At 48.8% G+C, this 70,917-nt stretch overlaps 2 protein-coding genes across 2 annotated transcripts; one reads left to right on the forward strand and one right to left on the reverse strand.

Moving 5' to 3' along the window:
* The first annotated feature begins 3,714 nt into the window (after nt 1-3,714).
* WFIKKN2 (WAP, follistatin/kazal, immunoglobulin, kunitz and netrin domain containing 2) lies at nt 3,715-8,424 on the forward strand. The gene is made up of 2 exons (XM_054585530.1): nt 3,715-4,116; nt 6,727-8,424. Exons 1-2 carry the CDS (start codon nt 3,916-3,918, stop codon nt 8,245-8,247), a joined length of 1,722 nt encoding a protein of 573 aa, XP_054441505.1. The 5' UTR covers nt 3,715-3,915; the 3' UTR covers nt 8,248-8,424.
* A 17,249-nt stretch (nt 8,425-25,673) lies between these two features.
* On the reverse strand, nt 25,674-29,785 carry TOB1 (transducer of ERBB2, 1). Its single transcript, XM_054585410.1, has 2 exons — nt 29,489-29,785; nt 25,674-27,634 (listed from the first exon to the last, which is right to left on the reverse strand). Exon 2 carries the CDS (start codon nt 27,487-27,489, stop codon nt 26,452-26,454), a length of 1,038 nt encoding a protein of 345 aa, XP_054441385.1. The 5' UTR covers nt 27,490-27,634; nt 29,489-29,785; the 3' UTR covers nt 25,674-26,451.
* Between the last annotated feature and the right edge of the window lie 41,132 nt (nt 29,786-70,917).

Here is a 70,917-nt window from a genome sequence, read left to right on the forward strand (position 1 = left end):
ACCCTCTCTGCTCTGTGTTCTAGACTCCTGCTCAGGCTCCAAGACCCACCCAGGTCACGGCTGCGAAACAGGAAGCTTAGTCCGCTCCCCCTCCTCCCTGCTCCCAGCATGTGTAAGACCCCTGGACAGCGCTCACTCCTCTGTCCTGCTCTTGCATGATAGAAGCTGTCATACTTCTGTGGCCAAGACTGTGCCCTCCCTGTGGACAAGGACTGCATCTATCTCTATGTACCCAGAACTTAGCACATAGTAGGTGCTTTCCAAAACACCAAGTAGGAAAGGAGGGAGGAGATGCTTCCAGAGGTAGGAGGTTTGGGCTGTGGATGGGTAACATGACACGTGAGACGCGGGCATGGCGTCCCCACGGGTCTCTTGGCGTCCCCACCGCCGCACGGGGCTGAGGCCTCCGGAGGAGGGAGGCCTGGCCAATTTGGGAAATGGTGTCAGCTCTGTTGTCCCGTCAAGGCCCTAGGGGCTCAGGCATTGTTATAGTAAGTGTGAACCTAAGGTCAAGGGTCACCCAGAGTTCATTGTCCAGGGTGACTCCCTGTCTGCTGCACCTGAACTAGGCCTTGAAGCCACCCTGGAGGGCGTGAAGGGTCTGTGGTCCACCCCACCCTGCGCCTTTCAACAGCAGTGTGGGCTGGAGGCTCCTCTGAGATGAAGTCAGAGCCCAGCCCTCCTCCTGGCCCCGCTGTGCCCAGTGTCTTTGGGGAGGATGAAAGGCAGGGGACAGTCCAAGGTCAGGCCCACCCAGCCCAGGCTCCACTCCCCAGAGACCGGCTCTGGGGGTAGGGGTAGCCGGGTGGATGGTGAGTGTGGGCAGCTGAACCCTCGTTTGGTTCCAGAGGGTTGGTGAGGGTGGGGTCCATGCCACCCACCAGAGAAGGGTTTGAGGGAGACAGAAGCAGACAGAGCCCAGTCCAGGGGACTGGGGGAAGGAGGGGCCCCGGAGGAGGAGACTTCAAAGCGCCTCCAGAACAGCTTATAAACAGGCAGGGCTGGCAGGGGGCCAGCGGGGGCCTTTCTGGAGGGGCTGGAAGTTTGCACGGGGTGTGTAAAGAGCGCAGGACAGGGTCTGGGAGAGGAGGCCGTGAGCCCGGGGATCCTGGCAGGCCCAGCTCACCTCCCTGGGACTCGGTTTCTTCTGGTGCACCGGAGCTCCCAGCAACCTCTCCAGGGCTCCCTCCCGGGCCGGCGTGAGGGTCAGCGGGGATGATGTCGGTGAAAACGGTGAAAACGCTGTGTGGGCTCCGAGCCCTGATCAGATGTTATTTATTATTCTGCGCTGTGTTTTGGTGGGAGACTTGGAAGCGCTGAGAGGGAGAGCTGGAGAGTTCTAGGGCTCCTGCCTCCCCACTGCTGCTTTGAGTTTTCAAAGCAGAATGGCCAGGCGTGGGGCCCTGGGATGGAGAGGTCATGGCTCCGGGCAGGACTGAGCCGGGCGAGGGCTTTCTCCACCGACCTGGAGCGGCAGGCAAGCGGGGCAGCTGTCCCTGCTTTGCTGCCTGCCCCCTCCCTTCCCCCTCTGCCCTGTGTCCCTCCTTCTTCTCCCTGCACCTCCCACAGGGCGCTCAAGCGACTCCCCGGAAATCAGCCTTTTCTCCCCGGAGGCCTGTCCTCACGTAATGGGGCTGTGACAATGTTTCTAAGTCCTGCTTCGAAATGTGTCACCGTTCATTTCCTTTTGTGACGTCAAAGGAGGCTGCACAAAGCGCGTTCGTCAGGCGTGCGCGGAGGCTCCACTCGGAGCAGCTGCAACACGGGTTTATGAAATTACAGGGGATTCAAAGCAGCCGGCATCGCCCGCTGTCTGGCTTCATTACTGGGACTGGCCTTGGAGGGAAGTTTATTCCAGTAATTTAGAGGATTAGGGTCTGACACCCTTCATTAACTCTTTGACGTAAGCAAGAAAGACAGATCTTGCAGAATGACCCACACAGCGGGAAGGAATTGGCTCAGGTGTGGAGGAGGCCACCCTGCGAGCAAGGCCAACGGTCTGCAGGCCAGAGACAGTGTCCTGCTGCCTTTTCATAGTCGAGTTGGGCGGTGAACTGCCGCTGTGGGGACGGCGGACCTGGGAAAGGAAGGGCCCGGGTTCAGGACTCAGCCTCCCCATCTGTAAAACGAGGGCACAGCTGGGGACCGTGCAGGCCCCTCAGGCTCTGACGTGGGCTGTGCCCACCCCATCCACCCTCCTTGGGACCCAGCAACTCAGGTTCTGTTCCTCAAGTCCTTTACGGTTTGACCTTGAAAAGGCGCCTCTCTCTCCCAGGGATCTGTCTACGCATCTCTCATCCACTGGGGATCAAGTCTCCAGGTCAGAAACACTCAGCGTGCCCCCTTTACGGTGGTATTTTAGATTGGAGACATTTCCTGCCAAAGAGGAGAAAATCGCCCCCACCCCCAGCAGCCTCTGGCTCTGTTCCCAACCCCCTCCACAAACACAGCCCCTGGTGTTTCACAAATGTCTTGTCCAGCCTGTAAAAAGCAGAGCTTGGGATGCACCTCGACAGCAGTTCTGACCGATGGGGATGGGAGAAGTGGTTTCCAGAAGTCCCTGCCCGCCCCCCAGCACGTTGGTGTCCCCATTTCCCACGTTAATGGTGGAGTCACCTAGCCCTGCGACCCTGGTGAGTTGTTTCGCTTCTCTGTGCGTCCTTTCTTCAACTCTAAAACGAAGGCACAGTATGTTGTGAGGATTAAACGAGATGCCGGGAACGGAGAGCCCGGTAAATGCAAGGAATTAGTGTCGCTGTCCCTGCTGACCGCGGGTGACCTTGGGCAAGTCCCTCGCTCCCTCCAGCCGTGAGCCTTCTCCTTTGTAAAGCAGGGAGAGACAGGACAACTGAAAAGTGCCTGGTGTCCCCAAAAAGCTCACTGAACGCAACCATCCAGCCACAGCAGGGGCCGCTCGGCTGCCCAGCGCCCTCCTGAGACGCGCAGGTTTTCCTGGAGCCACGAGCGTGTCAGTGGAGGAGCGAGGAATGTGATCTGTCCCGGCAGCCGGGGAGCTGGAGCATATCGGGTATGCAGGGCTGGAATGATTTGGGGAAAATTCACCAGAGCTGGAACTTAAGACACAAACTGCCCCGGACAGAGAGATAGAGAGCTGTTGGTGCGCACACCCCCCACAAAGGGACCGGGTGCAGGGGTGGGAGTCGGCTTACAGCACACAGCCGCTGCTCAGGCCCGCCCCGGAACGGCCGTGAACTTGTTGTTTTTCCACGTCATTTGCTCTCAAATGTACTATCGGGCCCGGCGATGCTAACCCAGCGGCGGCAGGTCCCTCCTTGTAACAAGCGATTGTGTGTTCTTCAGAGGTGGCCACGGGGAGGGGGGCCCGGCAGGGGAGGTGGGGGAAGAAAGGGAAACAAACCGCTCCTTTACAGTGAGCTTGCGTGTCCTGGAGCCAGCTCCCCCCAAAGCACATGCCATTTCTGGCCCTTGAAGGGGTTAAAGGCCTCCTGGAGTCAAAAACAAGCAGGTGTCCCACCGTGCCAGATACGCCGCCTAAACTGCTTCCAGCTTTTTTTTTCCCCCTTCTGCAACAAGTCTGTGATCAGCCACGGGACAGAGGAGCCAGCAGGCTGCCTGTGACAGGCATCAGGTTAGCTCGCTCCCACTCGGGTGGTGCCCAGGATATAAATCCAGGCCGGGCCCCGGCGGGGGCTCCTCTCCCTGCACACTCAGGAGAGGGGATCCCCTCGCAGAGCCTTTCTTTTCTCTGAAGCCGCACAGCCCAGCGGGCTCCACTGACTTGGTGGAGGCAGCCGCGGCCCTACCACCAGCAGCAGGGAAGCCCGCTGGGGGGTGAGGGCAGGTGCCTGCAGCCCCCGAGAAGGAGGAGGCGCTGGTGGGTCCCGGCCCCTGGCAGCGTCGCACGGCAGACCTCTGTCCGCTGCAGACCGCACCATGTGGGCCCTGGGGTGCCACCAATTCCGGTGCCGCTGGGGGCAGGTGGCAGTGCTGCTGCTGCTGCTCAAGGTGCCCCCGAGAGGCCTCGCACTGCCGCCCATCCGCTATTCCCATGCTGGCATCTGCCCCAACGACATGAACCCCAACCTCTGGGTGGATGCCCAGAGCACCTGCAAGCGGGAGTGTGAGACGGACCAGGTGAGTGGGAGCCCGGGAGCCTGAGACGGACCACACGGGTGTGTTACTGGGGCGGGGGGGAGCCGTGGGGTGGGGGCAGCCCCCAGGACCGTGCAGGAACTCAGGCCCCGGGCCACACGGAGGTAAGCAGGACGGGCTGTCTGTCTAACTCCGAGGCCCCGAAAAAGAGATGAGTGTGGTGTTCCAGTTCATCAGGGACTGAGAAGCCTTGACTTCCTGGTCTCACGTTTGCTGAGGGCTGCTCTGGACCAGCCCATTGACAGGTGAGAGGAGCCGCTCAGGACCCCCGCGGTCTGACAACACGGCTGAGGCTTCACCCAGCCTCCAGGTCGTCGCCCAAGGGGCTTAGACACCGACACTGAGAGCAGACCGGGATAGCAAGGAGGGTGGACAGGAGCAGCTCCGCACAGGCTCCGCGGCGTCCTCGGGGTGGGGAGCGGACTGGGTTTCGACCTGTCAGGGTTCTCGGTCCCCCTCCCCCCACCCCCCTACCCCGTCCGCCCTCATCAGAGCAGCACACAGGGCGACGGGTCCCAGGCGATTCCCTCCCGGCTCCTGGGTGCCAGGGTCATTCCTGCCTCTCTCCCCAGCAGTGAAAAGCCTGCTGGCCCCCAGCACCTGCCTGGGCAGAGGCACTGCCTGCCAGCCTGGACAGCTCCTGGGGCTCGGGGCTGGGCCGGATGTCACCAGGGGGCATGCGAGACCCTGATGCTCCCTCTGCCAAACTCATGTAACCTACAGGAGAGCAGGGGATCACCGTGGAAAGCGTGGCCTCTGCCGCTCAGGGTCCGGGGGCCACCTCTCAGGCTTCTCGGCCAGACGCTGCCGGTGAGCAGGGGTGGCGCTAGGGACAGGAAGTCCAGGAGTGGGGAGGGGTGGTGGAGCTTCCCATCCCCCTGAGGCTGCGCCGTTAGTTGACTACATTTGCAGGGAAGCCTGTTTCATGGGCCTGACCCACAACGTGGGGCTTGGGGACAGACACCAGCTGAGCTTGCGTGCCTTGGGCGGAAGACACCTGTGCGGAGCTGGAGATGCAGGCAGCCTATAGGTCCATTCTGGGCCCTTAAGGAAAACTGTTCTAAGAATCCCCAGGGGTTTCTTGTGCCCCAAAATATTCTCCCCATGGTCCCTGAGGGTCCAGACTTCCATGGACCTCTGAGTCCTGAGGAGCTTCCGGAGCCAGAGTCTCTTTGAGACTGGAATGACCCTCTGGCCAAGGAGCAGGTTCTCCTGCCTGCTCCCTGTTCCCCTCCTGCGCTCAGTCCTCCACTGGGTCTTCCTTGCTCAGACCCCAGCTCTGAGATCTGCCCACCCCAGTCCAAAGCCTCCCCTGGTGAGGCCTAGAAGAAGCTTATGCCAAGCGAGGGCTGCAAAACAAAGTCCCCATTCTGAGCTGAGAGGGAAAAACAGTAAACAAGTCGGGCAGGCAGGCTCCGCACACCCGGGTGGGGGATCATTCCCCCTCTTAGCTGATGTGGAATGTCAGAGGCAGAAAGAAAAGTCGGAACTGCAAGAGGCCGATCCTAGTGGGGAGTAACTCGCAGAGCTACTACCAGGGCGAGGGATTAGGAGTGGTGCCCGCCAGCCCAGTGGGTATGGGGTGTTATTATCGAAAACACCGCGTCAAAGTTTTGTTTGTGTTGGCCCTGAGCATGCTGCTTATTTCGAGGAATTAAACTAATGCCCCACGGGGCCCCACAGAGAATCAGAGGGAACTGCAGCCTGTAAGTCCTCTGACGGCCTTGCTGACCTTTGCCACCCAAGGGGACTTTTTACCTTGTTGATTTCCCCACGAAATGGCCCCCGCATTGGAAAGCAGGTACCAGGGCCTGGTGCCGCCTGTGGCGTCGGGCCTGGCCTCCGGGGCCTGTCCCGCCTGCCCTTCCTCTCGGCTTTGGGCGGGTGTGGGCCCTCATCGGAGCCACGGGCAGTGACGACCTCAAACACCTGTCCCGGCAGTGTCCCACTTTTCCTTCTCAGCGTTTGGTGTGGCCTCTTCAGTTTGGCCAGGGCACCCTCACCCAATGGAAAAAAGACAAAAAGGCATTTGTTCCTACGCAGGCCTCATCTGTGCTCTCTACACGATATGTGTGATGTAGAAGAAAACACCCTCCTTTTATTCCATCCGGGTGAATTCCTTCCACCCGGAGCTGGAAGCCCTTTCCTACCATGTCCCAGCCCCGGGCACCTGACGCCCTCTCTCCGAGGCTCTGCATTCTCGTCTGTAATATCATAGGAAGAAAAATTCCCCTCTGGGAGGGATGTGGCTGGCCTCTTCTCGCACTCCTGGCTCTGCGACCTTGGGCAAGTTACCTGGTCTCTCTGTGCTTCAGTTATCATCACCTGTGAAGTGAGGCTCACAGTGTATCCACCTCAGAGGCTTGTGATGAGCATTAACTAAGTGGACTAATGTAAATGTTCTTAGGAGAGGGCCTAGAAAAAAATCGTAGGTGCTTTGTGCCCATTAGTTGTTATTATCAAAACGTTTTGCTCACGATAGATGAGCACGTATCATTTCCCACAGTTCCACAGGCACCACGCGGCAGGGTGCGGGGAGCCGGCGCGCTCCTCCTGCTCCTTGTTCAGGCCTCTCGGTTTGGCTCTCTGCAGGAGTGTGAGACCTATGAGAAGTGCTGCCCCAACGTGTGTGGGACCAAGAGCTGTGTGGCAGCCCGCTACATGGACGTGAAAGGAAAGAAGGGCCCGGTGGGCATGCCCAAGGAGGCCACGTGCGACCACTTCATGTGTCTGCAGCAGGGCTCCGAGTGTGACATCTGGGACGGCCAGCCCGTGTGTAAGTGCAAGGATCGCTGTGAGAAGGAGCCCAGTTTCACCTGCGCCTCGGACGGCCTCACCTACTATAACCGCTGCTACATGGACGCTGAGGCCTGCTCCAAGGGCATCACGCTGGTGGTTGTCACCTGCCGCTACCACTTTACCTGGCCCAACACCAGCCCCCCGCCGCCGGAGACCACCGCGCATCCCACCACAGCTTCCCCAGAGACGCCTGGGCTGGACGTGGCGGCCCCGGCTCTGCTCAACCACCCTGTGCACCAGTCGGTCACCGTGGGGGAGACAGTGAGCTTCCTCTGTGAGGTGGTGGGCCGGCCGCGGCCCGACATCACCTGGGAGAAGCAGCTGGAGGACCGGGAGAACGTGGTCATGAGGCCCAACCATGTGCGTGGCAACGTCGTGGTCACCAACATTGCCCAGCTGGTCATTTATAATGCTCAGCTCCAGGACGCCGGCATCTATACCTGCACAGCGCGGAACGCGGCTGGCGTCCTGCGCGCTGACTTCCCCCTGTCGGTGGTCAGGGGGGGCCAGGCCGCAGCCACCGTGGAGAGCAGCCCCAACGGCACGGCTTTCCCCGCAGCCGAGTGCCTGAAGCCCCCTGACAGTGAGGACTGTGGCGAGGAGCAGACCCGCTGGCACTTTGATGCCCAGGCCAACAACTGCCTCACCTTCACCTTTGGCCATTGCCACCGCAACCGCAACCACTTTGAGACCTACGAGGCCTGCATGCTGGCCTGCATGAGCGGGCCGCTGGCCGTGTGCAGCCTGCCCGCCCTGCAGGGGCCCTGCAAGGCTTATGCACCGCGCTGGGCCTATAACAGCCAGACAGGCCAGTGCCAGTCCTTCGTCTACGGCGGCTGCGAGGGCAACGGCAACAACTTTGAGAGCCGGGAGGCCTGCGAGGAGTCCTGCCCCTTCCCTTGGGGGAACCAGCGCTGCCAGGCCTGCAAACCCAGGCAGAAGCTCGTGACCAGCTTCTGCCGGAGCGACTTTGTCATCTTGGGCCGAGTCTCCGAGCTGACCGAGGAGCCCGACTCGGGTCGTGCCCTGGTAACCGTGGACGAGGTCCTGAAGGATGAGAAGATGGGCCTCAAGTTCCTGGGCCGGGAGCCGCTGGAGGTCACTCTGCTCCACGTGGACTGGACCTGCCCCTGCCCCAACGTGACAGTGGGCGAGACGCCGCTCATCATCATGGGGGAGGTAGATGGTGGCATGGCCATGCTGAGGCCTGATAGCTTCGTGGGTGCATCCAGCACCCGGCGGGTCAGGAAGCTGCGCGAGGTCGTGCACAAGAAGACCTGCGATGTCCTCAAGGAGTTCCTGGGCTCACACTGAAGCGCCTCCTCCCCTGACCCCTGCCTAGTCCTCTCCCACCTATCCACCCTGACGCCTCCCAGCAAACCGGGCAAGGTCACATTCGACAGTCTTAGGCCAGCAGAGGAATATTGATCGGAGAGTCTTACATCAACTTCTATTCTTTGGGTTCGATAAGGGGTTCATATCCTTTCTAGCTGAGGGAGACAAAAGAAGTCAATAGACACTTGCAAATTCTTCCCGATGACCAATCTGCTTGGGCGCTATTGCCCCCCCCTTACCGGCCACCCCCTCTCCCACCCCAGCCACCCCAGCGCCAGCCAGCCTCCCAGCCAGGGATCTAGAGATGGCGGCTGCATGGTGGGCACGGGAAACATGGAATGAACTGGTTTGCAAAAGGGGTAGGTGGGGAGAGAAAGGAGGGTCCAGGGACTCATGGGACAAACTCCCCACAGCCCCCGAGACCACTGCATGTCGGGAGTCGTGGGAAGTGGGGAGCAGGGGGCACGGTCCAGCCCAGCACACGACTTGCGCTCCGCGCAGGCTTCTCAACAGGCGCCCTTGGGTGGCCGTCAGCCTGCACTTCGATCACGTTGGCTCTGCGGTCTCTGAGGCCATCAGCAGGATACCTGTTTCTCATGTTTCATCTCCTTGACTTTATTGATTGGTTTGTTGATTGTTGATTTATTAATTCCGTTCTCTTCAGTCCAACTCAACAGACATTTGCTGAACATTTACCGGGTGCAGGTGCTAGGACCACAGAGAGCTGTCAGTCACCGCCCAGCTCATAGTGACTGAACACAAGTGTCCAGGTCCAGGGGTTCCCGCAGCAGCAGACCCTTGGCTGGCCCTCCCAGTCGTCCAATGGTCCCGGGTTGACAGTCAGTATGCTTTTATCTGTCACTGGCTTCCTTGGACAGAAAGCAGATGGAAGCCCCAGGATCTGTTTTGGTAGGAAGAGAAAGAAAGGAAGAGGCAAAGCAGGCAGAGAAGGGGGCTGGGGAAGGAATGGGAAGGGCGGGAGGAGGGAGGAGGGGCCGGCAGGGAAGGGAAGGGGAGGGAAGGAATGCTGCTCGATGCTCCCCTCTGGTGGTGGCCTCGGGAGCCGCGGGCACCTGGAGGGAGGCTCTGGGTGAGGCCTGGGGTGGCAGGTTTAGGGATGAGGCAGCCTGTCGGTGATTTTTGTTTTCAGACTTCCTGTGCAGATCCAGCCACCCACCACTAGATAGAGGATTCGGAAAACCCACTGTGAGCTCTACCACTGCCCCCTACTCCCTCCTCAGCCCTTCATTCTGCCCAGGCCCCTCCAAAGAAGGTCATTGTGGGGCATTCTTGTTTCTTCTTCAGATGTAGGGAGGAAGATACCAATTAAAAGCTACTAGTATCAACAGGCCTTCTTGTGTGATTCATTTGAGCTAATTGCGTGTGTGTGGCAGGGGGGAAGAAGGCGGTATCATTTGCTTTGGTGACTGTGCAGGAGGGCAGTCTGGCCGATGGGATCACATCTGGGTGATGGAGAGACACCGCCAACGTCAGCCTGCTTGTAGCTCCGAGGCTCCTCCACCGCGGTGTTCTGTGGATGAGGCACTGGGGCCAGGCGGCTTTCTGAACACAGAGGCAGGAGGGCGTGGGGCTCAAGCCCGGGGTGGCAGTCCCTCACCCCATCAGGACAGCACAGTGGATCAGAGGCAGGCGGAGGAAACAGAAATGGGGTGGGGAGGGGCGGGCTGCCCAGCTGGGACTCCCTAGGGAACCTCCGGGGGAGGCCCGGCCCCAAAGCCCTAGGTGTGCTCAGAGTGTGTGGCTCGGTTTCTAGAATGGGGATAGCAGCGCCTTTGGTCTCAGCTGCTTGCGGCTGCTCCCTTGCCCTGGAGGTATGTTCAGGAGCCCACAGCCACGGCACCCCCCACAGCTTGTCCGTCCCTGAGGTGGGGAGCCAGCTAAGCACAAGACACACCTATCCCCTGTCCACGACCCTGGGTCTTCCTGGGCCACAGCCCTGAAGAGGAATCCAGGCCCCGTGCAGCCCAGCCCAGCCCTCCTTAGAGATAATTCCCTGCAATAAGGAGGGGCCGGGGCAGAGAAGGTAAGCTGCTTCCTGAGACAGAAGAGGGCCCAGAGGAACAGGAACTTCCCCTCGCCTTTGGGAAACGCCGAGCATAAAATTTAGATCCCAAGAAGGTGTGAGCGCCAGCCACAGGCCGCGCCCTGCTCAGGTCCAGACGAGGGAGGGGAGGACTCCTCTCCTCACTCACCCTCAGAGGCTTGGAGACACTCTGTTGCATGTGCTTCTAGGCTGAGGTGCCCCAGTAAATAGCACATTACCATGGAGTCTGAGGCAGGAAATGTCCACTTGCCAGCACTTGTCACCCCCTGCCTCTTCCCCACACCTGCACAGCCGAGGGCCTGAGCCTGCGGCTGCCTGGGGGAGGCGTGAGTTTCGGGGGAGTCTGATCTCAGGGCTCCCTCTCGCCAGTTCACTGCCCACCAACAGCCCCACACGAAGGTCCCCGCGGCTCTCCAAGCCCAGCCTGGCAGAGTGAGAAAGCCCAGCCTGTGGAGTCAGACCCCCACCCTCGCCCATCATCTGACAAGATCAGGCGCCTTCAGGGGAGTATGGCTATACACTCCACCCCCCATCTGATTCTGGGCTCTGACACTTATTCTTGGTCTCTCTGAGCCTCAGTTTCCTCAGATGCAAAACAATGCGTAGTAAGGGCTTGTTGTAGAGGCTTGGGGGGCTCGACCCTTTCACCTTGTCAAATGGGAAAGCGTAGGAAATGGAGCCTGGCGCAGGCAGCTGCGTGGGCCCTCCGTGGCTGCCCAGCCAAGAGCAGGGCCCCAGGGTCTGCAGTGTCCCCCTCTCCTTCAGGGCTTCACGTTCCACAAGTTCAGTGACCACACAGCTTCAACTGCTTTACTCGCTGCTCACAGAGTATGCCAAACTGGCCACTCCACGCTGGCTGATTCGGGATTCAGAAAATGTGGGCATTTAGGGAATGTGTGATTTAGAATCTAATATAACTTGGGACCCACTGCGTGGCCCTGGTTTTTCTGTCCTTGAAACTAAGCCTGAGTCTCTGCCCTCTGCTGGCGAGGCCCAATCCGACGCAGTAGCCGGCATCAAGCAGGTGTGCAGGAAAACCGAGCTGGACTCCCAGGGCCTGGCTGTCCCGGGACCTGGGGAGGCCATCCCACCAGTCTGGGTGACTGGCCCCAGGCTGGGCTCCCAGGACACATGGGGATTGAGCCCTCCTTCAGGTCCAAGGCCAGACTCACCGCTTTCCTGTCTGCACTGGACACCCACCCCTCCCTTCCTTGCATCTGATGTCCGCCCTGCCCCCGCCTCCCCACCGCCCTGTTCCAGACCATCTCCCTGTTTGCCTCCTTGGGGGCCTGGTCTGGCGCCGCTGTCTCCAGTCCAGCCCCAAAGCCTCTGGGGCAGGACAGCTTGGCTTTTTCCACCCTCTGCCTCTCCCAGCCTCCTAGGACACTTTGCTCCATTGTCTGGCCAGCTGCTCCATAGTCTGATGTCACCCCCTGGACAGTGGGGCCAGAGAGCAGGGACCAGGGGCGGAAACTGATGAGGGAAGGGATGGAATAAATACATAGCCACGTGGTGATTTCCTTCGGCTGGGAGAACGCCCTGTGTCCAACTGTCCTCTGACAACATCAACACGGATGGACACTTACTATGGGACAGGCACTGGACATCATGTCTTGCCAGCTCCATCACACAATGGTATGAGACAGGGTGCTATTTTGTAGGTGGGACAGCTGAGGCGAGGGGATAAGAAACCTGCCCAAGGTCACCCAACTGCTAAGTGGCAGAACCAAGATCTGAACCTAGGCAGCCTGACTTCAGACTTCTTAATGCTCATGTTACATTATCTCTCCCAGCATGTCTCTCCCTCTCTCTCTCTTTCTCTCTCTCTCTCTCTCTCTCTCACACACACACACACACTGCGCTGGGCAGTGTGGAATCTCATGAGGACCCCAAAGATCTCTAAAGAGCCTGCCTCCTATTAGCCGCGCACACCGTGCCCCGGGGCTGTCTCACAACCTTGCCACATAACATGGTATTTCTATCACACACATAAGCAGTCCTGGCCTAGATTCCTGAGCAAGACATCAGCCTTATGCCTACTCATCATTCAAGACTCAGCTTCTTGGGGGAGCCTCCCCTGTTGCCCATGCTCTGTAGATATTCTTCTACAAGCCTTGGTCTCCCTTGGTGTTTACGCGGACCCCAACCAAGCCCGCGTCATTGCTAAAGGGCTCCAAGAGGTCCATGGGCCCAGCTCACAGAGCTCATGACGGATTGATTGAAGGTTCTGGGACCAAGAGCCTGCTTCTCAGCCACGAGGCTGTGAAGGGGCTTCTCGGGGGCTTTCCCTCCTTTTTCCCAGCTCCATTTCCTGATTGCGTCTCCTCCCACCTCCCCAAGGCGTCTGAAGTCTTCCTCCGGCTCTAGGAATGTGTGATTAATATAGGCAGGAGAGGTGTCAAGGCTCCTGGGCCCTATTTTTGGCAGTGGCCTCATTCTGGAATGTGCCTCGAGGTCAAGTGACACTCCTCTCAGGCTGTGTCAGGAGGAAGAAAGAATAGCTCTCCAGCTGGCCATCTCCTGCGGGAGCAGGTCAGCGGCAGGCAGGCCGACCAGCCCTCTCCCCTGCGCCTCTTCGCCCCGGAGCCCTGCAGCACCTCTATTTCAGGGTGGGGTTGGAGTCTCTGCGTCTGCATCCCAAGCCACCTTGGAACACAGAACTCTGGCATCGGGTCTCCAGTGACGCCCTGACCACCCTCAACCCCACTCCAGTGAGGAGAAAACAAGACTCAGCTCCAACACTTCCCAACGGGACCCACCTGAAGCATGTCCGGTGGGGTGAGCGGGCGAGCTTGAGTGCTTTTTACTGTTTTCACGTCTTAGGTGCTGCCAGAGACCTGACAGGGTGACGAGGTACCCATCCCGATCTCGTGTTTTCTGTCGTGGCGTGAGGGACAGGTTCGGTTCTGTCAAAGGATGGTGACTGTTTTGTCTCCTTTCCATGTACGCGGCCAGGAAGCAGAGAGGCGGCCTGGCAGGGACCCTCAGCAGGAGAGCAGCCCAGTGTCAGAGAGGGAGAATGGACACTTGAGCGCTAACAACCCCGCCGCAGGCTCGTCGCGTGCGCTGTCCGATTCCCCTCACGGCCCGCCTCCGGCTGGGTTCTACTCTTCCACCGCATCACAGCTCCCGCCGTGAGCTGCAACGTTCAGGAGGGCGGAGCCACTGCGTGCTTTGGTCACCTCTCTATACCCAGCACAAGGCCTGGCCAGAGGGGGTGTTTGACAAATATTTGCGGAATAAATAAATAAACGAGTGAACGAAGCAAGCCCTGTAGACCTTATGGAGGAAGAGACCCCTCATAGGTATTATTGTCCCTGTTTTACAGATGCTGAATCTTAGACGCTAAATGTTTAAAGGAAAACTTGCGCAGTCACAGGGCTAATAAAGGAGAGAGTCAAGATTCGAACCCAGGCCTGTCTGACTTTAGTACCTATATTCTTTCCAGGGTGACATACATATTTTTACCATGGCAGTAAAGACTGAGGACCCCAAGTGGCAGATCTCCTCCTGAACATCCAAAACTGCCACTTCTACCTGGTCCCTGACCTCAGGGAGAACCAAGCCTTTACAGAAAGGTTGTAAAGCTGCCCTCTCCAGGACAGTTAGTATTGAACTCATAGAAACGAACTCAAGTGAAATAAAATTGAAAAATTCAGTTGTTCACCGTCTTACTGTCTCCACTGCAAGTGCTACTTTTCATGTGGTCAGTGGCTACCGTATTGGACAACATAGACATAGACTCTTTCCATCATCACAGCAAATTCTATTTGAAAAGCCCTATTAGAAAGGATGAAACAGTAATTCTTGTCTTCTCGGACAAGGGGCTTGTGTAGAGGTTGGGGGAGAGGGGCTATCTGTAGTGGCATTTGACTCCAAGCTCCTGTCCTGACAAGGACCGGGAAGATTCCCACTGTTTTTTAGGCAGTTGCTGGTTTTGGTCTCATTGGTTCCATCACCATAGGGACCCTTAGAATAACCCCACTGTCTCTGGACTTGGGTTTGGTTAAAACCCCATCTTTTTCCCCAGAAGTCTTATAGGCCTTCATGCAAATAAAGTTTGGGGAGGCTTTTCTCAATATCCCAGCGTTTCTAAAGAGGGGCGCACACTAGTACACCCGCCCAGCCCCAACAGTCATGGCACACAGAGGAAGATGATTATGCTGAACTTTTAGCCAAATATGAGGGGGGAGGGGCTGCTGATAGGTGACAGTAGGAACGAGGGGCTAAGTCCTTGCAGGGCATGGCACGGCGCCGATGACAGCTGCAGGGATCATAGTCCGCCAGTGGGCCAGTTACCCCACAGCTCTTCAGAGACACCCGTGCTGACGCTGCCATCTTGTTCCTTGCGTGAACGTGCTGACTAAAGATCTAAGAATTATTTTATGGTCATTGTTGCTATAATTGAATTGCGTAAGTGTTTAAAAAGAGGTACCGGGTATTTTAGGCTGTAGGGTTCCCAATCTCCTTGGCTCCCAGGGTGGGTGGCAGTGAGAAATAGTCAGAGTCATGGAAGAGTGTGTGCCATTGAGTTAGACTACCCAGGCTCGGGCTCAGACACGCTGTGTGTGTCACTGTGGGTGAGTGGACCTCTCTGTGCCTCGGTATCTTCATCTGCAAAGTGGGATAATAACAGTACCATAGTCCTGGGCCTGGTCACTCCAGTTTCTTGGCGATGACAAATGTTGCCTGTTCCTGTCCATGGTTGGAATGAGAACCAGGAAACATGACTGGGGCCCTCTCCCCAAAGATGCCCTGGGACAGCAAAGTGAAAACAGATGCGATCTCCTTTGCTGACAAGGAAGAGTCCTGGATGAGGTTACCTGGAGAGGAGAGAAAAGAGAGGGAGAGGGGCGAGGGGAGCCAGGGAGAGCCGCTTGGCGAGCAGCAAGCAGAGGCAAAGGATGGCCGTGGGGGGAGATGGGCAGCTCTGGGACCCCCATGGAGGCCGTCAGAGCGTTTCTCCACCCTTCACTCCCGGCTCCAATACCTCAGAGCACAGAGCTTGGCTCCTCGTGACCCTTTCTTTCAAGCGCTGCTCCTCATCCCAATGCACCTCAGGGTGTAACAGAATAAAAGGGAGACCGCCCTGGGGTCCGGGTGTGACCAACAACTCAGACTCAAAGCAATGCCCACAGTCGTCGCAACCAGCAGTTTCACCTGGGACGCTACCAAGAGGAGGCGCTGGTGTTTGGATGAACAGAGTGCAGCTTCGGGGAGACTTGCACAGATGGGGACCCACCCCCGCCACAGGCCCCAAAGAGGGCGAGTGCCCCTGTAGGACGGCCCAGGTGCGGTGGCAGGGTTAACCATTTCCATTCCTAATAACTAACAGCAGCTCATAGGTGTTCACCATACATTATCTCATTACATACTTGCAACCTTGTGAGGTGTATATTATGCACCTCCATTTAATGTTCTCATCATTTTAGAGATAATGAGACAGGCTCAGAGAGATTGAAAATTTTGCCCAAAGTCCCTGGCCAAGCAGGAAACCCAGTCCAGTTCCCTGTCTGTGACTCCCAAGCCCATGCATTTAACCACTGGTACACTGTCTTCCACCGCAGAGTAAAGAGCAGTGAAGTATGGCTTTCTCTCACTTTTGCTTTCTCCCTTCTCCCTGGTAACCCACCAGGAAGTTTTACTGCCCAGGATTCTCATGAAAAGACATGTTTTAGGCCCGCTGACTTTCCCTAAGTATGCTGAGACCATGCCCTTCAGCCTAAGCCACAGGCAGAGAGAGAGAGATGGAGACAGAGACAGCATGCCAGGCCCCTCTCAGAAGTGTAGAGAGAGTTCCAGTTATTCCACAGGGGAACGAGGGTTGTGCTTAGTGCTTTATCTATCTTATATAATCCTCACACTAACCATGACAAGCAGGATTTTTTTCAGAGGCTGAAATCTTGAACAGGGCATACCTATTCAAGGGTGAGCTTGGGGTTCAATTAAAAGTCTGACCCCAAAGCCCATACTCCTCCATGTACAGGGTTACTGCTTATTTTACTTGGAGACTTGAGGAAGCCCCTGTACTACCATAGAGCACTCTTACTTAGTTCTTAGCAGTTGCCAAGTAGTCTGGAGGGGGAATTGTGGAGCCTAGATGTCTGTCCCTGCTGGCGAAGTTGAGGTGAGACATGGATCAGATGCAGGGGTTTTCAGTTTCAAAGCAAGGTCCGTGCATTGTACGGAGCAATGATGTTCTCTGAATGGTCCTGGATCCTGTGAAGGGGCTTGTCCAGCTTGTGGCAGTATTTTCAGTGGGTGACATAGTACTCAGCCACAAAGGAAGCTTATGGGAGCCCAGGGAAGGGCATCAGCCAAGGGAAGTGACCCAGTAGAAAAGTTATTTGGGGCTGTTAATTTCTGGCTTAGAGTTCCCTCCAAAGCCTCACTTTTTGATTTATGCTCAAAATGGAAATACATTTTAAGCATCCAAAAAACCAAACTGGAAAACGGAGCAGTTGAGTTCTGAAAAGACTTGTTACCTTGTCCAAGAACAGAGTATGTACATGTACATTTTGGTGGCGGGGGAGGGGCTCGGGGGAGGGACAGTGGGAGTGAGGAGCGGGGTGTCTGAGTTTGTGTTGTGAACACACAAATTCCACCAACACCAGCTTCTGAGAGGGTGCTGTCTGCTGTGAACCCTGATAATTAAAAAAAGAAAAAGTTTTGTTTCTAAAGGTAGGAAAACAAATGAGATGACCCCTAGAGGGAGCTTGTAGCCTGAGGAGGTCTCTGGGCCAAGCGTTAACTGAAACTCGTTCTTGAAAGATAGAATTAGGGCTGTCCCTCTGGTCCACCCATTCCCCTCCCACTACCGCCTTGGCCTTCTCATCTGACCTCTCCATCCAGCCCCTGGGTTAGGTAAATAAAAAAAGTTCTAAACCACCTCTCTCACAGTGTTTCTCTACAAAGCATGGAACAATGAAAAAAATTTTTTAAATGGCCAAAGTCAAAGGCAGCTTCTCCAGGGAGTGACGGGCTAGCAGCAGAGCTTCCAGTCATGATTTCCTCGCCCTTCCCCCCATGGGTTAGCAGCCCATGTTCTCCCCCCACCCCCCAGCACACAGCAGATAAAGAACAAGGACCAAGTTTCTCCTCCACTGGGGCTGGGAATCTGAGGGGGCCCATGCTTCCCTGGGTGGCCCATTCTTCATGACTTGATAACTCCTCGCCCACCCAGAAGCCCTCAGAAGGGCATGATCCCTCCCCTTTACACTCACACCTTCACATCCCCTTGTATGTGGTTATTTGGTCATGCGTGTTATCTTTTGCTAGAATGTAAGCTCCTTGAAAGGTCCCAAAGGTTTCTGTACATCACCACCAGTTCCTAACCCAGGAGATGCTCCCTAAATGTGTTGAGTGAATGAATACAGGGGTTGTTTTAAACGCTCTCTCACTAGGGACCTGGACGGAATCTGACCCCAGAGCAGCTGCAAGCCAACATCACTCTTGCTAAAAGAGTTCAGTTATGTGAAGTTCTTCTCAAAGAACCTGAGTACCCAGACGGCAGTAGGGATGTGGATAAATAAAACAAGCACATGGCCCTCAAGCTCTCATATCCTATTCCACCATGTTTTTGCAACAAATTTCTCTTCCCTACTTGTGCCTGATATTAAAATGAGTTTGGGGTTGCTCAGTAAACAACCATTTACGGGACCATGCTGGGTATTCAGGGCAGAGAAAGTTGGCACAAATTGCATTTTAGAAAACTTCTCCTAAATCATCAAGCGTGTGTGTGTTTTTAAGATTTTATTTATTTACTTTTAGAGAGAGGGGAAGGGATGGAGAAAGAGAGGGAGAGAAATGGCAACGTGGGAGAGATACATCGATTGGTTGCTTCTCCCTCACATGCCCCCAATGGGGGACCTGGCCTGCAACCAAGGCCTGTGCCCTGACTGGGAATGGAACTGGAAACCTTTCATTTTGCAGGCCAGCACTCAGTCCACTGAGCCACACCAGCCAGGGTAGGTGTGGTTCTTTTATAAAGCCTTCCTATTGAGGTCAACCAAAGGAGCAGGATATGAATGGTTAAGGACCATGGACTTCGGAAACAGAATCCCACAGTTCAAATCCTAGCTCTGTGGGCTATAACTCTTTCAGAAGCTCCCTGCTTCCATTTCTTTATCTGTAAATGAGAAAAACAGCACAACCTTCAGATGGTTCTTAGGAAATAAGAGTAAGCTCAAATATGTAAGTGTTTAGAACAATATCTGGCACATAATAAACACTATGTAAGTATTATTATTGTGCTTCTGAGGTTAGTTGTTCCCTCTGGACTCCCTAAGACTTTGTGATAATATGAAAATTGTGGTCATTCAAATAGGCAGCACGCAAGGCATGGGCGCAGCACCCTGCCCTCCTTCAAAGCCTGGAAGAAAACACGCAGTCATCAGAAAAGTGTGGCATGTCTGGACAAGGGTGCTTGTGCCAGGCCTCTGCGTGTCAGCCCAGCCTCCGCCACGGGCAACTGCTCTCCAGGACAAGTGCCCCAAGGTAGTGCGCGCAGAGGTCCCTGCTTTACTGCTCCTTTCCCAGAACCCAAAGGAGGGCAGAGAAGGGAGGCAGACCCCAGCCCCTTTCTACCTGCTGTCTGACCCTTGTCCTCAGGCAGAGGCTCTGGGGGGAGAGGTGGTCTCGCCTGTGTCCCTCTACCCTTTTTCCACAGAACCCAAAAAGTTCTTTTAACTTTTGTGGTCCAGATGATTAACAAGAGTCTCCTGCCAAAAAATGTTTCTTCCTAAGTTGCAAAGAAAAATTTCCTTCCTTTCCTACAATCTTTTCTAAAATTTGGAAAGATGGAATTTTCTCAGGTAGAACAGTGTATAACAGTAGCCCATGTGACAACTGGGTTGTTCTCTGTCTTTAGTTAAAGGGTCTCTGGTGACACCTTAGAGGCTAGAAAGGCTTCCCAGGGGTTGCAGCTATCTTAGGCATTGGATCGAAGTGGTTTAGAGATCGCCGGCGTGTTTCCTGCAAATAGAGTTAGCAGAAAGTAAGTCACGGGGCCTCTACCAAACTTTAGAAAGGCAGGTAGTTTATAAAACAAGGAGTGTTCTTTTTGGGAACACTCTGAGGGGAGTTGGCAGACCTGAATAACCAGAGAACAGGCATGCTCATTACAAAACAAACCTAAGCCCAACCTGTAGCCTCACGAGAAATGAATCTGTGGATGGTGGAGGGGTGGCAAAGAAAAGCCCCCTGAAAGGAGTGCCTCCATTTAGTTCAAAACAGAGAAAGGAATGCACCTAAAACTACTGAATCTATGTCATAGGCCATCTGGGCTCTGGACTAAAACAGGCAACATTTGTACGGTCCTGTGAGCCCATTTCTTAAACCACACTGATCGGACTGTTTGGTATTCCCTCCTAGTATCCAGAGTTGAACCCATTTGTTAGGAACCCAACTGGAGTGATGTCGAGTCCGTGCTTGTCACGTTTCTTTCTAGCTGAAAGGAAGAGAGAATTGTTTTAAATCTGAATCTGTTTTTGCGGGGGTGGGGGGCAGCCTTCACGCTCCAAAGGAGGCTGCGCTGCATATCCCCCCAGCCCTCAACAGCACTACGGGAGGAAGAGGAAAGGAGAACTCAAGAGCTTAGAAGGGCATGCAGAAAACCAGCGTTTAAAAATAGCTGCAACCTGATGGTTGGGAAGGAAGTTTATGTTTGACTTTATCATTCGGGACCCCCCAAAAACCCCATAAAAGCAATGTCTAACTTGTTTCATCAATGTGGTTTTTCCACAATTATTTTTGAAACACTTGCGAAGTATATAGAGAGAAGGAATGCGACCTACAGTATACGCCAAGGTTTGTCTAAAAATATTTCACACCTGTTCTCTGTTCTGTACACTGGTCATATTTTATCAGTGAAGTAAAGTACTCATAATGCCAAACGAAATGTGTTTTTCCTTCCAAGTCCTCAATGTTTTCCCTTCTGTGAAGCAAACCTCCTCTTCTTTTCTACCTGCACTAAAATAAAGCCAGCACCATTATCCACGCCACATCTACCACCAGAGCTGCATTTTAACTACTCCTCTTCCTGAGTCAGTCTTGTTTAAATAGGAACAACCTTTTCAACACTTTTCACAACAGCACAGGCACTTTTAGCAAACATTTTTTGGCTGAGCCCAAAAGGAACATCAACTGGTACACTGGGTTTAAATAAATTTGATTGTATGCAAAAGAATGCTGAAACACTGGTTCCCTATCCACACCTCAAAACTAGAATTACAAACTCAGCAGTATTACTGAAATGTGAATAGGACAGCTTTTAGGATACTACTGTAGAATTTTTACTTCTGTGGTTGGTGCAAATGCTAGTCTGGACTACCAAATGTTGACATAATACAGTTACAGTCATTTACTTTTCTGAATTAACAAGGCAACACACGGGCAAAATTCTGAACTTCGGGCCTTCTAAATGCTGTATGCCCTTAACATGTTTCAGTAATTCAGTGACAACTGTGCAGAGCACAGTGAATAGTTCCCTGGAGAAGCACATTGACATCACTGTACCCATTCGCAGGCGGAGAAACCGAGCCTTCTCAGTCAGATGACGACAAGCTTAAGGAAGGAAGCTGGCCCGTAATCTCAAACAGCCTCTGGACACAAGCTGCCTCCTGGTTTCAAGTTTTCTTCTCAGGTTTGCCCAATAGGAAGCTGCTCTCAAAGCCCCACTCACAGATTACATGTATAAAGCAAGTCTTCTAAAATATAAATCTTTAAAAATATATATATAAACCTTCAAACTCAAATACTGAGAAATGGTTAGTAGTAGTTTATTATTTACAAGTCACGTACCCTTAATGACAAGACTTTTAGCCCAATCTAAACCTCCAAAAGCCCAACTAAGGGTTCATTAATATTTGGTCCAATTAAATTCTAACTAGCCCAAAGTCTAAATAGTAGGCATGTAGTTTAACAAGATTTAATCCACAGAGGAACTCCAGAAATTCTGAGCAATTTTTAAAATGGGTTTTTCCGGTTACTGTACAGTTTAAACATGTGCAAAACTAATAGCAACTTTAAAGGGGATGTAAGTTCATCCTGACAGTTTTTGTTTTAAATTTACTTTGATTTCTTCAAGAAAGGCTTTCAGATCCAGTTGGAAATAAGAGGTCATTTGTTTTCCTTAATATTTTAAAATAAAAGCAAGAAGACCATTTAGTACAGTATCTATACCTATAGAAATCATGTGTTACATAGATGTACCTTAATAGTTTTTTAAAGTAATTTAAATCATAGATAAGGCCGTTATCAATGTAAGTTAAAATAATTCATAGGTACTAGAAACACACTGTTAAAAACTATTTTGGTAACTTACTTGGTAAGGAATGTGTGAAAATAGCTACGGAAGGTCAAATGTTTATAATTTTACTTGAAAGTGTCCGGGCCACTAAATTACCAGTCCCTAGTCTGAGGGAGTCATCCTTTGGTTATAAAATGAGAGAAGTAATTTACACAATTAAGGAAATCAACAAAATTAGAGCACTGTTAATGATTTCTAAAAATACTTCCAGATAGCCTGTGATTATAGCTTATGGCCCCACCAGAGATATGAAGTGTCTCTCTCCAATTATCATGACTTCGGAGCATGGCTAAGCACCTTCCTCTAGGCTCTTCTCATTAACATTAACTCTCTTGTGAAGATTCTACAAGTCATGTGGCTAATATATCAAAAATGGTCGTATTCCACTGACTTCAAATCAGAGTAGTAACTGATCTGAGGGAACAAAGCACTGAGTTTAAGAGCCCTAACTCTGGAGCCAGGCTCTGTGAATTTGAATTCCAAGTCGGCTACTTATTGGCCATCAATTGTGGGCGAGTCAAAGCTGTGTCTCAGCCCCACTTCTGTAAACTGGGTTAGAAAGGTGCATGACACATAGTAAGTGCTACACGAGCATTTGGTAACTGAATGTTTTAAATAAAAAAATAAAAATAAAAATCTTTGGACTTTGACACAAGTGCCATACTAATTTCCCAAATGTATGCACACAGACATTGATCCGAGGTCCTTTAAACATGGATGTCTTCCTAACAAAACACAACAGCTGAAGGACTCTGATTTCAAGCGACCTCCTGGACCAAACGGATTAAGCATCAACTGATTGGTGCACTAAACATAAACGCGTTCCATTCAGCAACGGCAGCTTTACGTACTTGTCTTCTAATAAGCCTGTTTGCTGATCTGATCTTGCATGAGAGTTGTAATCCTGCTTCTGACAAACTCACGCATTCTAGTCAAGTGAGGATATATATTTGATGTGCCATGGTTATAATTATTTTCTGTTTGTGTAGGGAAAGGGTGTGGAGGAAGCTTTCCAAGTAGCATTTTACTTTATTAGCTTAAGTATGTCCAGAGAGATACTTTTTCTATCTGTTAGTGATATTTTACAATAACCTAAGTCCCAAAGATTTGCTAGATTCACATTCTCAATTAAAATGCACATAAGACAACTACATGAGAGTGAAATCAACACCAACACACATTAGAAAAACATTTTAAACTCAGGGCACCCTTAGTTTCACCTTCGCAATCTAAGAGGTGTAGTAAATAACTGTCATTATCTTTAATGGGCATTTTGACTGAAGGCCTACCATTTGCCATCCCATAGACATTACAGCTGTTCAAAGGGGATTTAACAATACCTGCGATTTTAGAAAAGGTGGGCAGTAAAGGAATACTCTAAACCCTGAACTACTTTTAGGTATCATCTTCTTCACTCATTGACGAGCCATGCGATCTATCAGGCAGCATTTTGGACACCAGGATAAGGCCACTCTGAAGTTGCTACAGTATCTATAGTTGTAGCAGTCAAAGAGATAGGCAAGACCTGGTAAGATGCAACTCATCAAACTATCAACCAAGTCTCCACACAGAGTCAAAAGCATGATGGCACAGTGGGAAGAAAAAGATTTGGGACTAAGGTGTCAGCTTTTCTAAGGTGTGCTAGACAAAGCATCTTTAAAAAATTTCCATTCCTAATGAGCAAAAAGGACATGAAAACACAGCCTTTGTTCATTCTTTAAAAAAAAAAAAAAGTCATAAAATCGTCAAGGACACCAAGTTCAAATCAAATGATTGTTTTATTGAAACCAATCAAGATAAAAATTTTAGTCCTTTTCAAGCACCCAATGAACATTTTGGACTGGCCAAAAAGTGTGTTTAGTTTTTTTCTGCAAAATAAAAGACATGTTTTTCATTTTCACCAATAACTTTATTGATTTGGACATTTTGAGTATGTCGGCTCTCTCCCACGATTGGCTTCTAGTGGGTCTAGAGGTCAGGGATGCTGCTAAATAAACATCTCCCAATGCATAAGGCTGTGCCACAGCTAAGAATAATTTGGCCAAAATGTCAATAGTACCGAGAAACTTCACAAACCACTTTTGACAGGTTTGATCAGTCACAGCACCTTCTCCATACGCTGCACAAGTCTTTGTGTTCCACTTGTGTTCTTACCTCTCTTGAAATAAAGCATAATATGCCAAAAATGTTGCCTATTTTCTTCTTTCTTCATTAAAATGGCTGCACGAAATTCACCAATTTTGATGTTTATTTTTATTTTTTTACTTTTTAAAAAGATTTTATTTTTTAGGGAGAGCAGGGAGGGAAACATCAATGTGTGGTTGTCTGTAGAGCGCCCCCTACTGGGGATCTGGCCCACAAACCAGGCATGTGCCCTGGCTAGGAATTGAACTGGCAACACTCTGGTTTGCAGTCCAGCACTCAATCCACTGGACCACACCAGCCAGGGTACTTTTTTAAAAAAATGATGCTGATATGACAGCTGTCACAATACAATCTACCAAAATTGTTTCAGATCAAGTTAAAGACAACTAAGCACTATTAGAGCCATCATATGGAAAAAACATCATGGACTTTTTGGCCAACTCAGTATGTACCAGTATGAAATTTCCCTAAGATTTTTTTGTCAATACATCTCTAACATCTGATATTCACATAAAATATCTATTATTTAAAATAAATATATATACTCCAGATTGTTATGAAATCTATTGCATATCTACTGACCAGCTGCCTTGTTCTGATTTTCAGGAAAGAAAATGTTAACTTCTGCCTTTCTTCATTTATAGAAAGGCAGTTCTCTTCCAAGTTAACTACGATAACTTCAACCAAAAGTCTCTAACAGAAAATAGTGCTTAAAACCATTATCCTGATTGTTCTTTTATAGTTATTCAAATTTCGTAATCACAGAAGCACATAACTGATAGCGCTGGCAGACCAGATCGCTACCGATTCCACTGTCCCAATACTTCTTCATAGCCTCATTCTGTCCACTAAAGGACAAAGGCCTCACCATGGAGCTGGCAGAACAGCTTAGCTGTTATTTTCAGTGCTTGTTTGCTTAAAACTTTTTATTGCTCTCAACTGCATGGGTAACAAACAAAAGGTTTTTGTAGCCTGGTGTCCAAAAAACTCCTTTGATACTAAATGTATTTCGCTAGTAACCCAGACAATGCTGGTTTCTTACTATAAAAGCACAGAAAACATTATTTTTCTTCCAAGACAATTGTGTCAACACTGTATCAATAGACAATTAAACACTGAAATTACTCATCATTTAAATAGTCTCTCCCAACTCATCAGTTTTAAAAAACTCCATCCTTAACAAGCCACTACAATTTGACACACTATGGATGGCTAACCTTTGGCCCCCTCCGACCCTTCCCAAACCAGAAGGCTGGCTATCCAATTTGCAACGACAAAAAATGCACACTTCTTTTGCAGGATAAATGCACACACATATTAACATTTAGCAGTCTGTCCAATCCTGAATAAATTTTGATCATAAATTCTCCAACTACATATGATGCATTAAGTAAAAGGATTAGTAAACAGATCTAAATCTTTTTGAAGAGCTAGCTCAGCTGCTCCGTCCAAGCAAATTTTACAGACTCAGAAACAGAAAACTGATCCAATAGTCTATCTCCACAGACATTTCAAAACAAAATCCTCTCAAGAGTACATGAAAGAATTTCATTTTATCACCTGACTCTCCTAGATGTCAGCATAACACCACATTTTAAACCTTGCTATAAAATCGGGATGACTAGTCCTAGTATAACCATCCGTATCAGGGGGAGACAGACATGGACTGAAGAGAGTTGCTGAAAAGTAAAAGCTGTCCCAAGCATTGGTTAGGCTATGGAGTTTTGATAGGACAACTTTTTAGGCAGCAAACTACTATCTGGTGCACTTGCTTTTCCATTATTCCTTTGTGATTCAGTCAGTCATTAATGATTTCTGCATCATTAGCATTGACAACATCCTAACTCCAGAGATCTTTGGCAAAGCATAAAAGACCACAAAAAAAGCTTTTAATTTTAAAGAATTTTAATACAAACTTAATATAAACTATTTCAGTCCCTCTTAACATGTAAGACACTGACTCAAAATACTTTATACCATTTTTTCAAGTATTGCACAATATAGGTACAAAATTAATATTTACGATTACATTTTCTTCCATAATATATAGCAAAAATTTTAAACCTTTAACAGAAAATACATTTTTTGAAAAAGCAAGTATTCGTACATTTTAATTCCACCACTAAAGGAATATCCTGTACACAATTTTTAGAATAGTTGATGTCTTTAAGATGGATACTTTACAATTTCAGTAAAAAAAATACAACATGAAGCTGCTGCTGTCACAGATCACTGTAGTAAAAAGATATAAATGCCATACCATGTCGTAGAAACAATATATATATCCTCTGATATTTTACAAACTTTGTACTAAATTAAATTATACAATTAGAAAAGACCAATAAACCCACTTATTAGTGCCAATTTTTTATAAAAAAAAAAAAAATCAGCCATGTCCTTGCTATATCTTAAATACTGTAATAGGCCATATCTGAGAGTATACTTTAAAATATACAGTCAGTATAAAATAACTTTGTGCTTGGTTGGCAAATGAAAAATGATGCATGTTTTATTTTTGTAACCAAGCTTGAATGTATCCTTACTATAAGCTTAAAAAAAAAAAAAAAAAATCTCAAGGAGGTTTAAAAAATTCCTCCTTGGGCCCGAGCATTTTAACTTGTACTTTTAACTTGTACGATACATTTTTTTTTCTTTTTTTAGTTTTTTAGTTAGCCATAACAGGCTGGAATTGCTGGTTAGAATACTGCATGTTATTTAAGCTAAAATTCAAGCCATCTACAAAAGACTTCTCATTGAGGCCTCCATAGGCCGCAAACACATCAAAGGCATTACTGTACTGAAGAGGACTGAGGTTAAGGGGGCTGTCACCTGGGAACATTCCATTGGTACTACTACCTTGACCCTGCATATTAGGAAAAATAAATTCCTTGGCATTAGGAGAAAGAGCAGAGGTTTTCTGCTGTTGCTGCTGCTGTGGTGGTGGCGGCGGCGGCTGGGACGGCGGCTGCTGCGGCTGCGGCTGCGGCTGCTGCTGGCTACCCAGGCCGAGCCCATACAGAGAGTGCACTGAGGAAGAGATGGCTTTCTGCTTCAAGAGGTCATTCACATTCAAGCCAAGGTTGATAGGAGAAGTACGTGCAACCTTGTTGCTGCGGCCACTATTCTTCATTTTGGTAGAGCCAAACTTGGTGGCAGCAAAAGTGGCAGTGGTAAAGGTTAAAGGCTGAGTGGATCGGGGCATGAAAGTAGGGCTTACAGCAGCAGAGTGACCAAAGGGAGGCGATGGAGAGCTGGACACTGATGAGGCTGGGTCACTTATGGGCATAAAAACCTGGGCCTCTGGGTTAAAGCTGTTTTTGATCTCTTTATCCAACTCACATCCGTTTTCATTATTATCATCCACATAAAGCACCTTCACTGGTCCCTTTTCACCAATTTGGTAGGAAACCTCAAACGGGTCGATCCAAACACTAAGATCCTGCGGCAGATTGCCACGAACATCATCAATGTCCAAACCACTCTCTTTGGATGCTTGTTCAATCACTGGGTCCACTTTCTCCCCTACGTGTATACATCTAAACCCTGATCCTTTGTATGGCTTTTCAGGATACCAGTGCCCTTCATATTTCTTCTTAAGAAGTCTTTCAAGCTCTTCACCAAAAATGTTGACGCGTCTCCTGGGAAGCTTATTGTACAAATATGAAATAATAAAATTTAGTGCTACTTGGATTTCAAGCTGCATAGCTGCTATGCCACAAAATTAGATTTGTGTTTCAACTTCCCCACACACACACCGAAAAAAAGTGTTCAGTTTGTGGCAGAGAAACAAGTTTTCATTCAAAGTGCTGGTATTAGTAGATTATCCTTCACCTTGAGTGGTCTTGTTCCTTAAAGAAAACAAAACAAAAGCAAACATGTACAAATAAGAAAAATGTAAGTCCCACAGCCTGTTTTTACCCCTAAAATAGTTTCACTTTTGAAAAAGTATAACAGGCTACGAAGTTTGAAAAAATATAATCAGGAAAAAATAAAAGAATTTACAATAGAAAATTATTTATTAAAGATCATGGGAAAACAGAATTTACAGTTAAAACAATACTTTTAACCCTATAATTTTGTTTCTGAATAGAGTTCTAAGAATAAAAATATCTCCAGAATATGTGGTGTACTCCCCTTCTTTTTCTTCCCTCAATTCTCCTAAGAATATTTACTGAAAACTATACTCAGCATACCCATCCACCTACTTCCACACTCGGTTATGCCAGTTTTAGAAGTTGGTGGTATTTCTAGTCATTATTTTAAAAGTAAATTCTGTATTTCAGTTCATTTTAGATGTATACTGTATTGCCTAAATCTCCTTTATTGTTACATATTTAAAAATTTAAGTTAGGAAGATTATTTTAATTTCCAAAGTACATTATTCTAAAAATAAAGGTACTAAATTCTAAGTGAATTGCCATTCTAGTGAATGATAACGACGAACCAAATTATCCTATACAGTTGAGGTCGTACATACACTAAGGGAACACAATTGAGCTTCTTTGTGCTTTTTCTTTTCAATGAATATTTTTCTAAATATGGAAATACCTCTTCAACAGCAAGTACAACAAAAGCAACGATTCATTTCAAAACTCTATTTATTAGTCTGTTTAATGGGCAGGGTTTGGAGTTTTATTCTGATATTCAAAACCACCTCCCTCCCTCACCATAAGAGAGCAGCCGGAGAGTCCTGTACGATAAGGTCGACCTTTAAACGTTTGCTGGATCAGCACTGGGTGGGGATAAGAAAAGATCAAGGGCAAACAGAAGATATTTGCAAAGGAGATCTATTTGTACACTGAAGTTGATTTAAAAGGACATTTAAAAATCAAGCTGGTAGTCAAACATCTGTTCCATTTTCCATATTCGTGGTGACAAAGGGAAAACACTCCCCGGCTACCCCCAAACTACAAACACTTCCCATGCCAAAAGCCTGAGTGCCGGCGAAGGCAGCTGATTAAGCCAAATTGCTTGAAGGTGCAGGCAAGCGAAATTCAGGCTCGGTAGAAGGGAGTTTCAAAGGAACGCCTTAAGACAGGAGTGTGAAGAATTACATAAACAGCCAGTTGGGTCTCATTAGATTTCTGCTCACAGCCCTCGGAACCGGAGCGCTACAGCAGCAGCAGAGGCAAGAGGAGGATGGGGAGGAGGAAGAGAGTACAAGTCTCCTCGGAGGTGGGGGAGGGGAGGGGAGGGGAGAGAAGAAGGGCGACGAGAAATGGAAAAGCAACCACTTGGGGCCGGGCACCGGGGCAGGTCGGGGCGCCGGCCGCCCCGGGTCAGCTGCTCCCTTCCCCCCACCGTAACCGGACCCGCTGTTCCCCGCCCCGAGGCTCCTGGTACCCAGCCAGAGCCCGGGGAGCCCGGGTTCCTCAGCACCATTTCGGCACCGGCAGCCACGGGTCCGCGGATCCCAGCGTTACCCTCGAGCTCGCCGCTCCTTCCGGGCTCCCCAACCCCCGATCGCCGTGAGCTCGCCTCGGGCTGCCCTTCCCCGGTCTCCCGGTCACCTCGGCCGAGCGCGACGCGCCCGCCCGCCCTGCCTCCGGCTCCCCGGCGCGCCAGGGTCCCTCGAAGCCACCTCTGGCCCGGCGTCTAGAGCCGCTCCCCTCCGCCGCCGCCGAGCCCCCAGAGGGCCCGGTGCTCGACGCCGCTGCAACCCCTCCTCCTCCTGACCCCGCCCGCCGCCCCCAGATACTTACGGGCTACTTCGAGGCTGCTTCCACCACAAACCTAGCCGCTGGGTGGGGGAGAAGGGGCGTCAGGGCGGGGGCACAGGAGGCTCGGCGGCGGCGAGCTGGCTGAGTGCACGACGGTGTGGCTGGGCGGAAAGCGCGGAGCACAGGGGTCTCGGTGCTAGCCTCAGAAAGTCGCCCCTCCGACTCGGGGTGGCAAGGACGGGGTCAAGCGATCGCGCTCACTTCTCTACACGGCCCGGTGCCCGGCCCAGCATCCCCGTAGTGCACCCACAACACGCCGGGCCAGAGCTTCGCTCTTTCTGCTGCGGCGCGCGCCCCACCTCTCATTTTATATCCTCTTCCCCGCCCCCCCATCCTCTCCCATAGGGGTGCGCGCGCGCCCTTTCGCGTCACACAGCTCTGGGCGGTGTAACCAATCCTCGCCTTCCCACCCTCTCACCGGACCCTTGCCGGCTGGCTCCGCCCCTGCCCGGCCCCCCGACGCCATTGGCCAAATCTCTCCTGCCCGGTTCTGACGGATGGCGTAGGGCCGGAGTGAGCAAGGCCACACCCCTCGGGCTCCAGGATGGCCAATGGTCAGGCGATCTGATGTCTTTCTGGGAGGGATTAAGAAAAAAGTTGGAAAGAGATTGGGGGAGAGACGTGCCAGTGAGGGTGACAGGTGGGGTGAGGCGGCTGACTCTCGGTTTAGGCGGAGAGCGCTGGGGAGAAGGGGGAGGGGAGGGAAGCAGGTGGCAGAGCGCAGGGGGACATTAGGGAGAAGAGTCCAAGGCCCCGAGAGGGAGGGAAGAGTTTACAGAAAGTGCCCTGTCCAAGTGGGACTGTGGCTGAGGAAAATCCCACTCGTGGACAAGCTACCAAGTCGGCCTCCAGCGCACCCAGGAGAACCTAGAGAAAGGGCAAACTGTGACAGGGACTCGTGCACCCGATTAATTGAATATTAATCACCTCAGGGGCCTAAGCCAACTGCCACCCAGACAGTGACAAGTACAGAACCCAAAGCTGCCGTGTCAGGCTGGGGGTGGGGAAGGGGGACTAGCAGGCCACACCTCCCGCCCAGGTGACAGTTTAACTGCCTCTGCATCTCACATCAGACCCCCCTGTGCGACCCAGCAGCAACTCGGATGTAGGGGTGGTGTGAGACTGTAAGAAGAACCGCATTTTATTCCAAATGTCCCAATCCAGGCCTCCGTGCCAAACTGCGAACGAATCTGTACATGCGTATATTTCAAGTACCTACTTGAACACAAACACATAATAAACACAGTGCCTTTCTGTAATGTGTGCGTTTCAGATAATTTTCAGTTGAAATATGTCTGGATGAATAGGAGGGGAAGAGAGAGAGAGATTCAAGGGGGGAGGGTGAGCCTTTTTCACAACCTGCAGCAGAGAAATACACGAAGTTGACGTTGGGAGTGGAACCGAGAGTCCCTCTGGGCTAAAAATATTACAGGTAGCAACCACGCCTGATTGGCCACGCGTCTCCCTTAGCAACCAGGCGATTGGCTGTCTGGTGTCCTGGAGACCGACGTCAAACTCACACAGCGAAAAGGGGAGAGAAAGTGGAGGGGGAGGGAAGGGTGAGAGGAGGAGAAGAGGAGCAATGAATGAAACGCCCAAAGCCTAAGCTTCCCTTCTTCCTCTCCTCTGAGCTCAAGGAGAGATTCCAGGAAAAACACCAGTTGGGGCGCCGCCTTCCCCTCAAAACTGTGGGGCCTGCATTCTCAACCTGTTTTAGGAAGTTAAACTGAAACTCAGCGAGGAGTGGGGTGTCCGCGGAGCCCGTTGTGTAGACCACCGAGGGTACAAACCCGCTTTACGTGTTAGGCCCAGAATCATTGCGCTTTATGGACTCAAAATCTGGATTGTAGCCCTTTTCTCCGCCCTGACTCTCGTGTCCTTCTGCCATCTCTCCTCCCCTTTTAGAAGGAACCGAATTGAAAAAGGATCTTTCTGAAGTCCCGAAGTGTGTGAGCGGGGGAGGGAAGAAGGGTGTGTGGAATGAGACGAGGGTGGGGGTGGTCAGGTGACCGATTTCATGTTTATTGCACAGATTCCTAAAACTCAGGCAGCGTTTTTTAAGGACACAGAAGTTAAACTCGATGACTTTATATTCTGATTTTTTCGTGTTTGGACTTCTTTAATAGTTGTAAACAAGGAAGAGTGGGATTTGATTGTGAGATTGTGGAAGTATTTTTGAATTTAAACACTCCTTTTCCTCTGCATCAAAGTATTTTATAATATATCGTTCATTGTTTTCTTATTTTGCCCATTTATATTTTCTGATTGTTGTCTATAATGAACATTAATTCCATCTGGTATAAAGAATGAAGTACTTTTAATTTTATAATTAGTTGAGCACAGAAATCGCAAGAAACTAGGTAGGATATTTTGAGAATAGCTTACCAGGAGAAACACTTGATTTTTTTTATGTGCTCCAGAGCATAATTTCTCTTACCATTAAGCAAATATTTCTGCACCAAACATCCAGAATTCCAGGACCATGTGCCAGGCCATGTGTCTTGCTTTGTAATTTGGAAAACACATCACTATAATTAGAGGAGCATATTAGGCTCTGCTGAGATTAAAATGTCTAACTAAAGATAGATGAATTGTAATTTTGTCAAACTTATCTATAATTTTCAAGAATTCTCTAAAGAGAAGGCACAAATTCTCTTTTCTGAATGCCCCCTGGGATCTATAATCCCAGGTTTAAAATTTAAGAGCAGTCATCTGGTGGGTACTCATTAAATACAAATGGCAGTAAATAGAATTTTTAGATCAGAAATTTAGGTGTCAGAAATGTATGAGTTGTCACTGTTCAGCCCCAGCATATGAGAGGGTTTCAAACAAAATATAAATATAAACACACACACACACATTGAGACCCTATAGTATACTGGAGAAAGTACCCAAGAGCAGGTATTGGCACATCTGAATTTCACCTGTTTCTATCACTTTCAGTTCTCTCCTCTATAAAAAGTGTTGGATTAAATAATCTCTTTCAATTAAGAAATTCACATTTAAAACTCAATGTTCCTAAAGTAGGTAATATAGTCCTTTTTCAAATATAGGGTACAAATAAAAGGGAAACCAGATGCGTGGCCTTCCAACATTGCCAGTCAGAGTATAAAATTCCCTTTATTCAAGCTTTCCACCTCAAAGGACTCCCTCCCCTCCCCCCACCCCAAATATGGCTTATTACTATTTAACATTTACTTTGGAACTGTGTGGGACTGCTAAATGGTTACTTAGATTTTTGGAGAAAAAAGAGAATTTGATATTAGCCCCCAGGTGGTGTCACAATCAACAGATATTTCTTTCTCTGGGCAAGTGACAGTCACTGGAAATGTCAGCCCTTTCCTTTCACGTCCTTGCACTCCACACAATTCCTAGAGCAGTGTTTTACATTAAAGGTGATGGTTGTTTGGTAAGGGAGTAAGTTCCAATATCATTGGAAATTACAATTCCTTAAAGTGCCCTGAATTATTACCTCATCCACATATACAAACACATCCCACGTGGTATCTGAAAGAAATATGTCCTAAACTTTCTAATTCTCATTCTGTTTTCTGAGACAGGCTTACAGGATAATCACCATCACATGATGTGTATTTACTAAGGCTCATTTCATTTCTAAGGAATCAATCTTTTACCTTTATTTGAAACTTAGGCAACATCCAAATTAATGTTGTTCTTATCACTCTTGTTATCCATTTCTTTTAGGCATAAACCAAAGCATGCACATTTTACACACTGTTAAAAGGAACACTTGCAAACTAATCACTGAGTTATCAAAATCCAAGTAAACCAATTCTTCCCTAAATATTTCTCAAAGGAAGGCACACACTTATGACTGAGTAAACCTCAATGTGGTTTCCTGTGGCTTCTCATATGGGTTAGTAAAGGACAGCCATATAGTCTCCAAAAGAAACAGGAAGACAGACTTTGCAATTAAAAGATAACTAAATATAGTAAACAAACCCATTTATCTTTGGAACAGGCAATTCACCTTGGTCTGATAGAATGCCTCCTTATAAGGAGTTCAATCCCTATTATCCCGATGAACAAAAACCCAACCCAAATCTTGAAATTTCTTTTCATTGGCCAAGGATGAGGATTCTGATCTCAGCTGGAGATGACAGTTGCAGATTCTAGGAGTGATACAGAGTTCACAATATTCTAAGTCCAAAGAACAATAAAGTCTCTGTGAGTGAATGTTATTAGAGTGCTTTAAACATATGAATTCTAGATTTCATCTATTGCACACTATGTTAAGGAAAATGGAAAGGCCTCTATTGTAATGATACATAAATTTAAAGCATACAGTACAGCTCTTATTATGCAGCTCTTCTTACTAAAGTAGAGTTAGAACATATATAAAAAATTCTATTTTATAAAATAGACACATTGTCCTGCAATTCTGAAGATATATATATATATCTCTTCATATATAAATCTAGAGAGAAATATAGAGAGAACGAGAATACATACAGGATAGATATACAGAGATATAGATATATAAGTATAAAGATACATGTCCATTGTAGCAGCCACTGTGGCTAGCTCACCTAATTCCCATGCCCCATTTTCTTCGCCCCCGTCTTCATGACTGAAGAGCCTATAAAAGCTAAATGCATATTTTCCCAGTTTTCATTGCAGTAGGGGTGGCATTGTGACACTATTCTGCCAATGAGACATAAACAGAAGTCAGTTTGGATGGTTTCTGAGAAAGCTTTGCTTTTCTTACCAAAGGAGTTTGTTCCAGTTACTATAAGTTGCACAACAAACTAACTAAAACTTAGTGGCATAAAACACCCACAGGGGGATGGGTGGCTTTTCTCTGCTCCACAATGTCTAGAGCTTTAGCTGGGAAGACTCAAACACCCAAGAATCTTCTGAAGCAGATTTGTCAAGTAGAAAGTTCTCCAATAATGAAAACATGCTATTTCAGTGCTGTCCAATGTGATAGCCACTAGCCACATGTGGCTCTTGAGCACTTTGACATGTGGCCAGTGTGACTGGGACTTAGGATCTGAAGTGTTTCTTTAATTAAGTTTTGATTATACATAAATTTAAATAACTACATGTGGCCATCGGCTCCTAAGTTGGGCTGCAGGGATCCGGAGGCTTTTCACCCCCTTGTCTAGAACCTGGGCTACGATGACTCAGAGGCTGGACTCAGTTGGCACTGTCAGGTGGAGCATCTACCCGTGGCCTCTGAACACTCCCTGTGGCTTGGGTTTCTGGAAGCACAGTAGCTGGTTCTGAGAGGAGGCAATCCAAGAGGGTGTTTCTGGAGAGTGAATATTCTAAGAGAGCCGTGGGGAAGCAGGCTCCCAAGTCACAAAGCACCACTTCACCTCATTCTACTGGTCGAAGTAATCATAAATCCGTCTAGAGGAAAGCACAGAGACCTCCCCGCCCCCACCTGGCAAGGGAGCCGCGTCAAAGAATTAGGGATCATTTTTGAAAAGCACCGCTGGAACACTTCCACCCCTTCCCTGCCTTAACATGGGTCTGATGGCAGGAACGGCAGCAGCCTTCTTTCTAACTGTAAGAGAAGACAAGATAGTCACAGGGGCAAGGGCTATAACCAAAAGTAGTAACTGTCTAGGTCTAGTTTTCTTTTTAAACCACATTAAGTACTGCGTGACTTACAGCTGAATGTATTCCCAACAAAAACACAGTGTATACCTTTTAAGGAAACCTGAACTTGATTCTTAAGAAATCAAAATACATTTTTTTCTGATCTAAAATATGAGGGCTTCTTCTTCATTATAAAACTTGGAAATGCTCATTGTTGAAAATTTGGAAAACAGAAACAAAGAAGAAAATAGCAATAATCTTTAATTTCACCCTGCAGCGATAACCATTGTAAGCAAATGCTCCATTTCTTTCTGAAGGGGTTTCTACAGTATATGTAGTTTTGTATCCTGCAGTCCATTTAGCATTACATGATTCCTATTTTCACTTGACACTGAGCATTATCATAATTTTCATTTTTAAGGACTGCATTCCATGATTTAGAATAATTTAATAGTTGCTCAGAATGTAGGTTGTTGAAAATTTTTCTACATTAAAACAATAACATTTAACAAACATTTTAATACATATCTTTAACTCCATCTCTGCTTAATTCCTTGGGATACTGAAATTACCCAGTCAAAAGAAGGGGTTTTTTTGTTTTGTTTTGTTTTTTAAAGCTCTTAATACTTAACGATGATTCATTTTCCAGGAAGATTGTACTGTTTTACACTCCCAGTGCATAATCCTGCCTGCCTATATCCTAACCATGTGGTCCACTAAGATGTCTTTTCTATTCTTGGCTAATTTGATAAGTAAAATGGCATCTTTTTGTTGTTTTAATTTGCATTTCTTTGATTATATGGAGAATGAGCATGTTTCCACATATTTACCAGCTCCTTCTATTACCCTTTCAATGAATTTTCTATCCACCCGTTTTCTCCATATTCCTATTAGAGATCTTTGTGTTTTTCTCTTCAATTCATGTGAGTGTCTTGCAGACTATGTGCCAGATATGTGGCTGAACATGATTCTGATCTAAACTTTCACTCTAGAACATGTTCAATTGTTTTATATCTGGCGGAAATTTCATTGAACTCAAATAATATAATACGTGAAATTGCTTTAAACCATAAACTGTTGTTAACACTCTCTTCTCTCATATTGCGTCCCCCACCCTGTCATTTTCATCTTCAAAATGTCTCTCAGGCCCTGGCTGGCGGGGCTCAGTGCATTGAGCACCAGACTACAAACCAAAGGGTCGCCAGTTTGATTCCCAGTCAGGGCACGTGCCTGGGTTGCAGGCCAGGTCCCCAGCTGAGCGTGTGTAACCAATCAATGCATCTCTGGCACATTGCTGTTTCTCCCCCTCTCTTTCTCCCTCCCTTCCCCTCTCTCTAAAAGTAAACAAGTAAAATCTTTTAAAAATAAAATCTGATCAAGATTTCAAATAAAATGTCTCTCACAATTTCATGTCTTAGTATTTTAGAGTGTTACTTAATTCTTAGGTTATCTAACTTTCCATGTGTTCATATTCTATGTCTTATGTTGGACTGATTACAAGTTTTTTAGGCCAGGAATCATATTACACACTTTTGCTCTCTGCACATGAGCTCTATAGTGCCCTGCAGTCAATCAATATTTACTGATTGATGGCTTTACTCTGTAGTTGCGTAATCCACTGAAAGAGCACAGAAATTTGAGAAGGGAAAAAAATACAGTAAAGATGAAATAAAATAAAGAAAGAAAGAAATTTGAGGAAGGATAAGTGGTTCAGAGAGGCTAGTGTACAGGTTCAGAAGGTGAGACCCCAGAGAGGGGGCTGTGTAGGTAGAAGCCAGATTACTGGGGACCTTGGGTTAGGAAGCTGAGAGTGTGTGGAGTGATTTTTCAGTAGGGAAATGACATTATTGGGATTCTCTTGGGAACATATTTTATCTAGCGCTGCGTCACAGAGCCTAGTACAGCGCCTGCCACCCAGGAATTGTCCTGTCAGTGTGTTCAATGGCATTTATCGCTCAGGAGAGTATTCTTCAACGGTGTGGTTACTCTGAAGGTGAAATACTTTGTTTCTTAGGGCGGAACTAGATCCTGCCTGCAGACCACTATTTCCATCTGCCTTGGAACAAAAGAAAAGGCAACAAGGAAGGTATAAGTCAGAAGCTTTGGTTCTAGAAAACCTAAAAACTTTCTGTGGAAAATTCTACTGGGGCTCCAAGAAGATTGGGTTTTTTCTACCTCTACCATTCCTGCCTGTGCTAGGTGTTTGCTGTTACTTTAGGCAACATCCATTCCCCTTTTTCCAGGCGACAGTCCCGATATTTGTTTGAGCATCCATCTCTCTCTCTCTCTCTCTCTCTCTCCCCACCCCGAGTCTCCATCCGTTGCTTCCTTTGGGACCTGGTACCTAGGCTGAAGACGACTAGAATACGGCATTCTCCTGGCCACTATGATGAGTTCAGGGATGGCCCCTGACCTAGTTAGGCCTACCAGAGCCAACGACTCTCAATTCTGGGACTTCTGTTTGTAGTATTGGGGATTAGGACTCTTTCCTGTAAAATAACAAACCTGGAAGCCTCCGTTGCTGAGGCTCCTGGGGCCATCTTAGTGCCATGGGGAGAGAGCCTGTTGGAAGACGCAGCTAACCCAGCTAAAACGGAGGGGAAAACCAAGTCCTACATTGCCTCTACCTGGACTTTTTAGCTACAGAATGTCTAAGCTCAGGTCCCCAAAATAGCAGAGCCTGAGCAATGGGCTTTGTGCTATCACTATCATGGGGGTGAAATCCCAGGATTCAGGAGCAAGGGATGAAGGGAATAAAACAGCAAAGGAGGGAGAACCAATCCAATTTTGCATTACTGAGCTCCCTGCTGCAAAGAATAATTGTTTGATCCCTCAGGCCAGTCCTCCAAGAGGCACTGAAATTGCATCCCAGGAGAATCTACTGGTTCCTGTCTTCCACTGGTCCAAGGATTCATATCATGAGATGCTAACTCTCCCACACTTTTGGGTTTCAGGTTTTGGAAGACAAGTAGGGTCCTGCACCTCAGTGTCAACGGGGGAGTCCTGAGGCAGGAAGCAAGCGACAGGGTGTGAGGTGAGGAGCTGAATATTTGTGCCCGTGTGAAGTTAGTTGGAGCCTGCACAGATCTGGTCCCAGCAGTGGCAGCTAGAAAAAGAGAAGGTGAGGCCAGAGAACTTGAACTAGTGCCTAACAGGTATCAGGTACTCATGAGCTAATAATAAGTTCCTTTTTGGCTCAAGCCAGCTGGGGCTAGGTTTGTAGACAGGCCATGTTGTGCCCGCTCCCTGAACTGCTGTAGCACTCAGTGTCTGGGCCACGCATGTTGGCATGAAAGTATTTGCTGCTTTTTTAGTTACTTACCCATACTGCACTGGTGTATGTCCTGTGTCTCCAAGAGGTCTACATTGCTATGTAAGCAGAGCAGCTTCTACTGTCTTGTGTCCTAATACAGTCCTCTCTTGGTATCCCTGAGGCGTTGGTTCCGGTACCCTCCTCAGATACCAAAATCCCCGGATGCTCAAGTCTCTTATATAAAATAGCATAATATTTCCATATATCTTATGCCCATCCGCCTGTAGAGCTTAAATAATCTCCAGATTATTTCTAATATCTAATACAATGTAAATAGTTATACTATGTTGTTTACAATAATGACAGAAAAAAGTCTGTACATGTTTGGTACAGACAACCATGGTAGGCCTAACTACACAGTACACTTCAGGAATAACATAACTTTATTTTTCAGATATTTTTAATCTGCTACTGGTTAAATCTGTGAATGCAAAACCTGCTGCTATGGAGGGCCGGCTGCACTTGCCTCAACTGACTTTTCAAGTTTCATAAAATTCAGCATTTTTCTATTTGATCGTTTGCATCTCAAAGTGCTTTTATCCAGTATATTCTGGCTTTTTTTCAACCTGTTAAATTTGATCACTTTGGCCCTGGCTGGTATGGCTCCGCCGGTTGGGCTTCACTCTGAAAAGAGGTGGCTATCCGGTCAGGGGGCATGCCTAGGGGTCCCCTCTTGTGACATTTGCGAGAGGCAGCCCATCGATGTTTCTCTCACATCTATGTTTCTCTCCCTCTCTTTCTCCCTCCCTTCCTCTCTCTCTAAAATCAATAAGCATGTTGTTGGATGAGGAAAAAAAAGTTGGACTTCTTTTTAATGTATCATTTGGGCAGTACTTACACAATCAATCACCAGATACTTTTACACACTCGGCATCCAGATTCTAATTAAATCATTGTTCTTTTATTCTCAATATGGTTAATATGCAAAATGTTAAGTGACATGTAGAATAGTTCCAGGAAATTTGATATTGACCAAAATATGAACTCCAAAGTTAAGAATGAGGAGAGAACAAGCAGAAGGAAATAATTAAGTTGTTGAAAAATTAACCCATTAATTAGATAAAAAGTAAAGATTTAGATAATATGCTTGCTGTAGAGTTATCTGTGTTCTTGTAGGACTTTCCAAGGATATTCTTTTCAAATGTCTGCAGAATAGTTTAAAATTGCCTGTGTAATGTATTACAATGAAAATTTACATAAATTCTCCAAAGTAGAAATCTTATGATTGAAGCTGTCCAAAGGACATTGACACTAGAAATTAACAACAAATATAGCAAATAAAGAATTCCCTATTTGCTTCCAATTTTAAAGCACTTTTTGAAATAGTCCTTATTTTAAAGAAGAAATCAAAACTGAGATGTCACATAATTTGTAATTAAACAGGAAATCAAAACTGAAACAGAAGATTAATTTAGAGTAATAATAATGTAGACACTATGTACCAAGAATATATAAAGTATATATACCATTATATACTTTGTCTATATTCTTATAGAATGAAGATAAAGTGTTAATTGGAGAAATATTTATTACCTTAAACACATTTATTAGAAAATGAAAAAACTGAAACGAAGTTATCTAAGTTTTTAACTCAGGATGCTATAAAAAGAGAAGCAAAGAAGACCTAAGTAAAGTAGAATGTAAGAATTAATAAAGATAAAACTGAAATGGATGAAATAACAAACATCGGATGTCCAAAATCAAAAGCTCATGATTGACCAATAAAATAGATTAAATATTTAGAAGGCTAATTAAGGAAAACGGATTCAAGTTGATAATTTTAGATATAAAAAATATGATTTTAGAAAGAGAGGTTAGTAAAGAATTCCAAGAATGTTATGTACAACTGGATTAAATCTAGATTAAATTTATAATTCTCAGGAAAAGTAGAGATTATCTTAATTGACTTAAAAGAAGTAGTATTAAACATAAATAGACAACCAACAATAGAAAAAAAATTAGTTTGAGATCTACTCACAGAAAAGGAACCAGAGCCAGGGAGGTTTCATGGTAAGATCTTACACACTCATTCCATGAAGCTGGCATAGTGCTGACACCAAAGTGGAGAAACTTAGAACACCAGCAAAACAAATACAAAACGAAACAAAACCCAAAGGCTAAATTTGTTTATAAACACATATTTTTAAAATCCTAAGTGAAATATTAGCGTATTTAATCACTGTATTAAAAGTAATGCAAGGATGATTCAACATTAGAATACTTGTTAATAGAATTACTATACTAACACACCAAAGAAGAGGAAAATAATCACTAAAATTGATCTCCCTCTCCCTGAAGAAAAAAAAAAGCATTTGATAAAAGACCAAATACCTTTTAATGATTAGAAAAAAAATCTTTTAAGCGAAGTAGAGAAGGAAAACTTAATTTGATAAAGTTTCCATCAGAAACCTACAGCATAGGTTATACTTAATAATGAAGTAAGGAATTTTCTTCAAAATTAAGAATTGACACAATCCGAGTTGATACCATTGTTAGTATTAAACAAGCCTGGAGTACCTAGACTTTGTAATAAGAGGAGAAAAGGAAATAAAAGATATACATCAACAAGAGAAGAGACAAAATGGCCTGATCTACGGATGATATGATTATTCATACCTGACATCCAAGACCACCCTCTTAAAAAATGATGGTGGCTTTGCAAGAGCGTCACAAGGTGGCATATTAGAAAAGAAACATACAAGAAAATCAATAGCTTTCCTATACCACAGCAATAATAAATTAGGAAGCATAATAAAAAAGATATAATTTACATTAATAATAAAAACTACAAGGTACTTAGGAACAAATGTCAAAAAATATATGCAGAACGTATGGAGAAAACTATGAAACTTTATTGAAGGACATACAAATATTGAATATATGGAGAAATAGCTTATTTTGCTGGATGAAAAGACCCAGTATTAAAAAGATATTTATTCTCTTCCATTCCAGCAAGATTTTAATGGACTTGCTGACTCCAAAATTCATCTGGAAGAGTAAATATACAAGAATAGCCAAGAACATTTTGAAAGAAGAATAATGAGAAGAACATCTCTTTTTATGTATCAAGACATACAACAAAGATATCAAAGATATAATAATAAAAAATGTGGTATTGAGGTAGGGATAACTCAATGGGTGAGGAAACAGAACAGAGTCCTGAAGTATATCCTGAATAAATAAGAATTTAATTTCTAATGATGACAGCAGTTACAATTTGTGGGAGGAAATGGTGTTGTGACAACTGGCTATTGACTTTAGGGGGAAGTATATCAAAACATTTGTAAAGCCTATAAATCAATCGGAGATAAATATAAAAATATCTTTTAAAATCTTGAATTAGGCAAGCCCTGCTAGGAAAGGTCCCAGTCCTAAAAGCCATAAACAAAAAATTAACAGATAGACTACAGATAAACTAATTTATCTGCTAAAAAACAGATGAACGGATAAACATTTATTTGGTATAATTAAAGAAACCACAAAAACATTAAAAGACACTGAAAGAAAGTGTTTGAACAAAAGGCTAATATTCATATTATAAAGAACTACAAATCAACAACTGGAAGATATTTAAACCCGATGGAAATTGACCAACAGTAAAATGGGATCGATTCCCTGAAGAAAAATAAATACAACTTAGTAATAAACACATAAAATTATAATCTTACTAATAATATAGGAAAGAAAAATGAAAACAATGAGATATTTTATATTGTCCACTGATTTGATAGAACTCACTAAGAATTGCCAGTTGTTAGTATTGACCAAAGAGGGGGGAAGGAGCTCTCTAACAGAAATTCAAATTCCTTAAGTATGGGTGGAAGTGAAAATCAATACCATTTTATAGAGAGAACAGAAATGTCCACATGTGTGCAGAAAGATCTAGCTTTAAAGATATTTTTAAGGTACTTGTGGTTTAGAATTACAAGGAAATGGTAGCAACTTAAATGTCCATCGATAAAGCAGAGTTGAATAATTTTTATACATCTTGTGCTTTGACACTGTTGATGAGATGGGGGAAGATTATCTGTACCAGACATTGTTCTCCATGCTTTACATCCATTTAATCCTCATGGAAACTCTACGAGGAAGATACCATACTTTGAGCTATTTCACAGACAAAGGAACTGAGGCACGGTAGGCTAAGTCATTCATCTAAAATCACCCAGCTGGTGAGAGGCAGAGCTGGGATCTGAACACCAATAGTCTGCTTCCCTACTCTGTGGCTTGAACATGACCCTAAATCATGCTTTCATGTGATTATAATATACTGGAAAGAGAAGCAAATCACAGAAAAAAATGAATAACCTAATCTTTATTAAAAGTGTTTTGGTGCATAGGAAAAGTGATTACATTTGATGAGGGTCGCTTTGGAGGTTGGTGAAGAGGCATTTCATTTTGACTCCATCCTTTATGTACTGCTCGAATTTTTCATAGTGAGAAGTTACTTTTGCAAATAAAAATAATATATTAAGCCCTGACTGCTGTGGCTCAGTTGGTTGGGTATCTTCCTGCAAAGCGAAAGGTTGCTGGTTTGATTCCAGGTCAGGGCACATGCAGGGGTTGCAGATTCAGTACCTGGTTGGGGCGCATACATACGAGAGGCGACCCACCAGTGTTTCTCGCAAGGATGTTTCTCTCCCTCTCTTTCTCCCTCCCTTCCCCTCTCTCTAAAAATAAACAATTAAAATCTTAAAAAAAAAATAATATGTTAAATATATTTTAATATTTACTATATAACATATGTAATTTACATATATAGTTATCTTTCTATTTGGGACCTGTTTCTTTGTTTATATAGTGTTTGTTTCCAGAAGCTTCCTCTAGTGCAAGGTACTATCTGGCAATACTAAGAACAGAATGCTCATGCCCCACCTATTTTGCTTACATTCCAAAAGCATTAATTAATCATTCTGGAAGAGATCTGATCTTTGTGCATTTTGAAATATCTATTTGTTACAGGAATTCTGTAAATGGTCCGGTTAGATGGCTTTAAGTCAACACCTAACAGACTCCCTAATAGAGAGAGTCTGCCCTTTTGTTCCCAGCATTTGGATTTCCCTTTCACAAGCTCTCTGTAAGAATCTTTGCTAGGTGCAAGGGGGCTCTAAGGCTGAGCAAGCCCCAGGCCAGTGAGAGTGACAGACACTTCCCGAGCCAGCGGCAACAGGGAAGCCACTTCGGATACCCGCTGTTGCTCACTTATTTCCAACCCGCCCCTGAGCCCATCAGTCTGATCTCCTGCCTGTTGACTTAGCCCATCCACTCTGGTCCAGGCCATGGACACCTCTTCCCTGGACCGCTGCACCAGCCTCCTACTAGCTTTTCTGCCTTCACTTCTGTCCCCATTGTTAACCTACTCTTCACCCCACAATTGAGAGATAAGTCTTTATAAGAAGCAAATCAGATATATTCCTATGATCCTGCCCCACCAGGGTAAACCCCTCAGTGTCTCCAATTCCTCTTAGGAGGGAGACCAAAACCCTCAGTGCTGGGTATAAGCCGCTAAAGGACCTGGTCCCTGCAGGCGCACCCAGCCGCAACCCAACCAGAGCTTGCGCAAACTTCCTCGCCCTCTGTCACTTCCTCAAGTGACAGGCTGCCTCCCACTTTGCCTGAGGCCTCTCACACCACCCTCTTGACCTTATTCACCTCTCCTACCTTTCAGTTGTTATTTCACTGTTCAGGGAAAACTGCCCAGACCCCTGCCAGTAGAGCAAATCCCTGTTCTTTATCCCCAGGATTCCAATGTAGTTATTAAGTCACTAGCCGTATGGAAGGCTATCTGGAAGTTCCATATAGGTAGGAACTGTATTTATTATGTTTCCTGCAGTATCCTTGGAATCTAGCAAAGAACCTGGCTCATATACGCACTCAATGAGCGCTCATCGAATGAATGAATGAATGAATGATTGAATGGTCCTGCTGTATTACTGAACAGATTAGATAAGGCAGCAGTTGCTGTTCGAAGCATACTGAGGCTGTCTTTGCCTGAGAGGCAGGGAGGGCATAGCAGAGCAGGAACAGCCCTTGAAGGCGGCAGGGACGGGAAAGGACATTCCAGACTCAGAGCCTGCAGAAGCCTGATGGTTGTGAAGTCAGACACAGGAGAGGCCAAGATAAGACATCAATTGTGGGTGAGCTCAGCTGGGAAGATCTCTACATACCAAAAAAGGATTTGAACTTTACTCTGTAGGTAATGGGGAATCTGGGAAAGTTGTTAGGCAACCTTTCTCCACTCCCTTTCTTTTTCCCTCCCTGCTTCCCTGCTTTCCTTCCTTCTGGAGACAGGGAGCAAAGTCTCCAAGTGTCAGGCAGTAGGCTTTTGGTTGGAAAGGAAGTGAGGAGGGATTTGGAAGGGACAAGCGCTCAGTGGACCCCTTTTCCTGGCCCTGTCCCCAGATGTACAAAGCTGAGCCAGAGGAGTAGAAAAAGAGAGAGACACACCCCATGGCTACCACATGACCCAACGTTTTGGCATCTTTGGAATCCCTATTTATTTTTCCCTCCAGTACTTTTTTGGAGTCTGGGACTGTTTTGTTTAGCCGCAGAGAAAGGTTAGATGTGTCCCAGCATCTCTTCAAAATTTCCTCTGCATTATCAACCAGCTCAGGCTCCTCTGAATGAGATCTCTCCTGTCCCCTCCTCACCTGGGAAAGGCAGGCTTTTAGCGGTGAGCTGGAAGCGGATGAAGGAAGCAGCCACGATGCGGCTTCTGAAGAGCAGGCAGGAGGGTCCCTGGCCATAAATATGTCCTTGATAAGGGTCTGCAATCCCACTGTTAGCACTTGATTCCTCTGAAGGTGCACGAGCCCTTGGGAGGAGTACATCTAAAAGAAATCCTGACCACTTATCCACTCTAGCAGCCAGCTCTCCAGGTCCTGCCGTATTCTCTAGATTTTGAGGTTTTCTCGGTTAGCTATTGCTGCGTGATAGACCAAATGATTTGCTGTTTCTCACCCTGCAGTGGGTTGGCCATACGGGTGGTTCTGTTAGTCTCACCTGCCATCACTCACGCAGCTGCAGTCATCTGATTTGGGCTGGAGGGTCCAACATGACCTCACCCCCACTTCCGGCCGTCGGTACTGGTTTTCAGTTCTCCAAGTGGTTTCTCATCCTCCATAGACTCACTGGATTTCATCAAGAAATGGTTGTCTCAAGGTTATGGAGGTTGATGGTAGAAGCAGGAAAACTCCTTTAGTCATAAGCTCCAGAATTTGCACAATGTTATTTCTGCAACATTCTACTGGTTAAAAAAAAAAAAAATTCATGAGGCCAGGCCAGAGTCAAGGAGATGGCAAAATAGACTTGACCTCTCTCAATGGGGAGCAGCAACATCACACTGCAGAAGGGTGTGGACACCAGGAGCTGTGATTCATAGGGACCACCGTTCTAACAATCTTCTGCAGAGGTCTAGGAATGTATGAAGTGTTCACTTCAGGGCAGCAGGGTAGAGGAATTGTAAGTCCCTATTCTTTGCTAGCATGACCTTGCCCAGGATTCTATTATTTTTTGCCAGAAAGGACATAGCCTACAAATCTAGTTCACTTGACTCCACAGAGCCCATCGAACTATGTAGTGCTACTTGGCTGATCATCTTGAGTTGTTAAAGCATGTCCTTAACCAGGCCTAGTGACTGTAAACTGGATGTGTGTGTGGCGGTGTGGGGGGTGGGGGGAGCTGATCTCTAGCATGTGCCAGTTTCTGTGGTGTAAATACTCCTACTTTGGCCAATTTCAAACGACCAGGGTAATGTCACTGAATGAGGAGATGGGACTAGAGATACATAAAAAATTTTTAAAGATTTTGTTTATTTATTTTTTGGGGAGCGGAGGAAGAAAGAGTGAAAGAGAAACATCAGTGCAAGAAAGAAACATGAATCAATTGCCTCTCATACACACCCTGACTGGAATCAAACCAGTGATCTTTCGCTTTGCAGTATAATGCCCAACCCATGGAGCTAGACTGCTCAGGGCTGGAGATACATAATTGATTACTGGCCCTGTACAAGCCAGCTCCACACCTTTTCTTTATCTCTGGAATTTTCTAGAAAATGTAAATACAGTAAAAAAAAAAAAAAAAAAAGCAAAACCTTTCTTGGTGCCAAAAGAATAAAATGCATTAAGAAGATACAGTCTTGTCTTAAAAGGTAGGGAATTCTACAGCTATGAGGCAGGCCGTGGCAACTGTAGAAACTAGGTGGGATCTAACGCGCCCAGTGATATCTCTGTGTAGGCATAGACAATATTTAGAAGGCTCTTCCCCTAAACAATAGTGATTATTTCTGGAGATGATGGTGAATGAAGGTGAGAGACTAGTCCTGATATATTTCTATACCATCTTCAACTGTACACAGTGAACATGCATTTGATTTATAATTAAAAAATTCAAACTAAATAAGTGCTCATGGTCTCGCACTGGTAGAGGTACCAAGACTAGAACCTAAGTCTCCTGACTTCTTCTTTTTTTAAAGATTTTGTTTACCTATTTTTTAAGAGGGGAAGGGAGAGAGAAAGAGAGGTAGAGAAACATCAATGTGTGGTTGCCTCTCATGTGCCCCTACATGGGACCTGGCCTGCAACCCAAGCATGTGCCCTGACTGGGACTCGAACCAGCGACCCTTTGGTCCTCAGGCCAGTGCTCAATACACTGAGCCACACCAGCCAGGGCTGGTCTCTGGACTTCTGATTCAGAATTCCTCCCTGTGACTTTCAAGCTGCCCCACCTTCATACAGCTACAAATCAGGAAGAAAGTGAGAATTCTACCACCAAAAGCCCATGAAAATGTGCAGGGACTTACCCTGGGAGATGGCACACAGACTGGAAGGCAGGCCACAGGGAGTGGCCTCTATGCTTGGCAAGCCCATGAAAGACAACAGGATAGAACACGTTGGGAATGAACCCCGTGGCCCACATAGAAAGTCTTACCCCCACCCTCCACTTGTGTCATTTGTCAGCAAAGAAAAGCAAATCGTGGAAGAAAGATTCCCCTACCCAAAGCATTCTCCTTGGAAACTTCATCGCTGGTACTAAATTGGTTGGTTGAAAATTCCCTTTTTTTGTTTGTTTGTTTTTGTTTTTGAGAGTTTAGTGTTTGATTTGTTTTTCCCTTTTTCTTGTGCCTTTTGCTTAAACAACCTTCGGGCTTCAACCAAGTACAAGGCCAATCAAATGAAATACAAAAGCAAGCATCAATAAATTAATGAAAACGACACACAAAGGGCATCCTTATCTGGCAATGGGATGAGGAGACCTTGTCTTTCAGTAAAGGTCCTGCCTTGTTTGGGACGACTGTGGGAGGAAGGTCAGGGAGAATGAGCACTAGCCGACCAAGACAAATGGGAACTTGAAGGAGAAAAACCCTCTCTGAAAACAAAACGAGGTGGTTGCAAAGCTGACTGTCCTTCGACTCAGCTCTGCGTTCAAGGATGAATGGGATGCGTTGGGGAGCTTTCTTTTCCAGGCCAGGCTAACCCGCAGGGGCCACACCATCCAGGCACTTGAAGATGAAAGAGTTCAGCCCAGCGTTCAGGCTTTTTGAAAACATTCTATGTCTTCTATTGCATTTCTTGTTCCACGGGTGGGTCTTCCTCCTTGTTAGGCTGACAGCTGCTTGAAGGCAGTGCCCAGACCTCCTCTGTCTTCGTGTCACTCAAAGGGCCTATCATAGTAGCACATTCTTGGCAAGTGATCAGTCAATGTGTGTTGAGTGAAGGAATCGCATTTAAGGCAAGAAATATGTTGTGCATGGACTTTATTAGTTGGTTTTTGGGGAGGGGTGGGGAATTGGCAATGGGTAGGAAATAAAAGATTCAGTAAATGATGATCAGGCTACGTCCCTGACTCAGAGAGCTTACAGGCAAGTCCAAGAGAGGGACAGGAGTTATTTATCCATTTAGCTCCTTGCCCCAGGGCCTATTCATGTCTACAGGTTGTGACGGAACTCAAGACTCAGTCTTCTTCTGTCCCCCATGAGACCGCTCCAGCCCAGCCCCAGAACAGGAGAACATGGGTGGAAAAGTGCCAGGTCCACATTGCAGAGGCTGCTTTAGGCTCTTGCATTCCAGTCAGGTTCTCAAGAATTGAGGACAAGGGCCAAGGTCCAGGGGTGGAGATGGGGCAGGGCATCCTCGGGGTGGGCTGGAGCAGGAAGAGCAGAAGGCAGATCTCGGTCAAGGCCCTTAGAGAGTGCCAAAGGGCAACCTGAAGAAAGCAAGTTCAGGTGTCAGGTCCAAAGGGCAAGAGGAGGGCTGTAAGTAGGCGAGGGCCCAGGTGGCTCTGGAATGGAGTGGGAGCAGGCTGGGCCAGAAATGAATGGCGCGGAGTGTCTGCACAGGACGTCAGATGCCAGCTGTGAAGGTGTGGATGTCTTAGGTTAGCACAAAAGCTCAGGACCAGGGCAGCTATAGAGCCTTCGTCATGTTCCTTGAAACCAAGCGCCACAAAGAAGGTCCAACCCCAGGAAGGGGAGCCCGTGTGAACTCGTTCTCCGCTCTTCTCTGCCCATCAGCCCTGCTCCGTGACAAGCTTCCCCCCACCAGCGGCACACTGAGAAAAAGGCAATGCCAGGAAGCGTTTTGTACAGTTAATGTTTGTTTCTGATTCAAATGGTTATCTATTCTTAGATTTATGTCTGTCTCACTTTTGGTGATAAAATGGCTTTTCTTTGATGAAATCATGGTGATAGCAGAGATAAGCTTTCTGGTTGTCTGCATGGCCTCGCCTGGCTAAATTAAAATGTTGACAATATTGGCCCGCAGATTTATGGAGGAAGGAATAATAAAACATCATCAAATCTCAGTCTGGTTATTTCTGCTCTAAGAACTGCAATTCTGTCCTTGAACCCCAGATTCTGGCTGCCAAAATAACATCATCGCCATCATCATCATCGACGACGACAACACAGCACTTGTGCAGCGTGCACTTCTCCCCTCGTTTTGATGTCTCGCCCACCTTATAAAGCCAATATCTGGATGTGGCCCTTCCTATGCTGGCCTAGCCCACTATCAACTGAACCCCAGTTCTTTTGTTTTTTATCCTCATGCGAGGACAAGCTTACTGATTTAAGAGAGAGGGGAAGGAAGGGAGTGTGAGAGAGAAGGAGGAAAAAAATCAATCGGTTGCCTCTCACATGTGCCCCACTGAGGAACAAACTTGCAGCCTACACATGCGCCCTGACAGGGAATCGAACCTGCCACTTTTTGGTTTATGGGATGACACTTCAACCAACTGAGCCACACCAGCCAGGGTTGAACCCTTGTTCTGATGGGTCTCTTACTACCGGCTTCCTGTCTTCACTGTCTGCCTCAAAATTTCTAGCCAGTGGCTGTGTCTCCACTCCCTGCTGTCCAGCCCTCCTCCCTAGACCCTTTCATGGCTGTCTGGCTGAGCCTCTGACCAGATCCTCTGAACACCGAGCACCAGCCGTGGAGGGAGAGCCTCCGTGGAGGGAGAGCGCTGCCCAACTCTTGGCCCCCGAGGCTAACAGCCTGTCCAACTGTGTCTGACCGTCTAAGGCCCTCAGTCCACCTTCTCAGCAGCCTGGCTTTACTGCTTGCTTCCTGCTGAAATCTTCCCTGAACGAACACCCCACCAATGTGGGAACCTTCTGGTTTCTGGGAATAGCCCTGATCATGCCTCCTGTAAAGAAAGCAAACCTTGAATCAAATACTGTACTTCCAGGCCTAGACTTGTTGTTTCCATAAAACCCTTTACTTGTATTAAGCCCTGTGCACTTCATCATCACCTTATGATATAGATACTATTGCTATTTTCATTTTCCAGGTGAGCAAACAAAAGCCCAGAGAGGTAAAGTTACTTTCCCAAGGTCACACAGATAGGAAGTGGCAGAAATAAACCCCAAACCCAGGTTCTAGAGGCCTATCTCTTAACTACCACCTTGCCTGGCCTCTCCTTAAAGTCGAAGAAGCCCTGCCAGGGAAGTTTGAAATCAGATGAGTCTCTGTGGCTCACAGAAAGTTGCTAGTTCTCCGAGTCTCTGCTCCTGCATCTTCCGCAGTGTGAGAATCAGCACTCGGCACACAATGGACACAATCACCGACCCCGTCCTCTCCTGCATTGAACCCTGGCAAACCACAAATGTGTTGTGAGTGGCACCTAGGTATTTTACTCAGCCCTGTGGAAATGTCAGACACAGCTGAGAATAAGTTCAATTTGCAAAGCATTTTGTGGCTGATGGAGGGGGGTGAATATGATGGTTTGAAGCGTGGGGTCCCAAGTCCGGCTGCTCAGGTTTAAGTCTGGACTCTGTACCTTTATGTGATTTGGGGCATGTTTCTTAATTTTCCCATACCTTGGTGATTTCATCTTTAGGAAGGGTGATAATCATAATAATATATATCTTGCATAGGGTTCTTGCTAATTAATATAGTGTGTGTGTGTGTGTGTGTGTGTGTGTGTGTGTGTGTGTGTGTGTGTGAAGCCCTTAGAACACTGGCAGGCACGCACAAGCTCTTCATAAGGGTGCGCTCTTCCTCTCTAGGGGTGTGGCAACTTGTTGTTGCCACCATTTTGCAGTCAAGGAAACTAAGATTCCAATGGGTTGACTGATGTTTCTATAATGTGGCTTTAGCAGAGTGGACCAGAATTGAAACCCAGAGCCTCTGATGGAAGACCTGCCAGCTCCTCCTTTTCCTCCAGTACTTTCTTATTTCCATGTCTGATGTGACTGCTGTTGGCAGTGATTCCCAGGCTGCCGGCTCCCAGCCTCCTTAATCCACTCCTGCCAGAGTCAGACTCCCCCTAACAGGTATTGTTCATAGTCCCGGGCCCACCCAGCAGCTGTCCACCTACACCTGACGCCAGAGCGCTGCAGAATACCCCCGTCAGCGGGGCGGGCATTTACCTCCGGCAGGCGCCTCATCATGCAAATCCCGAACACGGGCCAGGAGCGGGAGACTGTGGCCTGCCCGAGGATGACTGATGAGGCTGGCTCCTCCATCTCCCCTACTGTACCAGCCGGAGGCATTATCCTGAGAGGAGCTCAGCCAGCCTATCTCAGTTGCTCTGTTGCAGGTGCTGGGGCAAGGAAGGCTGAACTGGGTTAATCTAATTCTCCAGTGACTCATCCTAGCAGAGGGCCTGTGATGGATCATTAAGCTGTCTTAGAACTTATTTCAAGCCCACGCCCCCAAGATGAACACCCTCAGTGTGTTTATCGGGTCTCCAACAATAGGCCACTATTGTCCTTCCCCACAACTTGGTTACACAATCTTTCCTCTTGTGCCTTTCAGCCACCTACTGAAAAATCTGTCTGCACACTGTGCACACACTCCCTGTCCCTTTACCAAATGCCCGACTGGCACGTCATCTCATCTCTGGAGGCTGCGCTCACTGCCTTCTTGACAAGCTAAACTCTGCTCTCTAGGATGCCCCTAAAACGGAGGCTCTTAGTCTCCGCTCTGAGCCTCCCCCTGGGCAGGTTTTCCTCTCCCCTCACCCTAAATCTTCTCACTCTCCCTGACTCCAAACTGGGTCCAGACCTCTGAACTATCCATCTCCCAGTGCCTGACGAATGTCCTGGATCTTCTGATACCCCTTTAAGCCAAAATTCTTGGGCTAATTTCTTCTCACTGTTTAATTATTTTAAAAAATACATAAATAGCTCATGTTTACTATAGAAAGAAGAATACAAATCATCCTTCATCCTGCCACCTAGAAATAATCTCTGTAGACATCTAGGGGTCCCTACTCTTGGACCTATCTCCCCACATTCCAAAGTTTACCTCTGTGCCCTTCCTGGCTTGTATGTGCATCGCAGCTGTGGAGTCACCTTCCTCGCAGCCTCAGTGTAGCTCCCAAATGTCTTGCCGGCGTTTGTGAAATAGATTCCCCCTGGCCTTCTGGCCTCTGGCCTGTCCTCCACATGGCCTCCTGGGTGAGCAGACCGAGACACTAATGCCACCGGGTCATTCCTCTGTTTGTGACCTCCTACGGCTTACCGTCACCTTAGGGATAAAACAAAGATGCCTTAGCCTCACATCCATCGTTCTTCAGTACAGGAGCCAGCTGGCTTTTCCTGTCTCTTCACTTGCCTCCCCACTAAGGGTGTTCACTCTCTGCCCAGGTCAGGCAATTTGCTCTTCCTAGAATGGGACCACTCTTGGCACCCAGGATTCTTGTACCTGCTGCTTCCCCCACCTGGAATGAGCTTCCTTTCCCTCTCCTTTGTCCAGATAATTTCAACTCTTCTTCAAGACTTAGCTCAAGTATCGTCTTCCAGATGCCTTCCTTTACCATCTCATCTCCCGTCTTGTCTCGTCTCAGTTAAGTGCTTCCTCCCTGGGAGCCCCCAACATGTTACCCATAGAACGTGACACAACTAAAAATCTACTTGCTGTCTTGTCTCTTTCTCTCCCTCACTAGACTGTGAACTACATGAGGGCAAGTTCCGGGTTTGTTTTTTTTAACTCTGTTTTTCTAGCCACTAACAAAACGTCTGGCCCAGAGTATATATTCAGTTCAAAACTTTTTTGGTGCGACCTGGCCAGTGTGGCTCAGTTGGTTGGAGTGTTGTTCCGTAACTGAAAGGTTGTGGGTTTGATTTCCAGTCAGGGCACATGCCTAGGTTGCTGGTTTGATCCTCAGCCCAGGCGAGTATGGGAGGCAACCAACTGATATTTCTCTCTCACATCGATGTTTCTCTCTCTCTCTTCCCCTCCCCCTTCCTCTCTCTCTCTCTCTCTCTAAAACAATGGAAAAAATGTCCTTGGCTGAGGATTAAATTTTTTTTTTTTTTTGCTGGCTAGAATGTAAGAATAGGAAATATACCTGTAGAAACCCTATATTCTTTTTCAGGAGGTGAGCATTTTTATTAGATCCTAATATAGCTCACATTTCAAAATGAAATCAGAATCTAAGACTGTACGCACCTAGGATCACAGTGCTTTACATTATGTACATTATCCCATTTAATATCATTTCAACTCCATAGCATCCGCGTGAGATAGGAATTATTCTCATATTACAGATCACCCAGATTCAGGGATTCAGCGGCACCTTAAAAATAGTAAATAACAAGATTAGAATTTGAACCAAGGTCAAAAAAGAATCATTCTCTCAAGAAATGATTGGGATTCAATTGTCTTTAAGATTTTTGGGATACAGAAATTTGTTTCCCCATCTGGATCCTTGTAACTTAACAGCCAAATAATCATGGGTTCACATCCTTCTCAAAGGTAAGTCGGAAATTTGTGAATAAATGGCGGACTGACGGGTGACTCTCCTTGTTGCTGATGTTCAGCACCGCGGTTGCCACCATGTTGCTCGGGCCCTGTCCTTTCCCATCTCTCATCTCACAGGGATGATAAACTTTCTCCAGTCATCTTCCTTTAACCAAACATTTTTTGCTCAACCTGAAGAAATGTTGAATTGCAACCCACAAAAAAGACACTGCCAGTCCAGGGGGGCATAGCGGGTACCTTGACCTATCTTTAATATCTTGGCAGAAGGAGTCTGATACTGAATATTCTTTATGGGTGGAAAAGTGTCTTGTTAGAGTCCGTAGGTTCTCGTTCATTCATTCATTTATTCCAAAAAAAAAAAAAAAATGTACGGAGGGCCTAATAATCAGAGTTAATAACAGTAACTGACATTTATTGAGAGCTTAGTATGTGAGAGGCATGGCTCTCCATGCTTTATAAGTAGTAACTCACTAAATGCTCATTGTTGAGGATTCCCATCGGCAGGAACTATTAATATGACAGCTTTATGAATGAATAAACTGAGAGACAGAGAAGGTAAGTAACTTGCCCAAGACCACACAGCCTATGGTATACCGCCTCTCCTGCCATGCGTCATGCGTAAGGTTCTCTGCCAGCTTTCAGTACATAACAGCATGGTATAGGCCCTGCCCTCAAGGCGTTTACAGGCTCATACAAAGACAAAAATTGCAATACTCTGTGATCGTCCATTGTGCTGGAGATGTGCAAGTGAAAAGACATACAAGAAAGGGATGGCTGATGGCTAGTTGATGACATCATCGGGGAGATGACATTTCACCTGGCTCTTGAAGGAATAGAATGAGTTTAATAGATTGGAAAGAGGGGGGTTGTTGTGGAGAATAACTTGAGCAGGGAGGAGAGGAGATGCAAAGCCCGGAGGCAGAAAAAGAAGAGCGTGCTTGAGGAACAGTGAGACATTCCAAGGGATTGGTCCACAGGGTCCACAGGAAAACGCAGCAAGAAATAGGCTAGAATAGTAGGTTGGGCCAAATCGTGGAGGGCCTAAGGGAATTGTACTTTATTTTGTGAGAAATGGAGAGTTATTGAGCTTATTTTAACAAAGGAGCAGCGTGGTTAGATTTGTGTTATGCCCGTGAGCAATGAAGAAGATGGACAGATAGATGGAGAGAGAGTTAAACAGGGAAGCCAGGAAATCAATCAACCAGTTCCTGCTTGGAATTAACCAGGCAAAAACAAACAGTCCCCCACAGAAGGCATTGGTTGGAGAAGTATTTTGAGAGGTAGAATCAACAGAACTTGAGGACCCTAAAGCTTCTCACTCAGGCCTTATGTAAGTAGACTAACATTAACCTAGAGGGAATAAAGAAGGAAGGACACATTCTTATCTATTTCTTTGTTCAACATACACTTGGTGGGAGAGCCAGGACCTGCACCAGGTAGTGGGCATCCAGCCACCAATCAGACATAGGCCTGACCTTGCAGAGCCCACAGTTCAGTGGGTGAGCCAGACAAGGAAACAGACCGATTACAATACAAAAGTGTGGGCGGGCCACCCACAGAGCCCAGTCCTTGGCATCTGATGGTGATGTCAGAGTAGAAGCAGCACTAGTCTCCTCTCCACCTTTTTGCTGGTCACTCTACCTCCCCTTCCCTCAGATTGTCCAGTCTGTCTTCCGCAGGGCGGAGGCCAAGAGTCTGGTATGCACATCTGGGGTTGGCAGGGCTGGGACCAGGGCACAGCTCCTATTAAAACAGTACAGAAACTGAGCTTCCTCGTGCATTAGCCATGTCAGTGCCTGTCCAGGAAATGCCACTAGGACTGAATAGAAACCCCTGGTCCAAAGGGCCAGGGTTAGGGAGGCACAGCCAAGAGTTTGGAATTGGGCAGAAAGGAGGCCAGAACAAGCCAGAACGTGCAGAATGATTGCTGCGAACCCAGAGGGAAACTGCTATTTCCCCTAATGGGCTGGTAGACACACGAGACAGGGGCTCTGGGGGCTGGCAAAAAAGGTCGGTGCCTTTCCTGCGCACTGCAGAGCCGCGGCTGGCCTCCCTGGCGAGCCACACCCGTCCAGCGAGGTGTGCTGTGGATTGCCAGGAATGAAGGTTTGCTCCTGATTGTTGCAGCAGGAGGCAAGTTGCTGGAGACTGAGGGAGGTAGAGAGGAGCCCAAAGCACCGAGAGCAGGGCCTAGGAGGAGAGGGCCGCCCGCCACTCTCCCTCTCCAGTTGCCTCTCTTTACAAAGACAAAGGAATGAACAGGGTCAGCAAAGCTGGAGACTGTGTTTAAGCTGCCCGTGCTGCTGAGCAAAGCAGGCAGAGCCTGCTGGATCAACTAGGACACCCACAGAATTGAGGGCCCCTCTCAGAACAGGGCATGCGCGCGAGGTCAGCCACAGGGTGAAGGAGCTGGGCAGAGGAAGATAATGGGAAATGAGAGACCCACTGAACAGGAAAGAACAAAAGCGGTTGGGGAAGAAGAATGGCAGTCCAGGCCCGGTTTCCTGGCTGTGCTTCTTACAGCTCTGCTCACAGCATCCTCATTCCACACAACAGCCCCTTGGAAGGGCCGCTGTGGAGGGGAGGAGGCTGCCTGGGGCACCCCCCTGCGGAGCGGGAGGCCTGACAGCCTCTGATGGGAGATGCCAGGCCACTGAGCCGTGGAGGGAAGGGAGGCGCCCTGGGAAAGGAGGGGCACAGGAGGAGGGCTGGCAGCTCAGCCCCGTGATCCTCGCATCTTGGCAGTATTTGCATCGATCATTTGTTGCTCTTTGTCGTATTAACTTTAATTCGTAACTGGGTTGATCAGCAATTGTTCTTCCTGGAGGGTGTAATTAGGATTATAAATAAAGCCAAGTGGAGGGTTTGGGAGGCCAAGCCGTGCTTTCTGTGCTGTGGTGAGCCCAGGGGACCCACCCCCACCCAGCACCCTCCCTGGTGGACCCATTTTCTAAAAATAGTTTTGTTGCTTCATTGGCTCAAGCAAAAAACTGAGGTCTCAGAGAATTCTCACACTTCATTATTTGGAAGGAATCAAGGTTGTAAACCTTGATCTTCTAGGGACAAATTAGCTTTGGGTATTAACTGTAGGAATATGTTAAAAAACAATTTTTTTAAAATTGATTTTAGAGAGAGAAGAAGGGAGACAGAGAGAAACATTGATTTGTGTTCCGTCCATCCGTGCATTCATTGGTTGATTCTCTCTTGCGTGTGCTCTGATCAGGAATCAAACCCACCACCTTGGTATATCAGGATGATACTCCAACCAACTGAGCCACCTGGCCAGGGCTATAGGAGCCTTTTACATTTTGAGCCCGTAGCATTACATCCCAGCAGTCACATCTTCCACTGGGCATAGTGTATGTTCCTTCCCACCTGTCCCATCCAGGCTGGACCCCGAAGTCCCTCAGCCCTGCCCCCTTATCTCATGCCCACTGTCCAGGCTTTGTTCAGGACAACTTCGCTTTCACCCTAATTCGTCCATAGTCCTCCTGGCTGGTCTCTCCACGTTACCCACCTCACCTCCTATAAAGTGACCTCCCTCTAGTGCAAATCTCTCTGTGCCTTGCTCCTGCTTGTAAGCCTTCCAGGACTCCCCGGGATAAATTAAATCCCCCTCAGCATAGCACAAAGCCTCCATAATCTGGTCCGTTTGACCCTAACTCTCCTGCCATGCCATTCCAAGATGATCCCAGACATGGCCAGCCCCTCATACCTCTAGACCTTTACACACGCAAGTCCCTTTTCTTTGACTATCCATCTACATTCTTCACATGGGACACTTCTATCTACCCCTCAAGGCCCAGTCCAAACACCTCTTCACATCGGTCTTTTCTGACAGGTTCCAACAGCTGTCTCTCCTTCGAGTTTCCACAGGACTTTACACTGACTCTCGAGTTACTCTCTCTCACCCTTACATGCCCATCTTTGCTTGGTCTCATATTTGTCCTCTACTATCTTAAACCTTGTGAATTATTGTGTCTCTCTCAAATTGCAGGTCATTTGGGGCAGGGATCATGTCTTCGAGATTTTTTTTAAGGCCCATCTTGGATAAGAGCCATCTGCAGAAAATATTCTAGTAGGTATATAGAGGTGCTGCAGCCCACCTGGCTAAGTGTTTAAACCAGCGCTACCCAATAGAACTTTCTGCGATGTTGGAAACATCCCGGATGGGCATCATCCGCCATGGTGGCCGCTGAACCACACATGGCTATGAAGCACTTGAAATGTGACTGGTGCGATAGAGGAACTAAGATCTTGCTTTTATTTCATTCTCACTTATTTCTTTTACATTTAAATAGCCACGTGTGGCTAGTGGCTACCATATTGGACAGCGCAGGCTTAGAGTAAGGCAATTTAGAATAGAAGTTAGCCTAAAGACACATCTTTCTGTATCAGATTCGACACCTCCCAGCTATAGTGCAATTTTTGAATAAAATAAATGCTAACCATAGTAACAAGAAGGGGTTAAATGCTACTCTGGCAGCTTAAACTGGAGTGATAGTACAGGTTCATCATCCCGGGCAAGGCCCTATTATCTGCAGACTCACTTAAAACATGTGGGGATTGGCCTGATTGGGACAGGAAATGCTTTCTGAAGAGTCGGCAAGTGAAATCAGGGAGGTGAGCTATTCCTGGACTGGGTGGTGGTATTTTCTCAAGCAGAGGAGGGTAGTTTCTTAGGCGTCCTGCTATCTGAGAGATTACAGCCCAAGAATCTTACAATGAAGATCTTAGTTTATCCCGAAGGAGTCGTTGGTTGGTTCTGCCCCAAAAACTCCAGAACAGGAGCAGAGCCAGGACAGGGCCAGCTCAGCAGATGTGCCAGGCTTGAGTTTTCGATCTCTTTTTTTTTTTAAGATTTTATTTATTTTCTTTTTTAGAGAGAGAGAAAGGGCGGGACAAAGACAGGGAAACATCAATGTGCGAGAGATACATCGACCTGTCACCCCTCGCATGCCATCAACTGGGGACCTAGGCATGCGCCCTGACTGGGAATTAAACCTGCGACCTTTAGGTTCACAGACCAGTACTCAATCCACTGAGCCGCACCACCACAGGCAGGCTCCTGGGTTTTCTTAACTCTTGCTCCAATGGGAGACCCTTCTCCCTGTACTTTCCCACCTCTGGGCAATTAGCAAACTATCTGAACACCAAAAGAAAGCGTCATCTTGTCTCTCTGGGCAGGGCTTCCGGAGTCTGGGGAGCCCAGCTCTGCTCGAGGACTGGGGGCGGAGTGGAATCACGGGGCAGGGAGGTGGGAGCTGGGCTGGGGCCCTGGCAGCGGAACAGCACAGCCTTGTAGCCGCAGGCACTGTGGCTCCAGGTGTTAGCCTGCGCAGTGCAAAGGGAGCGCTCCCCTGCCCCTGGCCTGGATGGTTTTACCCTGGGGGGTTGCGTGGTCGGCGGGGGCGGGGGGGGGGGGGGGCGGGGGGGCGGCGGGCAGCAAGGGGGAGACAGGGGAGTCAGACAGCCAGAGGGGCAGGAGCTCTGTTTAAAGACCCTCTCACGGGATGGTAAGAACCAGCAAAAGGAAAATAATTACAGCGTTTTAGCCAACAATGCATCTGCTTAAACTCAGGTATAAATAGATCCTTAAACCCTCCTCTACCCAGCAGAGCCACTTTAATCTCAATCAGGAGCAGCCAATTGGCGGGCGGCGGGGGTGGGGGTGGGGGGTGGGTTCAGTCAGGAAGTGTTCTCTGCTGAGGCCCCTTCCTCCCTGAAGCACCAAACCACCTTACAAAACCTGCTCGGTCCCCAGGGAAGAGAAAAGGCCTAGATGTAGGACAGGAAAGGCTGCATTCACAATTCCTTCCTGCTTGTACAGTGGAAAACAGTGCAACCATTTTCGGGCAGTTTCTTAAACAGTTAAACATATGCTTATCATATAGCCCAGTAAGTCTGCTTCTAGGTGCTAAGGCAAGAGAAACAAGACCATCCACCCACACAAAGACATATACCAATGTCCACAGCAGCTTTATTCATAATAGCTACAAGCTGGAAACAACCCAAACGTCCACAAACAAGAGAGTGGGTACACAGTCTATGATACATCCCTGTCACTCAGCAATTCAAGGGAACAAACTGCCAATAGACATGATGACACATATGAAACTTGAGATTCATACGCTGAGTGAAAAAAGGAGTACAAACTTGTATGGTAACATATGAAACAGTCAGCCTAATGTCTAGGGACAGAAAGTAGATCAGCGGATACCTGTTGTGGGGAAAGGGGTGGGTCTTGACAGAGAAGAGGACCCAAGGGAACCTTTGGGAATGATGGAAATGTTCTATATCTTGATTATTAGGGTAGATCTACAAGCATTTATAACTCATTGAATAGTACATCTAAAATGGGTACATTTTACTGTGTGTAAATTAGACCTCAATAAAGTTGATTTAAAAAATAATTCCTTCCCAAGGGCCTGGTTGGGGGTGGGGCTGGAGCCTCCATCTTGTGAGAAGTGGCCACGGGACAGCCAGCACCCCCTGGGTTCCTACACCTTTCCAGAAAGCCAATCAAAGACGAGGGAAGCCTCCACAAGGCCCAGCGATACTGCCAAGCTGGAAAAACGGCTCCTGGCAGCCTGGAAAAGGCCCCTCTCTGGCCCTTGATCCTTAAAAGGCTGGAATTTCTGGCTGAACAGGAAGGCCCGGGCGCAGTCCCTGGGCAGTTTTCCTCGGCTCCGGGAAGGACGCCCAGCCGTCCCTCACGTAGGTGCCAGCTTGCTGCCTGAGCACAGGACCCGAGGTCCTGGCACGGCCCCGCTGGGGGCAGAGGAGGGAAGCAGGCAGTGGCTTCTGCCCACAGAGCAAGCTCACAGGGGAAGGAAGCAACACCCCAGCCCCCAGCCAGCTCCCCGAGCAAGCTCTCGGTCGAGTTGCCCGGTCACCAAGAACTTGACTGTGCCTGGGGATGGTTGAAGAGCCCCAGGGAGAGTCAGGGAGTCAGTGACAGGGCAGGGCCTGGGCTTCGAAGGGGACTTTGGACTCTTAGCCTAGTGCCCTTTCCCCCACACCAGACTAGGTTCCCAGTTACTTGGTGGGGGGAGGAATTTTTCATGGGGTTGTTTCCAAGCAAAGAGTTCTCCAGGGCAGGGCCTATGACACAAAGGGACTGTCTGTCTCTGAGACTGGTGGCCCACGGAGAGGCTGCTGCTGCTGCTGGTAGTTTGTCAAAGGGCAACGCTGACCCCCAGGTGTGCACCTCTCCTCTGCCCGCTCTCTGAGGCCAGAGCAGCTGAGGCCAAGGGCCTCCCTTCAGACCCTTCTGATCTGCAGTCCAGGGCACTTTGGGGCCGGTTAACCCACCGTGGGATCACCTCTGCTCTGTCTGGTTCTCTCTCTCTCTCTCTCTCTCTCTCTCTCTCACTGTCTCTGCCTCTCTGTCTTTCTCTGACTTTGTCTCCCCTCCCCCATCCCTGTTGTCACCTGCACCTGTTTTTCTGCCTTGCTCAATCTCTCTAATCCACAGGCTGTTAATTCCCAGGGGTCCCCTTCCCTTATCTCCTAGGCAGCTGTTAGCCCGGGCCTGGAGGGACAGAATTAGTTAACGCTTTCTCTCCTCCCACCTGCCGCCCTCCCAATGATCCGCGAGGAGCAGAGCTCCAAGGAGGGCCCAGGGTGATGGTGCAGGAAGCGGGGGCCTGGCCCTCCCCGCTCTGGGACCTCTGCCACCTGATGTGGCCCCATGATGTGACCCACAGGTGGTCACTCGCCCTTGCCCTTGCCCTTTGGCTTTCTCATTTGCTAAATGAGAGCGTCTGAACTTTATAGCGTCTCAGCTCTCTCTCTTTCTCTCGCTCATACACACCCACAGAGGCCATGTTTCAAAAGTTTAGGGCTATCAAATTACATTTATTCAGTAATGATTAATTCAGAAGCCAACTTTGTAGGAAACAAAACCAACCAGAGCTTCTGAGCAGCATGCCATGGTTTTGCTTCACATAAAACAGGATCCTGAATTAGTAATTGCCAAATAATTGTACATCTAGCATGTTCCCTGTTATAATTCCAGCAAAGAAACTTGACATTTTAGTTAAGCCTGTGTAGCCTTCCCTCAGATAAATGTTCTATTTCTGCTAGGCTTTTAAAGATAAAATCAACTCCAGGTCTCTTCCTCTTTGCTCTTTTCTGGCCTGGGGTGGAGAGTAGAGAGCCAGGGACAGGTGATCCTTTAAGATCCCTCCTTTAGCTGGGTTTGTGGGTTTGAGCGTGTTCGGTTGGCTAGCACATCAGTCACTCATTGGGCACATTGGTCCCGCCTACCAAGGCCTGGCCTCCCATCAGAGACTAGAGATGATAGCCAGCAGGACAGGGCCTGGGCCCCCAGACTCAACCCAGCACAGGCCCTTCTGCTGCTTACCCGCCAGCCCAACCCACAATTAACACTGGAATTCAGAGCTAGTGATAGTGGAAGCAAGAAAAAGCCATGGTGGGGACAACTCAGGATTTTCCCATGGGAAAGAGTCCAGGTGCCTTGGCAAGGAGACCGCGCTCGGGAACAGGCACCGCTCCTCAGGCTGTCTCGGGGGGTTAAAGCCAAGGGGCGAGGAGAGAGGGTCCCCTCCGCCCTTTGTCAAGGCCTCCTCTCATTCCACAGAGGGGAAACCAAGGCCCAGGGGTACCACTTCCCTGCCGTTCTCTTTTTCTCTCTCTCTCTCTGCTCCCCACCCCGGCACCCCAGATTCCCATGGAGCAGGTCAAAGACCCTCAGCTGGACGGGATTCCTGGCTTTCAAGTCTTGGCTCTGTCTTGTGCTTCCAGATCTGTCACTCCTACTCCTATCTCCATTCCCTACAGGACACTCCACCCGGATGTCGGATGTGGTAGGGATGCCTCGAAGTCAGCCCACTCACACCAGCTCATCTCTCCCCCTCTGGTGGCAGAGGTGGCCCTCGGGCCGGGTTCTCCAGCTGTGCATGGAGCCAGGTCCAATCTTCTGGGCTCTGAGCTCTGACCTAGGGAATCGCCAGCCCTGACCGCTCCCCCCCAACCCCTTGGTTCCTCGTCAAGACTGCCAGGTGAGGCCTCCAGCTGTGAAATGCTGTCTCCTTCTCCCACAGCCTGCCCTGCCTCCTCCTCATCTCTCTCAGCCCAGGCCTCACCCTAGCCCTTCTGGACCAAGGTGGCGGCCTTCCCATCCCCCCACCCTCCCACCCTCCCCTACACTGAAGCCAGAGGGGGTTTTCTCACTTTGCTTACACTTGGTCCCTCACAGCCGTGACCAAAACCTTCAGGGAGTGCCATACAGAGATTCAGCTTGTGTAGAGGGAGAATGGGAAGAAATGAGGGGGATAACTGAAGTTTTTGGAGGAAAGATGAGGAACCAGTCATCAGACTCAGAAAGAGGAAGTAGCTGACTCAAGGGCACCCAGCAAGGCACAGGAAGAATGGCACATTCAGGGGACAATAATGCTCTCCCTCACCAGGCAAGCTGACCGCTCCCTCAGGCCCTCATTGGACACTGTGCTCCAGCCACACAGAGCTTCCGTGTGCCCTAGATTTACATGCTCTTTCACACCTCTGTTTCCTTCCATCCTCTGTTCTCCCTCCTCCACGGTTAGCCACCTGCCCAAGCCCAGTGCTAATGCTGCCTCCTCCAGGAAGCCTTCCGTGAGTGCTTGTTCTGACACACCTTTCTCACGTCACTCAGCACTCTCAGACATTGGTTAGAATTATCCCTGCGCATGCCCTGTAGGAGGGGCAGGACTCATCTTACATACCTTCATGTCTCCAAGGGCACCCTGCACAGTACTGGACCTGTCACACATGCTTGACAGGTATTTCTGGAAGGAATTATCAGTCTATTTTATTGTCGTTATGAATGGCTGGCATTGACAGAGCCCTCATTTGAGTCAGCCACTGGGCACAGTGTGCAAGTCAGAGCACATGCGTCTCCACAGCAGCCACAGCGATTAGCCCCATTTCTCAGAAGGGGAAACTGGGTCTCAAGGGAAATGAGGAGCTTGCCCTGGGTCTCACTGCTGGAAGGAGGCCAAGTTGCAACTCAGTCCCAAGTGCAGCTGATTCTAAAGCCTAGAGCAGCCTTGTGACTCTTGGTGGGGGGCAGTCGAGAAGGACTCCAATGGCTGCAGATGGCCCTTCTACTCTCGGTGACCCTTGTGGCTCAGGGCCCTGAGGACAGAGGCCCCTCCAGGTGTCACAACAGGCTCAGCTCTGACCAGCTTTGCCCACAACCCTGGTGGTTTAGATCCTGCCCTGGAATCCCCAGCCTGGCCAGGTGACAACAGCTCCCCTCTGGCCCCCGCCAGAGGAACACTAAGTACCTTTGCACACAACCTCTCTTTGTCACCTGCCAGGGACCACAAATGGGCAGGCCCAGGGCGATGTGGTAAGATGGCAGAAGTTTGTCTTGGATGGAGTTTGCAGCCTCTCTGCCCTGTTTCCTTTTCACTTGGGGTTTCTTGCTGGCTGACCCTCAGGCTCCGGGCTAGACTCTGGGGCTTAACCCTTTCCTAACCAAGAGCAGCAATGAAAGGACTGCAGAGCGGACTTCGGGCTTTTAGGGGAGAGTTGGAATGAAGGTGGGGGTCCTCCTTGCCCGTGAAACCTGGACTGACCTACATACAGCGAGTGCCAACGACAGCCTGCAGTGTTCTTGCCCTTCGGGTGTCCCCCAGTCACGAAGCTCAGTGGAAAATGTGCCGTCTCCCACACTTTCCGCACCGCATCCGAGTCCCCGTGTCTCCCGTCCCTGCTGCCACTGCTACGCCCCCCCTGGGAAGGGGCCGCTTCACCATCCACCCCCCCCCCTCAGCGCCTTCACAGATACCAGCTCACGGGACCATCACGGGAACCCTGAACTGTCCTACCATTCGATGGGTGAAGACGCCAAGGGTCACAGGACAAGTGCAGGCATTGCTGGGATTTATGCTTTGGCCCATGTGGCTGCGAGTCTGCGCTGCCTTGAGCCCTGGTCCACCCGTCGCAGCCCGGAGATCAGGCTGTGTGCGCCTGGGCGGGCACATGGCCCCCACCAGCCCGGCTCAGGGTGTCCCCAGGGAACAGGGAGAGTGCTAGGCTGGCGCAGAGAGCAGCCAGCGACGGGGCACGGTCGTTTGCCGCAGTGGCAGGGCCGCACTGCCCCACCTGGCTCCCTCCCGCCTCTGTGACCGTGGGCCGCTTAATCAACCTGAGCTCGTTTTCTCTTTTGTGAACTCAGAGCTAAAACTACCCATTTCTGGGGATTCATGTGAGGACTAAATGAGATCATCTAGCCAGGCGTCTCGTAGAGCAGCACAGAGTAGGCGCTCCACAAAACCTTGCCATCTGCCAGTGACCCGGGTGAGGGCAGGGTGGGGCGGCGAGGGTGACGAAATGGCACAGAAACCCACAGGAAGCTTCAGCCCGGAGACTGACAGCTCAGGCAAGGGAAGTAACAAAACAAGCAGAAAAAACTTTTCAATTTTGGCTGAGTAAAGGCAACAGTATAATTACCATCATTTATAAAAACTGCTTCCCATTAATGCCTAATTCCCATGAAGCGCAACAATGATTATCTCATTAACTATGTGTCAGATTAACTTTGTTGTAGGTTTTATTTGATTAAAACAGTGAACTCTCAAGACGGATGCTCATTCTTCATCGTCTGCGGTTTCTGGAGCGCAGTCCCCTGTTGACAACTCTTCTAGATGAGAAGGCACATTTCCAGGGAGGTGGCTTATAAAATGCAGTTATTTTGATTGCCCAAAGCAAGGTGGACCGGGGCGAGGGAGAGCCTCAGAGCATCTTAGGAGCGCCCACCCTTGGGTTTACCAAGGCCAGTGATGAAAGGAGACATATGTGTCAATCTTTCTAAAGCTTTGGGGGCTTTGGCATCGAGAATATTACTCTGTGCATTTGTATTACTTTGTAGTAGTGGAGGGTGCTGGGTGTTTTCCCCGCAAACACTGTCAACTCCGAAGTCATTACATCCTGGATTCCATTTCCCCCACGGCAAGAAGAGGTTGCTATCTGTCATACGCACTTACGCGCCTGACATTTTTCTCATTTTCTGATAGGTGCGGCTGCCCCCTCCCCCTGCTCCTCACCCCTACTTTAACAGAGAAAAGCTGCTGGCTGACAGCTCCCAGCTGCACAGGGAGATAGCTGAGAATTTCCAATAGGGAAGTGTCACGCTTTGCCAACTCGGGGGAAGACAGAATAATTGGCTGGAATCGTGGACCCGGGTGATGGTGCAAGAGAGGGCAGAGCCGGTGGGGGGTCTTCCGGGGGGAGGGCTGGACGTCCCCCACAGTGTCAGTCTAGAGGCTTGTTGAGCCCAGAGGCTCAGGCCCCTCAGCGGCCCCTCTCACCGCTGTGCCTGCTGCCCGGTGGGAGTCCCTGAGGTCCACCCTGGACCACAAAGCCCTTCTCCCCAAGGTCAAGTGGTTGGGATGGGGGGCGTTCAGGAGGAAGAGCCCATCCCCGGTACTCAACTACGATGTGGAGGGGAAGATGGGCGGGGCAGAAAAGGCCCCTGTCATCATTACCGAAAAGGGAGCCCTGAGCCCCGGGGGCAGGCTGCCCACACTATCCTGATTCCCCAGGCCCGTGCAGACCTGGCGCAAAGTGGAAAAGCCAGGTGGAGACAGTCCGTTCTGATGCAGACTTGGCTCTCAAGGACAGAGATAAGGGCGAGCTTGGGTCTCGGAGGACCAGGGTGGGCGGACCTCAGACAGAGGAGCCTCTGACAATGAGGCAGGCGCAAGAGGGAGGGGGATCCTTGCTTGTTTCATTCCCTCCTGGTCCCAACCATCACCCACATGTGGCCTGTGAAAAGAGCCCCCCAGAGCAGAGCACCGGGGGTCCATCCTTCTCCTTCGCCCCAGGCCTCGCTGCTTTGCTTTTGGCTGCTGGTCATAAGATTTAGGTCAATGCTGTCCAACAGAAACATAGTTGCCAACACATATACCGTTTAGATTTTTCTAGTAGTCAATATTTTTTTTCATCCTCACCTGAGGATATGCTTATTGATTTTAGGGGGAGAGAGAGAGAGAGAGAAACATTGAGGTGAAAAACATCAATTAGTTACCTCCTGTACATGCCCCAGTTGGTGATGGAACCCACAACCCAGATATGTGCCCTGATTGGGGATTGAACCTACAACCTTCTGGCTAACAAGATGGTGCTCCAACCCACTGCACCATGAAGCCAGGGCTACTAGTCACATTTTAAAAAGTGAAAAAGAGAGAGGTAAAATTAATCTTAGGCAGATGTTTTGCTTAACCCAATTTATCCAGAATATTATCATTTCAACAAGTAATCAATACAAAAATTAATGAGATCCGTCTTGTCTTTTTTGTACTAAATCTTCAAAATCTCTTGTGTAGTTCATTCTTGTCCACCTCTCAGTTTGGATGAGCTCCATTTCCGGTGCTCAGCGGCTGCAGATGGCCGACTTGTGGTTGCCGTTCTGGGCCACGCAGGTCTGAGGCTCTCCCTGTGCCCTGCCACTCCCCAGGGGGACAGTCACTTGGCTTCCTGAGAGGCTCCAGGTCCAGACCCCTCTGCTTTTCCCTGACCCAGAAGCAAATCGGTCTTTGAGGCCGGGTGCCCACCTGTCTTCCCTTTGCTTAACAAGGGAGGCCTGTGGCGAGCCCGAGAGCGGGGCCTCAGCAGGCTCTGCCACTCAGCCGGCTGTGTGACCTGGAGCACGTCACCCCCTCTCCGGGCCCTAGTCTCATTCTCTGTCAGGGGAAGGGTTTCCATGTGTGACTTCCAAACAGGCAGAGGTGATTATTAAAGGAGATCCCAGACGGAAGCCCCTGGTATGAATCAGAGGAGAAAGGAGAGAGTTCCTGCTCCGCTCCAAGAGGCTGAGGGGCTCGGCCCGCCTCCTCCCGCACCCTCCCCGCAGGCCCTGGGGAACCAGGGCGGAGAACCCTGCACCCAGCGTCATCCGCGGCGCACACTTTCCCACACCATTTTATAAACACAGAACACTACACTGTAGGTTGCTTATGGACCCCTATATATAGTAAAAGTATAAAAACACGCATGTGATAATGCAGCCTCCTCTGAAAGGGAGGCAGGAGACGGGTCAGGGGTGGCATTGCGGTTCTCTTACCGGCAATTAACTTTTTGGCCAAAGGCGACCTAAAGAAAATATAGCAAAATGTTAACATTTGTTCAAGTTTAGTGTGGATATGTGGCTATCTGAGATATTACTCTGTATTTCTCTGTATGTCTGAGCTACTTGTTAAACTTTATTTATTTATATTTTAGAGAGAGGGGAAGGGAAGGAGGAAGGGAGGGAAAGAAACATCAATAGCGGCACCGCCACCAGGGGCCAAACCCGAAACCCAGGCATGCGTCCTCTTAGGAAACCGAACTGGCGACCTTTCAGTTTGCAGGACGACACCCGACCAACTGAGCCACACTAGCCAGGACTGTTGGAGCTATTTTATAACTTACATTTCTTTAAAATGTTAAGAAGGGTAAAAATGTATAATCTGATGTCACTTTAGGCATAGAATTGCCGGGGGGGGGGGCGGTTAAAATAAAATGTAAGCTCCTCTCCACCCTCCCCTACCCCCATAATCCGGAAGGCCTCTCCAAGCTCCTGCTCTGCTAGGCAAGTGCTAAACTGACCAAGGGCTGGGGGTCCTGGGGAGAAGGACCAGAGCCGAGCAGTCATTCAATAAGCATTCAGCAGCACGGACTGTGCCCATGCACTGTCAGATTCGTGGGGCCCGGACCTCGGTGCTGGCTGTGCGAAGGCTGAGGAAGGAGACTGGGGACTGCCCGCTTCCTGGTTCCCATTCCCACCCCTGCCTGCAGACTTTGGGGATCCCCCTTCTTTTCGGTTCTGACTGAAGCTCCCATCCCGGCCTGCCTCTCTGGTGCCCCGTGGACTGCTCTGAATTGCCTAGCCAAGTCTGGGGGACGCTGCTTACTTGTCCCTTAGAGTGTCCACGTGTTTCCCCCCAAGCCCCCACCTCTGGCTTCTCCCAGCGGCCCCTCCCCCCATGTCCACCCATGATCCCCAAAGCTCAGAAAGGTTAGAGGACTCGCCAAGGTCACCTTGCTGGGCTGGGCATGGCAGCAGGTGGAACATTGTGGAAGGGCAGCCATGGACCCGGTCCAGCGGAGTTATTTCATCCCAGCAAACAGGTCCTGCTGGTTTGCCATTTGTAGAGTTTGCCCCCATTTCCCATGGGCTGGTTAAATGGTAAATGGTTAAGAGGACGAGGAAGGAGCCAGCAGCTCGGATGGCCAGCCAGTGTGAGACTCGGCTGGCTTGCAGCACTGGATTGCGAGTGAAGCGTCTTCCCTTTATTCTTTCTTTTCCCTGAATCTCCCCCGCTCTGACATCTTCCCAGCTGGATGAGGCAGAGCGAGGGGGAGTAGAGATGGTAACAACAGAGTCCCGCAGCCGCCAAGGGCCTTTCATAGGGAGGCTGCCTAACCAAGCGCCTCTGCACCCATTTTACAGGACAAGCCCCAGAGGCCTAGAGGAGTGACCTCCCTGTGAGTCACTGGGCTTCCTGGCCTAACGCAGACGGGGCTTGATGTGGCCGAGCCAAAGAGGCAGAGCAGGCTGGGCAGGGGGTGCGGGGAGGCTTCAGCTCTCAGTCTCTGGTATGTCCAACTGAGTCAGATGTCCTCGTTGGCCTTTGATCCCCTCAGTTGTGTGATCAGGGGGCAGGGGCCTCTCTCCTCCCTTTGTTCAGCACTCTGCCCGGTGACAGAGCTGGGCACATGGGGTCTCATCTGTGCCCCACAACAACCTTCTTTGTGAGCAGGGCCAGTTTTACAGACAAGGCAACTGAGTCAGCAGGATTAGACCCTCATTGAAAGTGTCACAGCTGATCAGCCTGAGGGAGACCAGACCTTTGGACTCCAGCCCAGATACAGGCTTGTCCGTAGCTTCTGAGCTTGCGACAGACCTGCTCAAATGTCCAGGGAGAGGACCCCGGGAGGCAGTGTTTCTGGTCTGAGTGTAGGGCCGAGGAGAGCGGGGACCCACAGGGGTTTGTCTTGGAGTGGACAGTCCCTTGGAGAGGGAGGACCCAGGATACCCCAGGAGAGAGCACGGTGTCCTCACCCTCAGCAGCTGGCTCCTGCTCCACCGAGGCCACTTGATGCCATGCTGGGGCCAGAGGTGCTTTAAGGAGGAATTTGCCCAGTCAGAGGGAGGCGGGAGCCAGGGTCACAGGGAGAGAGGGCCAAGGACAGCAGCCCACGGCAGGCCGCAGCTGGGCCACGCCCCACACTGAGGCTGGCTTCTTTTCCTGCTAAACCATCTTGTACATGGGTGCCGGGCTGAGTTGAGCAAGCTGAACTGACCCCCCAGGGTGTTGAAAGGCCTGGGCCAGCTGGGATCATCATTTGGCCAGCCCTGGGAGCCTTGCTAAGGCCAGAGTGGGTGGCCAAGTAAGCTGTGCTCTGCCCCGGTGTGTTCTGGGAAAGGAACACTGGGCCTCAGGCCTCGACACAGGGACCCGCCTTCCTATGGGGAGGAGGCCGAAGGAAAGCCCATTACCTGGTGAGGAAGGAGGGATCCTCCTGCCGGTGCTCCCAACCTTTGACCAATTCCTCCCTCCCTGAGGGACAGCCAGACTGGGAAAGGGTGTCCCAGGGCCCCAGGGCCCCCCACTACCCTTTGATGGGGCCAGGCAACTGCAGAAGAAACTGGGGCGCTCTCCTGCTGAGAGAGAATGTGTCTCTGGTGGGCACCAAGTTCTGCTCTAGGGGTCCTTGGACTTCTACCTGAGAAGGGGCGTTCCTTCACCCCATACCTTCCAGACCTCCTCTTCCCAGATACCTGCCTCTCAGGGGCACCCTAGTGGGTAACTCTGCCCCCCGCCCCTCCCAGGACATGGGACTGTAAGAGCAGGACATCTGCTCTTACAGAACGGGTTTGAAGCCAAACAGTGGCATGTTGCAGTCTGGCTGAACAGAAGGCTATAGCCCGGTGAACATAAGCAGTTCGAAGCCACCGAGGGTAAAGCCTCCGTAGGGACCCCGGGGCAGACCCAGGCTCCTGTGAGGTAAGCTCCTCCCCCTGCTCCCTGAGACCCTGGAGAGCAAGGCAACAGGGCAGCACAGCCCTCCTCTCCCCAGCAGCAGGCCCGTCCCTCCCCGGCCCCGGGAGGAGGGGGCGGGGAGGAGAAGGGAAAAAGGAGAAACACTGGAGGGGCTGCGGCCTTCCCAAAAGGAGGGCGGCACATTCAGGTCCGAGTGGCTGTCTAGGACTCACAGGAGCCTCCTGAGTGGTTGACGTGGGACCCAGGCGTGGCGGGGAGCCTGCCCTCCCCCAGAGGGAGCTGAGAGCCCGCACGAGGTCTCCTGGGCTAGAAAGCTGAGTGAAAGCTGAG

This window comes from Pteronotus mesoamericanus, unplaced genomic scaffold (assembly GCF_021234165.1).
Source record: "Pteronotus mesoamericanus isolate MK-2021 breed Mesoamerican mustached bat unplaced genomic scaffold, CSHL_Meso_final contig_84, whole genome shotgun sequence".
Lineage (NCBI taxonomy): Eukaryota > Metazoa > Chordata > Mammalia > Chiroptera > Mormoopidae > Pteronotus > Pteronotus mesoamericanus.

Bases quoted from the DNA above. Each gene is read 5' to 3' on its own strand.
- WFIKKN2 (XM_054585530.1), top strand. From the start codon at position 3,916: ATGTGGGCCCTGGGGTGCCACCAATTCCGGTGCCGCTGGGGGCAGGTG. The intron at 4,117-6,726 runs GTGAGTGGGAGC...GGCTCTCTGCAG, and splicing joins GGGAGTGTGAGACGGACCAG to GAGTGTGAGACCTATGAGAA.
- TOB1 (XM_054585410.1), bottom strand. From the start codon at position 27,489: ATGCAGCTTGAAATCCAAGTAGCACTAAATTTTATTATTTCATATTTG.